Source organism: Cynocephalus volans, chromosome 3 (genome assembly GCF_027409185.1).
Source record: "Cynocephalus volans isolate mCynVol1 chromosome 3, mCynVol1.pri, whole genome shotgun sequence".
NCBI classification, from domain to species: Eukaryota; Metazoa; Chordata; class Mammalia; order Dermoptera; family Cynocephalidae; genus Cynocephalus; species Cynocephalus volans.
In genome coordinates this window covers 57989104-58047672 of record NC_084462.1, presented here as the reverse complement: position 1 = coordinate 58047672, position 58569 = coordinate 57989104, and the positions used below count along the sequence as shown (strand labels likewise).

General features: G+C 42.2%; 1 protein-coding gene and 1 non-coding gene across 2 annotated transcripts; one reads left to right on the top strand and one right to left on the bottom strand.

Moving 5' to 3' along the window:
• Positions 1-20205: 20205 nt before the first annotated feature.
• Positions 20206-51735, top strand: FSD2 (fibronectin type III and SPRY domain containing 2). The gene is made up of 13 exons (XM_063090543.1): positions 20206-20251; positions 21987-22710; positions 22847-22942; positions 25414-25644; positions 26851-26873; positions 27964-28085; positions 34610-34765; positions 35725-35859; positions 36302-36452; positions 38856-38989; positions 42339-42471; positions 46407-46583; positions 48727-51735. The coding sequence occupies exons 2-13, from the start codon at positions 22066-22068 to the stop codon at positions 48977-48979; spliced, it is 2256 nt and encodes a 751-aa protein (XP_062946613.1). The 5' UTR covers positions 20206-20251; positions 21987-22065; the 3' UTR covers positions 48980-51735.
• Positions 51040-51166, bottom strand: LOC134374426 (small Cajal body-specific RNA 15). The gene has a single exon (XR_010023273.1). It is a non-coding gene; the product is annotated as a small Cajal body-specific RNA 15 (non-coding RNA).
• Positions 51736-58569: the final 6834 nt, after the last annotated feature.

The following is a 58569-nucleotide window of genomic DNA, read 5'->3' as shown; positions in this document are numbered from 1 at the left end:
TAACGCAAAAAGTAAGATATACACACACCTCACAGACGAAGTGTGGGCTGGCCCCAGAGAGTGAGCAACAGCCCCACCTTTTTCCTGGATTCAAATTTTATAGCTTGGCTCTCTATACATATTCATGCTATCTAATGAGTACCCAACTAAGGGGGCGGTTCCCAGTCATGTAACAGGTTATGTAACAGTTTTGTGCATGCTCAGTTGGTCTCCTTTAGAGCATGCTCATTGGTCAAATTCCACCACATGCACCAAATATATTTAGAATATTCTAGGTGCTCTCTAGTGCCTCTAGTGGGAGATAATTCAAGGAATAAACTCCTTTTTACTAAGCATGCTTGATCACCAAGATTACACAAGTCTGACTCCTGTGGTCTCAATCTCCACATGCTGGTACTGAAAATAGGTGCCACAAGCAACAGCTGCTCAGGACTCATAGGAGAGGCTTGAGTCCTAGGAGAGTGGTTTGAGACCTAGGGGAGTGGCATGAAACCCAGCCCCAGGGGAACTGAGCATCTCCTATCTCAGTGGTGTTACCGGGATGCATGACTGGTTTATATTTACTTTATGGGTTCTTTTGTAGTATTTGCATTTTTCTAAGCCAAACAGCATATATTACTATTATAATAAAAAGTAATTTTTTAATTAATTAATTTTATTTTTTGAATCAAAATTGATTATACATATTTTTGAGGTTCAACATTGAGATATATTGATCAAATCAGTATTACTAGCATATATATTGTTACAAATCATAATTATTCTTTATGTCCCTTGTCCAATCTCTCCTCATCCCCCTCTTGCTCCCCCCTCCCCCATCTAATTATCCTAGATTTCTTCTCTCCTTCTGAAAGAATAATGGTTACTCTATTGATTTGTTGCCTAGATGATCTGTCCAATGCTGAGAGGTGTGATCAGGTCCCCCAATATTATCATAGAGAAGATGCTTCTTCTGTCACTCTGAAATGGGCTTTGTGGAGAGAGACATCCTCTTCTTTTCTTTACCTCTGCTGGTGACTCTCCTAGTGTCAATGCATTCCAGTGGCTGGCAGACCATGTGCATGGTGGTTGTGGCATCTAGCCGCTTTCAAGGCAGCCATGGTTATTGTTGTGGCTGTGGTGGGCCACCCACATAGAGGTGATGTTTTTGGCATGTTCCTTGGTGCTGGTGGTGTGCCTGGCTGTAGGGTGTGTCTGGTCCCCAGATCCATGCCTCGGATCACTGGGCGGGCCACAAGGTGCTGGCGCAGTGTGCCTGGTTGTGGGAGGGGGGGTCCGGTTCCCTTTTCCATGCCCCGGGCCCCCAGGCAGGGCCACAAGGCACTGGTGTGGTGCGCCTGGTTGTGGGAGGGGGGTCCAGTCACCTTCTCAATGCCTCGGGTCTCTGGGCAGGGCCCCAAGGCACTGGTGGTGTGCCTGGATATGGGAGTGGGGTCTGGTCACCTTCTCAATTTCTCAGGTCTCCGGGCAGGTCCAGGGGCATTGGCACAGTGTGCCTGGTTGTGGGATGGAGGTCCGATCCCCTTGTCCGTGCCTTGGGTCCACAAGCAGGCCCCAAGTTGCTGGTGCAGTATGCCTGGATGTGGGAGGGGTGTCCAGTCACCTTCTCAATGCCTCGGGTCTCTGGGCATGCCCCAAGGCATTGGTGCAGTGTGCCTGGTTGTGGGAGGGAGATCTGGTCCCCTTCTCCAAGCCTTGAGTCCCGAGGTGCTTGCATGGTGTGCCTGGTTGTGGGAGTGGGGTCCGGTCCTTGGCTCCAAGCCTCCAGTTTGCAGGCAGGCCCCAAGGTGCTGGTGGTGTGCCTAGGCCAGAACTAATTTTTTGTCCTTTGCTTACTTCTAGAATGGGGGAACTTCCTGTGAGAACCAGTACTTGAGCTGTGTGGTTGAGCTAAGTTGCTGCTTTGCTGCTGTTTCCCTAGCGAAGGCTTTTTGTGCAGTTCAGGGTTTAATGGTTGACATTATAGGTACTTCTGGCTCTCCAGATACTCGGTGCACCTGGGTTTTGTAGAAACTCTGATCTGGGCCTGAGTTTTTTCATCGAACTGCACCCCATGCAATTCTGCATTCCTGACCAGTCTCTTCTGAGTGGTCCTGCGCTGATTGGGGGGTGGATCAGCTGTCCTTGCTGTGTCCTAGTGTTCTCCCAGTGGGCCTGTCTCCCCCACTGCCCGTGCTCCAAACATTTCCCATGGGATGGGCTCTGTGACAATCCCTTGCAATGACTCACCGCCCTCTAAATGGCTCCCTTTTTTCAGTTGTTGTGGCTCCTCGCTCCTGCATGGGTCCACAGGAACCCTATTAGTGGTCTTGCTGTCCTGGGGGCTGCCAAGGCCCTCTTCTCCCCTGCCACCTTCAAGTAACTCCATCTAAAGGGCACAGCTGCGGCTTCTGCCAGCTCTTGCTCCATGCACTCAGCAGCTCTAGCTTTAAAGTGGCCACAGCACGAAACACTCAGAGCAGTTGTTTCTCTCTCTCATGGTGTTTTCTCCCACCTTCATGAACTCTGTAGGTCTCTCCTCCTCTTCCCCTGAGCTCCAGTAGCCCCAGTTTGGCTGATGTTACATTTTTATAGTTGTAAATTGGTTGATTTGTGGGAGAGAGTGATGCTGGGAACCGTCTATTCTGCCATCTTGATGGGAACTTCCAAAAAAAAAAAAAGTAAATATTTAAAAAAATAAAATATATATATGATTAATTTTAAAGTAGACACTAGCAAAGACATAAAAAAGAAAGGAAAATAATTCAAAAAAGATAGCCCTGCTCTCATTTTGTGTGCATCTGTATGTATACAAGGAGTCTTCAAAAAGTTCGTCAAAAGATTCATTTTATCTTTTAATTCCATTTTTTCCATGAACTTTTTGAAGTACCTTTGTGTATATATATATGTTATCTTAGTCCTTCAGGATGCTGTGACAGAATACCATAGACTGGGTGGCTTATAAACAACGAACATTTATTTCCCATAGTCCTGGAGGCTGGGAATTCCAAGATCAAGGCATCAGCAGATTTGGTGTCTGGTAAATGCCTTCTTCCTGGTTCATACATAGCTGTCACATGGCAGAAGAGGTGAGCAAGTTCTGTGGGACCTCCTTTATAAGGGGACTAATCCCACTTATGAGGGCTCTGCCTTCATGACCTAATCACTTCCTAAAGGTCACACTTCCAAATACCATCACATTGGGAACTAGATTTCAACATATGAATTGGGGGGGACATAAACATCCCATAGCATATGTGTATATATATGTGATGGTTAATTTTATGTATCAACTTGACTGGGCCACTGGAGTGCCCAGATATTTGGTCAAACATTATTCTGGGTTTGTCTGTGAGGGTGCTTGTGGATGAGATTAAGATTTGAATTGATAGACTGAGTACAGCAGATTGCCCTCCCTTATGTGGGTGGGCCTCATTCAATCAGTAGAAGGTCTGAATAGAACAAAAACGCTTTGTTAAAGGGAATTTCTTCTGCCTGCCTACCTCAAGTTGCCTTTGGACTTCAATTGAAACATTGACTCCTCCTGGGTCTTAAGCCTGCCTACCTTTGGACTGGAACTACACCATTGGCTCTCCTGGATTTTCAGCTTGCCAATAGCAGATCTTGGGACTTGTCAGTCTCCATAATCACATGAGCCAATTCCTTATAATAAATCTCTTTCCATATATGAATACGTCCTATTGGTTGTTTCTCAAGAGAACCATGACTAATACAATATGTTAATGTGTGTGTGTATAATTACACTGTAACAATATTTTGCATATTTTTTTCCACTTATGAATATATCATGGGTATTTTCCATGTTAAAAAAAATAAGCGTCTACATAATTATTTTTAATACTTGCCAACATTGGGCTGACTGTATCACAATTTGCTTACTGAATTCCCCTTTGATAGACGTAGATTAAATTCAATTTTCTGCCAATATAAACAATGCTGTGGTGAACATTCTTTACATCTTTGCATCATTTTTTCTTTCAATTATTTTTTTTCTGTTATTTTATTTTGCTTCCAAAACTTTTTATCTTATGGACACACTGTAGTAACAGTGTTTTAAAAATATGGCCAGAAGCAATAGATATAAAATTCCAAGATCAAATCACCATACAGACTTTCAAAGAAAATGGTACAGAATGTGATTCATGCTTCTTGGGCCTTGGCTGATCGAAGAAAATAAAAAGGAGTCAGAGTAGAGAAAAGAGGATGTTTGTGAGGGAAACTGGAGACTGGTGGAGCCATTTCTCTGGAGAGAGCTGTTGTCAGGCTGGAGGGAAGTTTGGTCATGCTGCCCTCTAACCCCACACCCAGTGAGGTCTTCAAAGCAGTGCTGATTATAATCCTGAAAAACACAATCTCAGATGCATAATCCTGAGTGTTGAAATCCCTAAAGATCAAAATCCCTAAAGTGTAAAATCCCTAACATCTAAAATCCTGAAAATCATAATCCTAAAAGATTAAGATGCTGAATGTTAAAATCTGTAATCTATTCCTGTAATACATTTTTTCATATGTGGAATTTTCTTTTTAGTTTTTTGGGGGGGACTTTTTCTTTTTTTTTTTTCTCTCTCTCTTTTTAGTTTTTTTCCCCCAGCTATTTTAAATTGGCAACATTACTTTTTACATCTTTGCTTTATTTCCAGTACTGAATGTTATAAATTGTGTAAAAACTTTTAAACAGTTCTACTTCATTGTATGCATTTTTTGTGAATTTGACTCCACAAAAGTGCATTATCACAACATCAGCTTTGTGTATAAGCATTGGGCCTGTACATAAAAATGTTGAAACTTCCTCAATAAATAAAGAGATGTCCTTTTTGTACATCTGCTTTTGTGAAAGATAAAATTTCTCCAGATCACGGCTCTGGGTGACTGCATATGCAGTGGTGACCCATTGTGGTTTTTATCAATCTCGTCAAAACACCTAGATTGTCCATCACTGTATTTCAGATGACCACAGTTATAAAGCTGGGTGCACACAATTACCAACCATGGTGATATACATTTATACATTTCACTTTTTGACCTATTTCTTTGTGAATATGGTTGATCTGCTCATGATTATTATACCTGTGTGACTGTCATTAGTATATCTATGTGTTTATGCTTGCAAAAATATGTATGTTATCACCTTTTTATTGTGTAAAGTGGCATATGAAAAGTGTTTTGCCTTGTTTTTATGTGTTTCTCAAATAAATCTCATTTTTAAAATGTAAATAAATGTCTTTTAAAGAATTTTAAAAAATCTTCTTTGGAATTATATTTTCAGGATTTTGATCTTTTGGGATTGTAATTTTCAGGATTTTAGACTTTAGGGATTTTGAGCTTTTGGGATTTCAACATTTGGGATTATGGCAATTGGGATTGTGTCTTTTGGGATTATGGCCCAAACCTCTTCAAAGAGACGAGATAGATGGCTGTGTTTCCTGCAGTTGGACTGATGATGACCTGGGACGAGGGGATTGGCTGCTTTGGTGGCAGAGCCAGGGGCGTGGTTGCATTGGAATCATCTGCATCCCAGAGTTTGCTGGGACCAAGGATGGGGCCTACTTTCCGAGATCTAGATATGGGCTAACAGAAAGAGAGAGCCAGCAAAGAGCCACCTATATCCTGCCCGAGAAGGCCACCTGCATGGCTGAGAGACACCTGCATTTGAGAGATTCTGGAGGTGGTCCCTTAGGGCCTTAAGGAGAAATATAAAAGATCCCCTGGAGTAGAGGGGCTCTCAGCCCGGTCATGGGAACTTCAGGGTAGAGGTCTTCATGATGGGAATCTTCAGAGATGTACAAGAGTTCCACATGAGAGAGAGAGTCAGATCTAAGCATTTTCCAGGCCCAGAGAGCCTGAAGTCAGCACACACTTGCCATCTACTCAAATAGGAGCCATCTTGTCACCTTAACCCTCCTGCCCTGGTATCCAAATCAGCAGTTCAGGGAGGAGGCGGGAGAGGCCAAGCTCACTCTCCCTTTCCCAGGGCAGGCTTCCTGGTAAAGAGGCCCAATCACGGAGGGGAGAAGATTTTGATGTTTACCAAACCAAGTTTGGCTTTTTGATTAATGTATTGAACTGGACATTCAATTACTGAATTTGAGACTATGACTTCAGGGGACCCTAGGACTATGTTACTCTGGGGGGAGCAAAAAGTCATAGGATCTCCCTGGATTTTCATCCAGAGAGGAGAATAATACCCACTTTGAGTACACTTTAAAGGAATGATGGAAGGAAAAAATAAAGTTGCATTTGATTTTTTCCAGTGTTGTGTTTGTCCTAAAACACTTCGGGGAAAGACTCTGGGAAGGCCCAGGTGGAAGGGGCACAGCCTGAGGGCTCTCAGAAATCTGCCTCCTGGCCCTGCTGTGAAAGTCCCCAGCCCTGTACACACAACAAGCCATCTGAGTCCCATGGTGGAACCACAGGTCTCAAACCTCTCCAGTAAATGAAGTAACTTAGAACACAGCCTGTGACCTCTCCTGGTGACACTTGAGCAGTAAGAAGTGGCAAGGCAGCCGCGGCAGGTCTATATTTGGACTTTCCCTCATGGCAGGCCTGTTGCTATTTGCAGCCACAGCCAGATAGTGTTACCAGCCAGCTTTGGGGGCCCATTTGCAAAACCCTGGTGTCAAACAGGCAGGGGTGGCCTGTGGAGCATGCAGAGGTCACCAGGAAGGAAAGCCTGCTGAGCACGGATTCAATTTTCTTGCAGAAATCCAGGTCCTTTGAGTTAAAAGAAGGATTTATGGAGCCTTAAATTAGCAGGCAAGTTTTTGGATACTCATATTCTTCTAATTGTATTATTAGAAACTCAATGCCACAATGTTAATGCCATCTTTCCTTTAGATGGGAAGAGATACCATGGTAAATTGCAGATGTTTACATTACAATAAACAGTGTGTTTTCTGTGCCTTCTTGTAGCAAAGATTCATGTTTCCTGAATGTGGTGTTGGTATGGGGGGGGGGGGGCAGTGGTAGGGGAAGGCTCTCACAAAGGTAGAGTGAGGCTGGTGATTCTTGCAATGTGTCTTTAGGGTATTTTTAGTGCAGGGGCCCATTTGCTAGAACAGTTTGGAACCCTAGATAGCGGTATCATCTGGCTATGGTATTGCATTGATAAACATTTTTTCTTAATATGCACGTGCATGGTGACAAATCATAATTTCATGCTTTCATTCAAATACTGAAAAACAGCATTGTAATTGTTTTCCACTTGTTATGCATACAGCCTCCTCCCATGGAAAGTTTTCAGGTTTGGGCTGTGCCAGTAAAGCGGATTTGAACCATTTTGCATTGCTGTATAGCTAATACTTTAAAACAAGTTTTCTTTATTTGTAGCTTAGGAATTGCTAGGGGCTACACAGATGAGCTTCGAAAATTATATGCAAAATTATGTTTGTGCTCTTAAGGGCTCACTTCTGGGGAGAGAATTCACAGGTTTCAGTCGATTCTCAGGGGTGCCCATGACCCATAAAAGGTTTAAAACATTTTGGAGAACACTTTTCTAATCAAAACACAGAGACATATTTTCCATATAAGATTTAAGCAAACGTCTTTTTTTTTTTTTTTTTGTAACTGCCACCCTATGGCATAGAGCAGAGGCTATCCAGCCAATATATTCATTACAGACTGTGGTTTATTATTTTACTTTTCCAAGCCTTAGTTTCATCATTTATAAAATGACAATTTACTGTCAATGTTCCCTAGGATTCTGACTCTGTTAAGAAACCTAAAGAGTTCAGGTGTTGAAAAAAGTAAATGTTAACTGTGGAGTGTGCTGCAAAATTCCTACTTTGATGCTGAGCACAAGACCAGTTTGAGTTTCTGTGTTCAAAGGACAAATGCTGACATGGAAGAATGTGTTCTTATTAGCATCTGTGCACAGTGTTTTTCAGCCTTCTTGCTTGTGTCTTTCTAACAGTTGGACTTGGTGTTTCACATTCCTGCGTCTAGTTGAAAAAATTTCTCATGATGATTTATTGGTGATATGGAATTCTGGTTATCTTTCTCTTGGAAGCACATGGAAATATATTATTTTTTGTGGGCAGCTCATGGGTCTGCAGGTGGTGTGGTTTAGTGAAATCCAGGTTTGGATCCAAGTTCTTCATTTGACCAGCTATGTTTCTAGCACCCAGCACAGGGCTCGATCCAGATAAATCCTTGTCAAATGAAATTGGCCACAAGCAAGTCCTTTGTCTCACAGGAACTCAGTTTTGCCACCCTAAAATCAGTAAATTGAATCAGGTACTCTCCAAGGGACGCTTTGTCTCTGGAACCCCATGTCTCCGCCTAGGCCCCTTGGAAGCTCTTGCTGTAGGGAGGGGGTGATCTTGTGGCCAATGTCTGTGCCTGATCATGAGGCTGTTCTGCTTTGGTGCCTTCTCTCATCATCAGCTCTTTTCAAGGGACAAATGTTCTCGCAGTGGCCACAGATGATTCCACATTGCTACAGCCACTTTCCATTCCTGGTCCTCACCCATCCTGAGTGATCAGGTTAGGAGGTTTCTAAACTAGCTGGGTGGGAGATGCTAAGATTCAAATAATGAAGATAATAGTAATGACAACAATAACAACAACAGCAGCCAACATTTATTGAGGACTTACTCTGAGCCATGTACTATACTAAGCATTTTACCTACATTATGTTATTCCATCTAAATGTCAACTTTATGAGGTAGACTCTGTTAATAAACCCATTTTATAGTCTATGAACATGAGGCCTAGAGAGATGATTTTCCCAAAGTCACACTGATAGGATGTAGAAGAGATAGGTGCAAACACAGAACTGTCTGAATACAGAGGGCAGTGGTCTTGGGGATGGGTGAGGGTGCAGGGAGAAGGGATGTTATCTAGAGATTCAGGAGGTAGAGACAGAATCAGCATTAATTGGTCATTAATTAGATTGGGCAATGTCCAGAATGAGCTCCTTGTCTCTGGTTTGTGTGCTGCAGGGGTTGGGTGTCATGGTAGTATTAATGGATACTAGGAATGCAGTGGCCCTCACGGAGGGTGTGAAGGCATTGGCCATGTTGGATTGTTAGGGGCTGAAGGAGCAGCGGTGAGATGGGGAAGGGTGGGGAGCTCTCAACAGGAAGAACAGCCTGAGCCAGGCCATAGGGTGGGACACTGAGAGCAGTCAGAGTTATAGAGGGTGTCCTCTAGAGAAGGTGAGGCTGCTTGGGGATTGACAAGGTGGGCATGGGGCAGGGTGAGGGGTGATGCTCAGGGGAGTTGAGACTTGCCAGTGGTGGAGCCCTCGGAATGCAGGATGTGCAGACTCACCACTTAAGCCTGAGCAAAGCAGCATAGTGCCTGTGCTGCTCACTAGGCAGGGACACCCTTGAGGAAGAGCCATGGGCACACGGTCAGCAGACTGAAGGGATAAGGTGGTTTCGAGGAGGATTTCTGCCTGCAAGGTGACACTCAGACGTGATATCAGAGCCACAGAGGAACACAGTGTGATTTTGGCCTTTGAGACCCAGAACTTGGGCTTTAGGAGGGAGAGGTATCCTGGGGACCCAGGAAAGGTGGCATCTCTGAAAAGTTGTACACCAGCCCCAAATGAGGTAATAATCACGTATCCACTTGTCTGGGGCCTCCCTGGGACCAGGAACAGTGTTTCATTCATTGTACCCCCAGCACCTAGCAGTCCTGTTCTCTTGAATCCACTTGAACTCCACATGAACAGTCGGTGCTGGGACAGTGAATGATGCCCTACACCACAGACCATGCATGTGGTGGGGTCAGTCGGAGTTGCAGAAGGGCCTTGGGCTTCCTCAGATGACCTCTGCATGGGTACAGACTTCCCAGGTCACTTCATGTTGCCCTATGGTATGCTGGCTCCAGGACTTCTGAAATACCGGCTTTACCAGGGGGACCTGTAGCACCCCTGGAGCAGAGACAGCAGCCAGGAGCCCAGGTGACGATAGAGGAACTGCTCCTAAGCTCAGGAGATCTGCTGCTACTGTCAGCTGATAAGAGATTCCTGGAGAGGAAGAGTGACTCTCTCGTTGTCCCGGGTTCTATTTCCAGATCTACTTACCGTCTACTTCATTCACTGCCCCGTCTTCCTCCTTCTCCTCCCCACTTCTCCTCTCCCCTCTCCTTCTCTCCCCAGCTCAAAACAGATTTAATGGTAAGACACTATTTCTACACAGTGGAAGTAATTCCGATTAGCTGGGCAATCAGACATACAGGAGTGTGAAGGCAGGATTCACACCCTCTTAGGACAAAAGGCTGTGCTGCTTTGCTGACGATCATTGATTACAATAAGGGACTTAGGGACCCAGGATGGATTGTGATGAGAGAAGAGGCAAAGTGGTGTTTCCATAGCTGGAAGGCAACTTTGACCTTGGAAACCATTGGAGAGAGACATGGGGTAACGTGCAGGCAGTGTGCATGGTACCCAGGAGGAGCTGCGACCCCCTGGGTCTGGCATGTATGGAGAGGGAGACTTCCTGGTCCAGCTCAGCACTAGTTTTGTGGGAATGCAGACCTGTCAAGGAAAGAATTGTGCCCTAGTTCAAAGGAAGTCACACTTTCTCCAGCCCTGTGAACAGGCTGTGCTAGTGAGGATGAGCCAGAACTGCCCCAGCCAGGGTCTAACAGTGGGCAGTGTTCTTAGGAGTAACCCCCCAAAACCCCAGTCCTAGAATCTTCATAAGTCATAGTGCTGTGGAGGCAAAACACTGGCACTGGTGCCGGGAAGCCACATGCTTTGTGAAGCTACCTCTGAAGCCTTCTTTCATTCATCCCTTCTCCCCATCCAGGGAGGAGACCTGATTCTGTTGATGGTCCAGCCGGTGTGGACCAGGCCATGGTGGAGCTGGTACCTTGTGTCATCAATCCTGCATCATCGTGGGACTCAGCCACAGTAGACGTTACTGAAGTGATCTTTACCATTCTCTTCCGTGTGAAGAGTTTGGGAGCATTACAAAATGGGAGAATCCTAAGTGTGATGTACCCAAGTCTTGGAGTTTCAGGAGTAAAGTTTCGTTATTCAGACCCCAGAAACCAGCAGCGTGCATGGTTTGGGGTTAGGATAGCAGCGTCTCTGTCACCCAATGACCACTGGACAGAGAAAATGGAAAACCAGCATCCTGTGGATGGTTCAGAGTGAAGGAGGGAAGAGAAAATGTCCCCAGGGGCTCACCAGGGCCAAGTCTGTGTGGTCACACTCCCGCTGCCCTCCCCAGCCCCTTCCCCCCATGGTCAGGGAAGGCCGATCATTGTGTTTTTGTTCTGCATGAGCAAGAGCCAGGGTGAGCCCACTGAGAAGTATGTGAGGGACCTCCAAGGAGTGGTGTAGCTGCAATTAAATTGGGGGAGTGGTATTTGGTGCAGAGCTGCAGATAAAGAGAGGTGGATAAGGGTCCCTCTAAGTTAAGAGCAGGATGGGGCTCCATCACTGGGATCCAGAACCTCCCATTCTTGGGTCAGACCTTTCTAAAATGGGGCCAAATGTGGATTTGGGTGGGCACCTCTGCTCTTCTCATCACCGTCCTTAGTCTTTCCCTGTGCTCATAGGCTGAAACTTGGAGGGCGTGGGGACAGGCAGGGAGTGGAGCCTACCCACTGTCCCAGGAGAGAGGCGGGAGGGAGAGGCCTGGGCCCCAAGGGCAAAGTGCCATCTCTGACCAGCCTTGGACACAGGGCAGAGTTCTCTTACCTGAGGGCATGGGTAGAAAAGCTGAGGGTTCCTTGGACTCCACAGATAGAGGCTGAGGAACGAGGGTGAAACTGAAGGCCTATGGCAGGAATGTCCAGGGAGGGGAAGGTGACCCAGGCAGTCAGTTCGGGACATCACAGATATTAACAGCCAGAGTGCAGAGAGGCAGAAGGTGGGTTCCCTGGAAGTCTGTCTCCACCCCTCATGGGCCAGGTGGGCTTCCAGGCACCTTCTTCCTTATTAGGTAGACCAGTACACAGGCAGCTATTGAGAGCTGTTTAGAAATGCAGTTTTTCAGACCTCACCCTTGACTTTCTGAATCTTCATTTAACCAGATCCCCAAGGTGACTGGTGGGCATGGAAGTTTGAGAAGCACCATTCCAGGGGAAGAGCTGTGGCAGGGCTGGTGGGAGGACACTCCCTCTCACAGGCGACACCCACTGGCTGCCCTGGAGGTGATGGCAGACTTGTGGCCTGGGAGACTGGGGGGATGTCACACCACACAGTAAGCTGGGGAAAGTGAGAGGCTAGCCGTGCTGAGCTTGTAGTGGCTGGAGATGCTCAGGAAGGCAGCTGCTCCTCTGAACCTCTGCCTCTGCTGGGAGCAGAGGTTAGGACCAGAGACACAGATTCAAAGCCCTTGGCAGAGAGGGGATTGTGGAAGCCATGACAGTGGATGAGATCATCTGGAGCAGGTGGAGAGTGGGGAGAGGGCCTAGGATGGAAGTGCTGGGGTGCCAGTGTGTAAGGAGCAGCCAAGGGGAGGGAGGAGACAGAGATATCAGCAGTCAGCAGCCTAGGAGGAGTCACAGCTGAGCCAGGGGAGAAGGGAGGGTCAATAGGATCAGATGGCACAGAGCGGTCTGGACAGTACGGGACAGTGTCCATGGATCTCACAATTAGGACATCAGCAAATGTTACATTTAAAAGGCAATCAAAAGTGGATATAGTGAAAAGAAAAAGTAATGGCTCCTTAAAGTATAGTTCTGGAAGTGGTTATTTAAAAGGACAGTCTGTCAGCAGAGGTGACAAAGTCCCTCGCTGCAGAAAGATAAGCATAGCTGAGAGGGGAAGCCACTGACCTTGACTTCTGTGTGCAACTGAGGAACAAGCAGCCAGCTGGCTGCTGACTTTGGCCCCATAAGTGGAAATTAAAGAAAATAAGATCATAAAAGTTATGGATAAGGAAAAAAAAGTGCTAAACTGCATCTTAATTTTTTTTTTTTTTTGCTTATGTTATTTTCCTCAAAGCCTTATTGCATATGTATTGCATCAGAATAGTTTAATAATATTAGTTTTTTTAAAAGGCATTAGGTTTACCACTTTTTTTTTTGGCAGCTGGCTAGTCTGGTGATCTGATCACTTGACCTTGGTGTTATAACACCATGCTCTAACCAACTAAGCTAACCTATCAACCCCTACCACAATTTTTTAAAGGGTGGGCTTCATTAGGACCTGCATTGTGTTGATGGTTGCACAACTCAGGGAATTTACTAAAAAAATCATTGAATTGTGCCTTTCAAACAGATTAATTTTATGGTATGTCAATTATATTCCTTTTGTGTGTGTGTGTGTGGCTGGCCAGTAAAAGGATCAGAACCCATGATTTTGGTGTTATAAGGTTATGCTCTAACCAACAATTATATTTCAATTAGTTATTTTTTTAAAAAAGCTATCAGGGAATAAAATAAATAATCCACATAATTCCTGGCTTTATGCAGGAATATGTTGTTCATAAAATACCTGTGACTTGTGCAATTAGATAAAAATAAATTGCTTTTCTGAGCAAAAAAGGTCACCCTAACAACAGCAGTTTTAGAGGTATGTTGGGATTGGAAGCCAGATTGCAGCATGTGGATCGGTGATCATCAAACTTCTGGCTTGTGAACCCCCTTCAAACATTTATGTTATCAAACAAGTTTTATCAAAAGTTTAAATGTCCTTGGATTAGGCAATGGTTTCTCAGGTAGGATACCAGAAACACAAGCTAAAAAGAAAAAAATAGATAAATTGGACTTTATCAAAGTTAAAAAGTTTTGTGCCATCAAGAAAGTGAAAAGACAGAATGGGAGAAAATATTTGAAAATCATATATCTAATTAAGGACTTGTATCCAGAATGTGTAAAGAGCCCTTACAATTAAACAATAAACAGAGACATAACCCAATTTTAAAAGGGCTGTCTTAGTCACAGTTCTTCAGAGAAACAGAAACAATAGGATGTGTGTGTGTGTGTGTGTGTGTGTGTGTATACAGAGAAAGAAAGATTTATTTTAAGGAATTGACTCACATAATTATGGATGCTGGCAAGTTCACACTGCAGAGTGTGTTGACACTCTGGAGACCCAGGCAAAATGTTGTAGTTCAAGTCTGGAGGCCATCTGCTGTCAAATTCTTCTTCCTTGGGGGTGGTCAGTCTTTGTTCTATTAGGGCCTTCAACTGATTGGATGAAGTCCACCCACATCATGAATGGCAATCTGCTTTACTCAAAGTCCACCAATTTAAATGTTAATCTCATCCAAAAAACCTCCTCTCAGAAACATCCAGAATAATGTTTGACCAAATATCTGGGCACCATGGCCCAACCAAGTGGACACATAAAATTATCCATCACAATGAGCAAAGGATTTGAATAGACAGTTCTCCAAAGAAGATGTACACATGCCAATAAGTACATGAAAAGATGTTCAACATTATTAGTCATCTGAAGAATGCAAATCAAAACCACAATGACATACCACTTTATACCTACTAGATGGCTCTTTATACCTATTAGATGGCTCTAATAAAAAAGATGACCAATAACAAGTGTTGGTGAGGATGTGGAGAAACTGGAACCTTCATACAGTGGTTCTGGGAATACAAAATGGTGCAGCTACTTTGGAAAACTGTCTGGAATTTCCTCAAATAGTTAAAACATGGAGTTACCATAGACCTAGCAACTTTACTCCTCAGTATTTACCTAAGAGAAATGAAAACCTATGTCCACACAAAAACTTGTATGTGAATGTTCATAGCAGTATTATTTAAAAGTGAAAAAAACCTAGGTGTCCATCAGTTTATGAATGGATAAGCAAAATGTGGTATATATATACAATGCAGTATTATTCAGTTATATAAAGGAATGCAGTTCTGGTACATTCTGCAACATGGATGAACCTTGAAAACATTGTTCTCAGGGGAAAAAAGCCAGATTCAAAACACCACACATATGATTCCATTTGTATGAAATATCTGGAATAGATATCCATAGAGACAAAAAGTAGATTAGTGGTTACCAGGGGCTGGGAGGAGCAGGGAACGGGGAACGACTGCTAATGGGTATGTGTTTTCTTTTGGAGGTGATTCAAGATATCCTGGTTCCAGAGCCCACATGGTTAACGTTATCCTAATTTACTGGGCATTTTAGACAATGTATTGAATCTCTCTAAACTAAAGCAATACTCTCATGATCTATAGTTGATCAAAAAATTAACTCCTAAGTTATGAGATGCTCAAGAAAGGTAACTTCCCTTTTTGCTTAAACTTCAAAGTCTTTACGGATTTTTATTAGGAGAACAATAGACACAACATCTTTCAGGCAGGGGAGCCAATATAAAAAAAAAAAAGGTTTTTTTGTCTTACCCATTAATTAATGTCATTGATTCTCTCAACATTGATACCAATACTTCACATTGTCGCTTCATTTACCCCCTGGAGGTTTTTAAAATTTCCAAACAATAAAATCTTACAGTGCAATGTAACATTCAGGACATGTGAGAGGTAGAGTTTTACCTTTGTAATTAAGAGAAGAAGGGCTGTTGTGAAAAGAGAAACTGCATAAAGCCTTAAAGGCTGTCTTGTTCCCAGGCAGAGCAACTCTGAGAAAGATTAAATATGAGGTTGAGTATCTGGAAACTGATACTCTTAAAACTGTCCATGCCCATGTACCCCTTGGGAAGTCCTTATGTACATTTGTTATAGCCTGAAGATCAGTGGTATAAATGCCACCCTTTGAAGGAGTCTGGATGTGAAAAAAGGAGGAAGAGAGAATAGTAGCAAAAGGGGAAAGCCAAGTAGAAAGAAGGTTATTTTTAAGCTGGAACAATGTGTTAGTTACCTACTGTTGCATAACAAATTATTCCAAAACTTGGTAGCTTAAAACAATAAATATTTATTATCTTGCATAGTTTCTGAGGGTCAAGAATATGAGAACAGCTCATCTGAATGATTCTGGTTCAGGGTCTCTCATGAGGCCTGGTGACCCTTTCCCTTGGTTCTCCTAATACTCCTTATTCCTACAGCAATGCTTCCAACTCCCTCTGCTCACTTGCTAGCTAGCTTTGGTTCACCTGTATCTCCATGTTTGTTTTTTTTTCTTGCTTGTCCAGCAACTGTGGACCAGTTCTGGCCAGGCCAGCTCTGTGAACTTGTTAGCCATGATGTGGGTTGCAATCACAACTTCTTCAATGAAATTTGAAGTTTATCAAGTTTAATCTTTGTAAGATTTTTTTCTTCTCAGCCTATGGTATCCTTTAGAGTTCTCTTTCTTTATAGTTACTCTCCTTTCACAACTTAACACTTCTTTATAGTAACCTGTCTTCCTCTGATGTTATATCTCATTTTTCAGCAGACTTGTAGATGCTGATCTTCTTTCCTAACCTCTGGTTTACTATTCTACTAGTTGAGGATTGGAATGTTAATTATCAGGTTCTGGGGAGAATGGTTATTTAGGTGTATAGCAGATTATTCCATAGGAAACGCCATTTGTTATATGGAAAGACTCAATAACTTGAACTATTCTAACAAAGTGTTGTCATTTAGAAATTCTTATGACACTTGTCATAATGAATGCATAAGAAAAATTAATAATTAACATAGACAATGGTACTGGATCAAATTATACCCCCCCCCCAAACTCAATGAAGCTTGAATTGTGTCTCCCAAGTTTTATGTATTAGAAACTTGGCAACCACTGTGACTGTTAAGAGGGTGGGAAATCCTATTATGGTAGTTGAAAGGTGGGGCCTTGAAGAGGTGATTAGATTGTAGGACCTTGCTGTAGTGAATGTATTAATAATGTGGTCAGGGGCGTGGTTCAGGGAGCTTTAAAAGGAGAGTGAATGAGGAGGTTGCTCTCTCTGCTCTCTCTGCTTCCACCATCTTGCAATGTGAGATCCTTGGGTCACTGTCACCACCACCAGATGGACTATGGATTTCTCAGCCTCAGAAACTGTAAGCAAATAAATTTTGTTTTCTTATAAGTTACCCAGTTCTGTGTATTTTATTATAAGAACAGAAATAGACTAATACAAAAACTATATGTTACCTACAGGATGCACCCTTTAAACTTAAAGATACAACTAGACTGAAACTAAAAGTACATCAGAGGCAATACTCTGAAGAAGAAAAAAAATAAAACTAAAAGGATGAAAAAAGATATATCATGTAAACAGCAACGTGATAAAGCTGGAGAGGCTATACTGACATTAGGAAAAAATAGACTTAAAAAATGTTACTAGAGATTCAATATATAAAAGATTTGATCCATCAGAAAGAGTTGACAATTATATACGTATATGCACCTAACAAGAGAGAACCAAAACACATGAAACAAAAACTAACTAAATGAAGGGAGAAATATACCACATAACAATAATAGTTGGAGACTTCAATACTCTACTTTCGATAATGGATAGAATAATGGGTAGAATAATGGTTTGGAACAACTCAGCAGAAGATCAACAAGGAAAAAGAAGACTCAAATAATGCTATAAACAAACTGGACCTAACAGACATCTATAGAACACTTCACTCAACAACAGCAGAATACACATTCTTCTGAAGTGCATATGGAACATTCTCCAGGACAGAGCATAAAACAAACATCAATAAATATAAAAGGATAGAAATAATGCAAAATATGTCCTTCAACCACAATGGATTGCAATTATAAACAAATAATGCAAAGAAATTTGGGAAACTCACAGATATGTCAAAATTAAACAACACATCCCTAAATAATTGATGGATCAAAGAAGAAACTAAATGGGAAATTAGAAAATACTTTGAAATGAATAAAAATGAAGATAAAACCTACCAAAATTTGTGGAGGGCAGTGAAAGCAGTGCTTAGAGGAAAATTTATAGCTGTAAATGCCTATATGTGACAAGAAGAAAGGTCTTGAATTAATACCTTAAGACCCTGGAAAAAGAAGAACAAACAAAACAGAGCAAGCAGAAGGAAGAAAATAATAAAGATTAGAGTAGAAATTAATGATATAGAAAACAGAAAAACAATAGGTGAATATTTTTAAAAATCTGATTCTTTGAAGTGATCAACAAAATTGACAAACCTTTAGTTAGATTGACCAAGAAAAAAAAGAGAAAAGACTCAAATTACTAGAATCAGAACTGAAAGAGAGGACATTATTACCAAGCTTTAGAAATAAAAAAGATTTAAAAAGAATACTTGCACAATTGTATTCCAATCAATTAGATAACTTAAATGAAATGGATATTTCATAGAAAGGCACGGGCTACCAAAACTGATTCAAGAAGAAATAAACAATCTGAATAGGCGTGTAATAGGTAAAGGGATTAAATTAGTAATGAAAACACTACCCATGTATTAGTCCATTTCTGTTGCTTATAACAAAATACCTGAAGTAGGTAATTTATAAGAAAATGAAATTTATTCTCTTACAGTTTCTGAGGCTGGGAAATCCACAGTCCAAGGAACACATCTGGTGGTGGTGGCAGTGACCCCTCACATTGCAAGATGGTGGAAGCAGAGAGAGCAGAGAGAGACCAATCTCATTCACTCTCCTTTTAAAGCCCTCCAAACCATGCCCATGGCCACCATTTTAATCCATTCAGTATGGCATGGTTCTACAATCTAATCACCTCTTCAAGGCTCCACTTTTCAATTACCATAATAGGATTTCCCACCTTCTTAACAGTCACAGTGGGAGCCAACTTTCTAATACATGAAACTTGGGGGACACAATTCAAGCTTCATTGAGTTTTGGGGAGACATAATTCAATCCACTACAACCCACAAAGAAAATCCCAGAACCAGGTGGCTTCACTGGTGAATTCTACCAAACATTTAAAGAAGAATTAATACCAATTCTTCACAAACTCTCCCAAAAAATAGAATATTAGGAACACTTCCCAACTCATTCTATGAGCCATATTACCTTGATACCAAAACCAGACAGATACCAACACCAGACAAAGACATCACAAGAAAAGAAAGCCACAGGCCAATATTCTTAGAAATACAAATGCAAAATTCCTCAACAAAAATGCTAGCAAACTGAATCCAGTAACACAAAAAAATTAAACACTGCGACCGAGTGGGATTTATCCCAGGAAGGCAAGATCAATTTAACCTCAGATTTGGTAATCAATTCATACATATGACACCAAAAGCACAAGCAACAAAATTTTAAAATACATAGATTCGACTTCATCAAAACATAAACTTTTGTACTTCATGAGATACCATAAAGACATCCCAATGATGAAGAGACATCCCAAGGAATGGTAGAAAATATTCGTAAATCACGTGTCTGATAATGAACTAGAATTCAGAGTACATAAAGAACAGCTCAATAATAAAAAGACAAATAACTCAATTAAAAAGTGGGCAAAGAATATGAATAGGCATTTCTCCAAAGAAGATATACAAATGGCCACTAAATACGTGAAAGACACCTGACATCTTTATTCATCAGTGAAATTAAAATCAAACCCACGATGAAATGCCACTTTATATCCACTAGGATGACTGTGCTCAAAAGATCAGATAATAAGTGTTGACAAGGATGTGGAGAAATTAGAGCCTTCATACAGTGCTGGGAGGAATGTAGAATGGTGAAGCCACTTTGGAAAATAGTTTGTCAGTTCCTCAGAAAGTTAAACATAAAGTTACCATTTGGCCCAGTAATTCCACTCCTAGGTATATACCCAGAGAGGTAAAAACATATATACATACAAAAACTTGTACAAAAATATTTTTAGCAGTATTATTTACAATAGACCAAAGAAGGAAACAACCCAAATGAAATGGGAAATCACCCAAATGAACTGATGAATGGATAAACAAAATATGGTATATTCATATAACAGAATATTTTCTGGCCCTAAAAAGGAATAAAGTACTGATATGGTACATGCTACAGCATGGGCAAACCTTGTAACCATTATGCTAAGTGAAAGAAGCCAGACACAAAAAACATCTATTACATGATTCCATTTATATGAAATGTGCAAACAGGAAAATCGATAAACACAGAAAGTAGATTAGTGGTTGCTTAGTGCTGGGGAAGAGGGAGTAATATGGGTGGCTAAAGGGTATGGGATTTCTTTTTGAGGTGATGAAAATGTTCTAAAATTGATTGTGGCAATCATTGCATATTTATGTGAATACACTAAAAACTATTGAATCATATGCTTTATTTTTTATTTCTTTTCTTTTTTTTTTTTTTTGGTGGCTGTCCGGTTTGAGGATCTAAACACTTGACCTTGGTGTTATCAACACGGCGCTCTAAGCAGTTGAGCTAACTGGCCAGCCCTGAACTATACATTTTAAACAAGTAAATTGTTCAAAGGTGAATTGTTTATAATTCACAGATATGTTAATTAATATGTCAATAAAACTGTTACAAAAAATAATTAATACAACACAATGGCAGTTCTGTTCCAGAAAGAAAGCAAGGACTTTGGAGTCCAACAGACTGTGCTAATCCAGTCCCTAGCACAAAATGGGATTAAATGTACAAGAATTTTATTAGGAGAAACACCTGTTTGATATAAAATGGAGAGAAAGGTAGGAAAGGCTGGGAGGGCTGTCAGATTATGATGCATATCTGATCCTAAGTGAGGCAGAGAGGGATGGAAGGTTGGGGGGAAGTGTTTAGACTGTCATACAGTCTAAGAAACTCTTGGCAAGGCTGTCACGGAGTCCTCCAGCCAAAATTGGCCATCAGAGGAGTTTTGTGTCAACCAAAAATGGATCTCCTTTCGTATCTCTGTTACACTTTGTCACTGAATGGCAGATGTCTGTGGACAGTGTATCCTCCACACAATGTGGCAATGGATTTCAGAGTGCTACTGAATACTACAGTCAATTATGCTCCCTGTAGCTGGATATCTGTGAGGCACAGTCTTGTGGCTGCTACACAGAACAAAGACTCAAATTCCAGTTCAGCAACTTACTGTGTAACCTTGCATGAGATACCCTGTCTGAGACAGTTTCCTCATCTGTAAAATGGGTATAACAGCAGTACCTATGACATAGGGTTGATGTGAGGATAAGATAATGTGTATGTGTAGACTGCCTAGCCCAGAAAGAGCACACAGTCAGTGCTCAATAAGTAGGAGCTACTACTAATATTGTATTTACTACTACTATCATTATTTTTATTTATTTCTAGATTTTTTGTACCTCCGTTAAATTAGTGGACATCATATTCTGCACATAATGAATATTCTGTTTATTTTACTTAGCATCATATTGTGTCTTTTTCCAAGTTTCATTTGCTCTCCATATTTTAAAAGGCTCCTTTGTATTCAACACAGTGTACATATCCTACTTTATTTAACCATTCTTCTAATCATTAGGCCTTTTCAAAAAATTTTTTTTATTATTAAAAATTTTTGTGGTGGACATTTTCATGTAGATAGAAACTTTTCCCCTGTGTTTGGGATTTTTCCTCAGGGCTCCAGAAGTAGATTACTAAGTCAAAGAGTGCATAAAAATTTTAAGGCTCCTGACCCAGGTTGCCAAATTTGCTCTCCAGAAGGGTGTGGCCAGTTTACATTCCAATCAGCAGCATATGAGAGCTGACATGAGAGCGTTCACTGTACCCTTACCCAGCCTTGGGTATCATTTTTATATTTTTTCATATTTGCTAACTGGAAAGGCAAAATGGCATCTTATTTATTTGTTCTCTGTTACTGATAAGTATAGACAGTTTTCCAAATGCTTTTTTTGTACAAGTAATATCATATACAAAAGTGATTTGTGAATTGTCCTTCACATTCATCTATTGAGACTTAATTTTTTAATGAGTATATATAATTTTAAAAATAATAATTACCTGAAACTCTTCCCACTTTTTTTGCCTTCTAAATTTTTTTTTTAAACGTATAGGAGTCTTTTGTTAGTCAAATCTATTGACATTCCTTTTGTAATTTCTTCTGTATCTTTTAATGTTTCTTTACAGATGGTTCAAGTGAAACCACAGTTCATAAATTGTGACTAGGTAGAGTCCCATCTCATGACCATCCACTGCAATGACCTTCTCAGGAACTGATTTTTTCCCTCCTCTTTTTGTGTTCCAGGGCCCAGAATATTTATTATTAACTATCCAGGAAGGATCTTTCTTGTATAAAAGTGCTTCCCAGGGCTTCCACAATTACAATGGAGAAGGAAGCTGGGGAGGAATCAAGGCTGGGCAGATCTGCTCCTCCCAAGGACTTCCGCTTTTATCATATGGATCTGTATGACTCTGAAGACAGACTTCAGATCTTCCCAGAAGAAAACACTAGGATGAGGAGAGAAATAGTCCAGACTGAAATGACCAAAGAGCCAAGAGGGGCAGGAGAAGGTAAGGCTCAAAGAGACCTTCAAGAGGAAGTGGATGAACTTGTGCATTTATATGGACTTGAAGATGATCATGAGTTAGGGGATGAGTTTGTTGATGACAACATGCCCATAATAGGGGTTTCGGAATATCCTCCTTATGCGATGAAGAGGAGAGACCAAGCCAGGGAGCAGAGAGATTGGAGACTTAGTGGAGAGGCAGTGGAAGATGAGGACATGAGCTACGGGGCATGGGGTCCGGTGGGCCAGTGCCAGGACTTGCAGGAAGCCTATAGGTACACACATGGCCGCTCCAGCGAGGAGTATGAATGCTACGTCATCCCAGAAGAGGAGGACGAGGAAGAAGCTGTTGATGTCTTCTGTGTCACTTGCAAAATTCCAGTAAGAGCTGTTGAGAAGGATTTTGAGGAACACAAGGAGCATGAAGTGATCCCACTCAATAAAGCACTGGAAAATGCCAAGGTAAATAAGTCTCCTTTGTCTCGATATTGCATTTGCGTCTCATGCATGTAGGCTGGGAATGAATCTAAAGTGCCTTCATGAAAGAGAGAGAAAAGATGTAGCATTAACACCTTCTTTGTGATCCTCTGTTAAATAGGAGGAAATTCACAAAAACATGTACAAATTAGAAAAGCAGATTATCGAGATGGAAAATTTTGCAAGTCACTTGGAGGAGGTCTTCATCACTGTGGAGGTAAGAGCATGCTTGACAACCCCATCAGACACATTTGTTTCCATCAGTGACTGGGTCACACAGCTGCTTCTGGTACGAGTTAGAATTAGAGTGTGAGGTGTCACTACTGCCCCTTGCCCCTCACCCCTTCCTCTGACCTGCCGTAGCACCTGAGCATGTACCTCATGAAACCAATTACCTGTCAGCATTCCCTGCTGAGCTATGAGCTCTCAGTGGTTAGGCTGGTCTTCTGCATCTTTATATCCCCAGTCCTACTACATGGTAAGTTTCAGAGCAGGAATTTTATAAATGTTTGTTGCATGAATATATCAGGCAGAAATGTTCTAATCACAGTGCTTCTTCACGGGCTACTCTTTCTCCTCATGCCCCCTTTACCCGAATCACCAATTGTACCTGGTTTAGACCCCAATCTAACAAAGATGACTTAATGGTGGCATCATCCAGTCGAAGCCCCTCACTTGAGCTCAGGTGGTGAAGAGGTGAACAGCTTTCTTTTTCCCTTGGTTTTTCATTTGTTTACTTGTTTTGGTCCTATTTCTTTTTTGTTGTTGTTGTTGTTCTTTTTTTGTTGTCTCACTCACTGAGAATCCCTTGGGTGTTATTTGGTGCTACTGGCTGTGTGTGTAACCAGAGACATGGGGTTCCATGTTGTTTTCTTGTTCTTTGGGGTTGTTAATTCTATGCCTTTGGAGGTATCTATAATGTTGACTACATAAAGTGTGCACTGTCAGTTTTTGGTTGTTTTAAGAGGCAACATAACCACTTCTGCCAGTTACTGCCACTCAAACACAGGCATACTTTTAGCTGTGCATGGATTTAAAAAATAAGTTTATGTATTGTCTTTACCTAGTTAGTAATGTACAGACTTTGCTGAGAGATCAGTAAGAATTTAGAATTCTGGGGTCAGGAGGGACTTTCCATCCTTTGAAGGCCCCTCTCCATCCCAGTCCTGCATGGGGAAGAATGTGGGCTCTTGATCCAGAGGCCAAGACTACTGAGCTACAGCTGCTGCTCTGTAGCTTCTGTGCATTGGTCACTTTGGCCCCTGGAACTACACAGAACAAGGTCAGTCCCTCTTTCATGGGCCAGCCTTGATAAGGCATTGCAAGACACCCATCCTGTCTTTAATAAGTGTTCTTTTCCTCAGTTGTTATCTATTTCTCATAAAATAAATTTTCTATGCCTGTCACCAAACATGTCACAGTCCCCAGGATGTTCCCAAGTAGGTACGTAGTATACCACTGTGATTCCAGAGCGCAACCCAACCTTCCAGATGACATAGACCAGGACCGAGGACTGCGGGACTTTTCCTCTCCCTTGTCTTTATGTGGTTGCTCTACTTCTATTAATGCAAGCTCAGTCTGTATCAACAGGAGCATCTCATATGAGTTAACTAAGTCCCAAACCATTTTCTTATGAAGCTAGAACTCTTTTAAATCTCCTTCCAGTCTCAAAAGGAAAGAGAGCTATTGCACTAAACCCTGTAGAAGGCACAGAGAAGATGCAATCCCTTCTGCTGCCAAGCATCGGGTGGGGGGTGGAGGAGTAAGTGTACAACAGCCAGGATAAAACTCCTTACACTGTTCTGCCAGCTTACCCTCAGATCAAAATATCTCCATCCTCAGTGAGCACTCTGAGGCCATCCTTTTATATTCAACACTGGAGAATCATCTATTGCTTTTCTTTCTCTTCCACATTATGAGCAGGTCCTGTGCACATAGCAGGTGCTCAGTAATTACTCCCTGAATGATTGACAAGAGTCCCTTCTTTGGAAATGTCCCTATCCCCTCATGAGGATGACATCAGTCAGAACCCACAGAGCTCTCCTTTGCTTTCACTATAAGTAATGGGGACCAGGAGTTGATATGCTCTACTTAATATTTCTTATCCATTGTGCTCCCGGATTAAGTACTGTCAGGACCCTCGCTCTGCCTTCTTGCATTTTCTCATTTATTAGGCAGTGCTGCCTAGCCACATCATTGTTCCCCATTGCCTTCATCTTTCCCCTAGTTGCTATGATCCTAGTTGATGTAATACTGGTGTTTGTATGAGCCAAGCACCAGGGAGTGAAGATGAGCATCACAAGACGTTGAGCACTCAGACAGGAATAATAGGTGGAAATCTCCCAGGGCAGACATTTCCATATCTAGGTCCAAGGTTCCAGTAGCAGGCTGACTCTGATGATCTTGCTGGCCAGTTGTCATGATGATAGGAGGTAGCTAAAACTGGGGGAGGATTGCAAAATCGCACTGGAGAGAAAGCAGTGCTTTTTGTTAAGAATATTCTTGGGGTTCTGGGGTGGAGACTCCTGTGTCCTAGCTCCCCCACCTTTCACCCCAACATCCTGGAAGGAGATAAGACAAAGCAGAGGGATTAAAACAGCTCTGGGTAGATACATTTTCATACCCCCAATGAATCTAATAGACAAGTCACGTACGCCAAAATGATGTCTGAAGTCAACTGTCTTGCAGGAGAATTTTGGAAGACAAGAACAAAACTTTGAGTCACATTACAATGAGATCTTGGAAACACTTGCTCAAAAATATGAAGAAAAAATACAAACTCTGGGGGAGAAAAAGAAAGAGAAGCTGGAAGCCTTATATGAACAACTGGTCAGCTGTGGAGAAAACCTTGATACCTGTAAAGAACTGATGGAAACAATAGAGGAGGTGTGTCATGAAGAGAAGGCTGATTTCATAAAGGTCAGTAAGAAAATGCAATGAAATCATGAACTGAAATGACAGTTATGGCTGGGGTAGATGAGGCTGTCCTCTCTCCTCCTGGAGGTGTCAAAATCGACTTTTATGCTCAGCATCCATTTGATACCATGGATTTTCATGATGGGGTGGCTGTCGCCCCATCTCTCTGCATAGCATCACCACAGGTGGCCAAACAGACTCATCCACAGCTGACCCTTCCCATCCACCATTGCTGAGGCAGCGCCAGTCTTTGTTCCTCTGTCCTGGTTACCCAGAGACCTGTCCCCTCATCCTGGGGCTAAGCAAAAACAATGCCCTGAGAGTTTTCTGGCCACGTCAGATGGCTTCTTGGAGCTCTGAGGAGAAAGTTGTCAAGGCTAAATTCACCTTAAATTTCCCGGTTACAAGTGTAGCAATTATAAATCATACTTCATAAACTCAGACATACAAAAAAATCCATTTCTTAATTTTCTTGAAATCAAATTAAATCTGGCCCTGTGCAGCTGGGCTTTGGGAATTTCAATCTCAGTCAGAGCTGGGATGCTCTTTCTTCCCAAGGTCCTGCAGGAATTCAGGGCAGATGTGGTGTCCAGGATGTGGGGGAGGGGCTTTCAGAGCTCGCTGGTTGCCAAGTATGTCGCCCACATTGTCCAAGTCCACAGTCATCCTTCAAGCCCAGCAACGCCTCTCTCCTGCCGTAGTAGGGGCGAGGCACTCGTGAATGAAGCTGGAGACCAATTAGGCAGGCACCATGAGAGGTGTCGATGCTCTTGACCCAAGAGTTGCACGGTGCCACTGTACCTCAAAGACATAATCCAGAATGTAGAAAAAGTGAGAAACATGAAGTTGTTCTTTTCACCATTATTGATGATGGTGAAAAATTGGAAACAACCAAAATGTCCAACAATGGAAGAACTGTTAAGTAAATGATGGAATTTCTATTCAATGAATGATACAAGCTTTCAAATCGATAGTCTGAAAGACCATTCATAACATGGCAAGTGCTTACATAATGTTAATGGGAAAAAGCAGTAGTATGGGGAAACTGCACAGGCATAGGGTAATTTTGCTAGGGTGTGGGATATGGCTGATTTTTTTTTTCTTTTTCCTAATTTCCAAGTTTTTTTAATATGTTTATATTATTACATTTCTTGGAAAAAGAAATGTATTTACAAAACCAATTTACTATTTTCTCCTTTTCTTTTTTAGGATGCAGTGGCTATGGCTGACAGGTAATATTTTTGTTCTGACATATATTTTTTCTGTTTCTTTCACCTCTATATATACAAATAGACTCAGTTCCACATGTTTCCAGTTCTGTATGCTTCCAGTTGCAGTTTCCATGTCCGATCCTAAGAGTAAAATAACACTGGCTTTGAAATGAGGGTGTGGGGTCACAAGGACTCTCTAGTATTGAGAATCTCAGAATCTCAAGGCTGTAAGGGAGGAGATGGTGAGGCCCAGCCAACAAGCCTGTAGTCAGATCTTCCCCACAAGCCCTTCATTTTACCAGAAGGAACCGAGATCTGGAGTGCACCCCCAACATCCCCCAGCTGTGCCAGGACTCAGACTGTGCGGCTGCAGAAAGCATGTACGTTTTAGAGTCAGACACAGGAGTTCAAATCCTGCTACCTCCATGACCTTGGGCCTGTCCAACCAGTCTATGACCCACCTTTTCTACGAAGAAAGATAGTTTTGTGAGAATAAAATAAGACAATGTCTATGAAGCAACATAAACATAGAAGCTTAATAATGTAAGGGTTTTCCTTCACTTTGTTGGTGAAATAAAAAATAATAGTATTGTAAGGGTTAAGTGCATGGATTTTGGCAAAGATAGACCTGGCTTTAAATTCTGCCTCTGCCATTTACAAACCCTGTGACTGCCAGGAAACAGGTGCAGGAAGACCCAAAACTCCACAATCAGCAATTGGAGGGCACTTGGTCTTGTGGAGAAGAAGCTCAGAGAGTTTGAACCCCCTGCACATCTTGGGGCTTGGGGAGGGAGCTTCCAGGTTAGCACCTAAGAGATCTTCCAGAGGGTGTGGATCTGGGTCTTGTTGGTGAATGTCCACCACCAACCCTCTGACATGACCCCACCACTTTGCCTCCCCATCAAAGGCCAACACTAAGCCCACCCATTCCCACTGATGACCTAGGTCACTCAATGAAGCATATGATAGGAGGCAGCCAGCAGCACATTAAACTAAAGAAATGAAAGTTCAGCAAAGAGTCCCTCTTCATTATTACTAGGGACCCAGCACAGATATACCCTAAGGAGAATGCACCTCTATTCTTGTTAGCTTGTCTTTTTTATACTAACAGACTCGGGAAATTCCTGAAAACAAAAACGGACATGGAAATCTCTGCACAGCCTGACTTTGAAGACCAGACCTTGGACTTCTCTGATGTGGAGCAGCTGATGGGCTCCATTAACACTATATTAGGTGTGTATCTCATCCTTGTGCATACTTCACGGCAAGCTCAAATTTCCCAGAACTTGGGGTGGGTGTGTGTGTATAAGAAAACATAACATGAGATCTACCCTCTGAACATATTTTAAAGTGCACCATACAAAAGTGTTAACTGTATGGGGGTCTTCAAAAAGTTCATGGAAAGGTATATTATCTTTTAATTCTATTTTTCCACAAACTTTTTGAAGTACTCTCTTAGGTACTATGTTGTAAAGCACATCTCTAGAACTTATTCATCTTACAAAACTGAATATTTATACCCATTGAGCAACAATTCCCCATTTCCTCCCCTCCCCCCCAGGCCCTGGCAACCACCATTCTCTTCTCTGCTTCCAGGAGTTTGACTAGTTCATATACCTCATATAAGTGGAATCATGCAGTATTTGTCCTTCTGTGACTGGCTTATTTTATTTAGCATAATGTCCTATAGTTTCATTCATGTTATCACAAATGATGGGGCTTCCATCGTTTTTAAGGCTGAATAATATCCCATCGTATTTATATATATTTTCTTTATCCATTCATCTGTTGATGGACATTTAGGTTGTTCCCATATATTGGCTATTGTGAATAATGCTGAGATGAACACGGGAATGAAGATGTCTCTTTGAGATCGTGATCACAATTCTTTTGGTTATATACCCAGAAGTGGGATTCCTGGATTACATAATAGTTCTATTTTTAATTTTTTGTGGAACTACCGTACTGTTTTCCATTGTGGCTGCACCACTTTTCAAGCAACAGTATGTAAGGGTTTCAATTCTCCACATTCTCACCAATGCTTGTTATCTTTTGCGTTTTGGTAATAGCCATCCTAGCAGATGTGAGGTGATACCTCATTGTGGTTTGAATCTGGCATTTCCCTGATGATTAGAGATGTTGAGCACCCTTTCATATACCTGGTGCCCCTCTATATGTCTTCTTGGAGAAATATCTATTCAAGTCCTTTCCTCTCCCCACCCTTTTTTTTGGTGGCTGGCTGGTGAGGGGATCCAAATCCTTGATCGTGGTGTTATTAACACAATGCTCTAACCAACTGAGATAACCAGCCAGCCTCATTTGCCCATTTTTTGTTATTTGATTTTTTGCTATTGAGTTGTAGGAGATTCTTATATATTCTGGATGTTAGTTTCTTATTAGATAAATGGCTTACAAATATTTTTCCTATTCTGTATCCCTTCACTGATTGGTTTTTCCTTTCTTTTCTTTTCTTTTTTCTTTCTTTCTTTTTTTTTTTTTTTGCTATGCAGAAGCTTAAAAAATTTTTTTATTAGCATATTCACTATTACAAATCATACTTATTCTTTATGCCCCTTATCCAATCTCCTCCCTCCCCTCCCCCTCCCAGTGCCCCCCTCTCCCCTCATCCTCCCCCCTTTCCCTCCCCCCCATAACCATAGATTTGTTTTCTCCATCTGATAGATTAACTGTTCCTCTGTCAATTCGTTGCCTAGCTGATCTGTCCAGTACTGAGACAGGTATGATCAAGTCCTCCCCTATTATTGTAAATCAGATGCTTCTTCTATTATTCTATGCAGAAGCTTTTAAGTTTGATGTCGTTCCTATTTGCCTATTTTTTGTTTTGTTGCCTGTGCTTTTGATGTCAAATCCAAGAAATCATTGCCAAGGCCAATGTCAAGAAGCTTTTCCCCTATGTTTTCTTCTAGGAATTTTACTGTTTCTGGTCTTATGTTTAAGTCATTAACCCATCTTGAGTTTATTTTTGTGTATGGTGTAAGATAAGGGTCAAATTTCATCCTTCTGCATGTGGATATCCAGTTTTCTCAGCACCCTTTGTTGAAGAGATTTTCTTTCCCCATTGTATATTCTTGACATCTTTGTCAAAGATCAGTTGACTGTATATGCATGGGTTTATATCTAGGCTATCTATTCTGTTCCATTAATCTATATGTCTGTCTTTATGCCAGTACCATACTGTTTTAATTACTTTTGCTTTGTCACATATTTTGAAACCAGGAATTGTGATGGCTCCGGCTTTGTCTTTTTCAAGATGACTTTGGTTATTTGGGCTCTTTTATGGTTCTGTATGAATTTTAAGATTGTTTTTTCTATTTCCATAAAAAGTGCTGCTGAATTTTGATAGGCATTGCATTAAATCTGCAGATTGCCTTGAGTAATATGATCTTTACAATATTAATTCTTCCAGTCCATGCACCCAGGATGTCTTTCCATTTATTTGTGTCTGCTTTAATTTCTTTTATAAGTTGTTTTATACCTTTCAGTATACAAGTCTTTCACCTCCTTGGTTAAGTTCATTCCTGAGTATTTTATTCTTTTTGACACTATTGTAACACTATAGACCAAATGGACCTAAAAGACATGTATAGAACATTCCATGCAAAATAGCAGAATACACATTCTTCTCCAGCACACATGTAACATTCTCCAGATAGATCACATATTAGGCCACAAAACAAAGCTAAACAAATTTGAGAATATTAAAATCATATCAAGTGTCTTTTCTGTCCACAATGGTATGAAATTAGAAATCAATAACAGGAAGAAAATTTGAAAATTCACCGCTATTTGGAAATTAAACAATATACTTCTGAACAACTAATGTGTCAAAGAAGAAATCACAGGGAAATAAAAAATATCTTGAGAAAAATGAAAATGAAATACAACATATCAAAACTTGTAGGATGCAGCAAAAGCAGTACTACAAGGGAAATTTATAGTAGTAAACACCTACATTAACAAAGAAGATTTCAGGTTAGAGTATGGTATTGATAACACCAAGGTCCAGGGTTTGATCCCTGTTACTAGCCAGCTGCCCAAAGAAAAAGAAAAAGAAAGATTTCAAATAAACAACCTAACTTATGCCTCAAGGAACCAGAAAAAGAAGAACAATCTTAGCCCAAATTTAGTAGAAGGAAGGAAATAATAAAGATTAGAGCAGAAATAAATGAAATGGAGACTAGAAAAACAATAGAAAAGATCAAGATCAACAAAAATAAGAGTTGGTTGTTTGAAAAATAAACAAAATTGACAAACCTTTAGCTAGACTAAGAAAAAGAGAGAGAAGACTCAAATAAGTTAGAAATAAAAGAAGAGACATTACAAGTGATGCCACAGAAATATAAAGGATCATAAGAGAATACTGTGAACATTTATATACCAAAAAATTGGATAAGCTAGAAGATATGGATAAATGCCTAGAAATATACAACCTGCCAAGACTGAATCATGAAGAAACAGAAAATATGAACAGGCCAATGATGAGTATAGAGATTGGATCAGTAGTCAAAAACCTCTCAACAAAGAAAAACCAGGAGCAGATGGCTTCAATGGTGAATTCTACCAAACATTTAAAGAAGAATTAATACCACTCCTTCTCAAACTCTTCCAAAAAATTTAAGAGGAGAGAATACTCCCAAATTTATTTTATGAGGCCAACATTACCCTGATACCAAAGACAGACAAAGATATTACAAGGAAAGAAAATTACAGGCCAATGTCCCTGATGAACATAGATGCAAAAATCCTCAACAACAACAAATCCTCAGCAAAATTCTAGCAAACTGAATCAAACAATACATTATAAGGATCATACACCATGATCAAGTGGGATTTATCCCTGGGATTCAAGGATGGGTTCAACATATGCAAATCAATAAACGTGATACCCCACATTAACAGAAATAAGGATAAAAATCATATGATCATCTCAGTAGATGTAGAAAAAGCATATGACAAAACACGATAAAAGCACTCAATAATTTAAGTATAAAAGGAATGTACCTCAACATAATACAGGCCGTGTATGACAAGCCCACAGCTAGCATCATATCCAGCAGTGAAAAACTGAAAGCTTTTCCTCTCAGATGTGGATGGAACAAGCAAGAACACCCACTCTCAACACTGCTATTCAGCATAGTACTGGCAGTGCTAGCCAGAGCAAGTAGGTGAGAAAAAGAAATAAAAGGCATTCGTGTTGGAAAGGAAAAAATAAAAACGTCTGTTTATGGATGACATGACCTTATTGGAGAAAACACTAAAGACTCCCTGAGCTTTGAGTTAGAAACTTTAATGTCTAAAAAAACTCATAAAGGTTTAGAAACAAGTATTTTTTTCCCCTCGAACTTTCTGTTTTTCTCTTTATGGCTTGTAAGAGTGAAAACAGAGGCTGACCTCCCCAGGGTAAGTGACCACCCTCACTCTCTAGGGTGCCAGCACCTGACTGCAGGTAAGCCTTGAAATATTTTCTGTTCATAGCCTGCCCAGCTTCCTAAACACCTGCCTTCCTGCCTAATTTACACCAAACAAGAAGCCTGAATTTTATTTCCTTCAATGTATTTTTGTTCTTCCTGGGTAGCTGTTTTTAGCATAAGGGTTAAGAGATGGGCTTTGGAATTCTATAGGGCTGGTGAGAATCCCAGCTCTACCACTTCTTAGCTGTCTGACCCCAGACAATTTACCCAACCTCTCTGAGTCTTGGTTTCTTCGTCTGTAAAATGGACATTATAATGCCTAAGAGTCATGGGGAAATGGTGAGAATTAAGTGAGGTAATGTATGTACCGCACATTATGTGGTGCCAAGTAACTCCTTAAAATATTATTGTAATTATTTATTTATAATACTAGAATTCAACTTTTTCTGACGGTTCACCTTGCCTTTCTCCCCAACATCCAATAACATAACTGTGAACAATGTTGTGTATATCACTTTACGTTTTTCCTTGCACAGATTTTTTTTTATATATAAATGTAATCGAAGGCTGGCCAGTTAGCTGAGTTGGTTAGAGCACAGTGTTATACTACCAAGGTCAAGGGTTCGGATCCCAGTACTGGCCAGCCACCAAAGACAAAAACAAACAAAAAAGAAATGATTCTGTTTTGTAATATGCTTTTCTAAGCAAAACAATTATGATAGATATTTTCTCACACTGATAAATTCTTCTGCAACATCTTTTTTATTTTTATTTTTTGGTGGCTGGCCAGTATGGGGATCCACACCCTCAACCGCGGTGATTGATGTTATCAACACTACGCTCTAACTAAGTGAGCTAACCAGCCAGCCCTGCAACATCATTTTAATGTCTGCATACCCTAATTTGTTTACTTGATCCTCATTTGTTGGATATTGGGATGTTTCTAGGTGGTTTTTTGTTTGTTTGTTTTGTTTTGTTTTGTTTGCCATTTTAAACCACATTGTAATGAATATCTTTAATCCTAAATATTGGGGACCATTCTTAGAATCACTGGGTCAGGGGCTCATTTCACAGGGCTATGATGTCCACTGGATTGTCCTTTCTCCTTTCCAGAGATGGCGCTGCCCAAATAATCAGGCCTCGTCACTTAGAAGGAAAGGTTCCATCACCCAAATCCATGCTTGAGAAGCAAGGACATTTTTCCTCACACTCCTGTGCCCAGGTCCCAAGCAGACCACCACCCTCCTGCTTGTATCTGGTGCCTCCTGAGCAGTTAAAAGCTTCTAGAATCATCTCTCCTCTTACACTGCATCTCTCGGGGGGCTGTTCTTGACAGTGTAGAGAAGGGCATCTTCTGTGCACCCTGGACTTCGTCATTTGGGGATTAGTTTCTTTTTCTTTTTTTTAAAAAAAAAAAAAGATGACCGGTAAGGGGATCTGAACCCTTGACTTGGTGTTGTCAGCACCACGCTCTCCCAAGTGAGCCACGGGCCAGCCCTTGGGGATATAGGTTCTTTGTCTTCCTCCTCATCTCTGTCTCATTGTGGTTTTCCAGCCCCTGGCCAGAAAGAAAAGGATGAGCTGTGGCTAAGTAAACTCCTTGAAGTTTAGCTATGCTCTACCTGGATTGATCAATTTAGAGTTTTAAAACTACAGATGTTCTTAAAAGCCTGGGATGGAGGGACGTGCTGCCATGGGAGAAGAACTATGGAGGGAAAACACTTGTTTTTCTTCTCAGTGGTGCGTGAGTCTGTGTGGAGATGGAGGAGGCAGAAGTATTAACCTACAGAGAAGAAAAGAATTAACTTAGTAGACGGACTTTTAAGAAGTTGGTTCTGAAAAGCACAACTTGGCCACCTAAATCTTCTCTCACTGTAATGTGGGAGATGGACATTGGACGCCCCCAGTAAAAGCAGAGTGTCCCTGTTGAAGGCCTCTTTCTCTGTGTTCACTCCAGGGCGGGGGCAGCCCTGTGATCCTGATGATCCTAGCTCTTTAGATGCCGTGGAAGGGTCAGAGAACCCACACCCTGGGGCAGGACTTGCACACTGTACCCCAGCCTGAGTTCCTGTCAGCAACCCTGTCCACCAAGATCATCTGTATTTGCCAGAGCAGGAATGGATAGACTCGTTGTTCTCTGCAGGCTCATGGCTGAGAGTTTTTGCCTCCCCATCCTTGTCCATTCCAGGCTGTCTCTTCTATTCCCCCAAAGCCATGAATGCACTGGGGGAATCAATGGACCCTTAAAAGAGGCCACTCCCATCCCACACCTTTACTTATGCCTCCTCATTTTTTTTGTTTGTTTTCTCTCTCTTCCTTTTCTAGCTCCTTCTGCTCCAGTGATAAACCCACAGGCCCCTAACTCAGCCACGGGTTCTTCGGTCCGAGTTTGCTGGAGCTTATACTCCGATGACACTGTGGAGAGTTATCAGTTGTCCTACCGGCCAGTGCAGGACAGTTCACCTGGGAAGGACCAGGCAGGTGAGACTCTGCCAGGAACATGCTCACACTCGTGGAACAGTTCAGGCCCCTCAGAAGCCCATGCTCTGCTTTCCTGGTAGTCTGGAGCGTATCTATAGCTGTTGGTCAGAGTTGTCTCTGGGATCAGTCTATGGCTGCACTGTGTGCAGGAAGGACTGGGGCCACCCCTTGTTGAGGAGGCCCAGCTGGCTGGTTGGATTCTAACATGTCCTAGCACATGAGGGTTAGGTTGGCTCTTCTCACAGCAAGGTGTGCTACAGGAAAAACTGGAGGATTAGTCTACAGACCCCATAAGGGGTGAGGCCTGGAAGGGCTGCTGCTGGTCAGGTCCACATTTCCAGATTGAGACAGCTCCTAGGAATGGCCCCCAGCCTCCACTGTGGGCAGCTCTTGGCCCAACCTTTTCCCAGGGAAATGGGGCTGGCTGGTGTGGGATTAGGGTTGGGGTAGCATCTCCCCTCCCCCAATAATTGATAAACCATTCTCCTGTTGGAGCCCTTGGGTAGGGTTGGATGGTCTCAGATGGCCTCACTTACATGTCACCTCAGCTAGGGTAGCTTGGATGATGAGCGGCTGGGGTCTCTTACCATGTGGTCTCACATCGTCCAGGAGGCTGGCTTGGACTTGTTCACAGGGCAATGGAAGCATTCCCAGCAGCAAGAGGACAAGCCCCTATGCACCAGCACTTCCCAAACCTCTGCCTGCATCATGTTGCTATTGTCGCGTTGGCCTAAGCAAGTCACATAGCTAAAGCCCAGCTTCCAGGAAAAGCAAGCAAGATGGAACCTCTTAATGCAAGGAGCAACAGAGTTACATTGCAGAGGGGCATGCATACAGCAATGGGAGGAATTTGCAGCCAGTATTGTAACCTACTACAGTGAAATTCAGCACAATGAATCTGGAGCCACTTTGTCTATTTTTAGGGTTAAATTCTTGGTTTTGTTTTTTTTTCCCCCCAGAGTTTACAATGACCGTCAAAGAAACATATTGCTCAGTGACAAACCTTGTGCCAAATACCCAGTATGAGTTTTGGGTCACAGCTCAGAACAAGGCTGGCCTCAGCCCCTCCAGTGAGCGTGCAGTGTACATGACAGGTAATGGGGCCACTCATTTTCTGTAGCAGGGCCTTCATTCAAGGGGATACAAGAGTCATATGTTTCTAGACATGGCAGGGGACACAGGAGTCACGGGTTTCTAGACATGGCAGGGCTCTTGATTTCATTTGGAAGGGCAGGAAGAACTGTGTAAATATTTTATTTCATTTAATACACCAAATGTACATGCCTGGTATGGCAGGGACATTTTCTCACAATTGGTCTCAAAATATCAAAAAATGCCATACTTGCTGACACTGACATTTGAATCTGGCAACCATCCTTCACTCCAGGAACAACTGCAAAGGATTCCCTCGTTTGCTTTTTATTACACTGAATCCCTTTTGTGGGAGGAAGAGAGTGATGTTTGTCCATGGCTCTGAACAAAATAGCTGGAAATGAACACAATGGTTATTCATCTCTCCCTTTCTCCTGTATTTAGCACCTTCTCCCCCCATTATAAAAAGCAAAGAGATAAGGAGCTGCGAAGAGGCTGCAGTGATCTGCTGGGAGTCTGGGAACCTGAACCCTGTGGACTCGTACACACTGGAGCTGACCCAGGCAGAAACGCTGGGAGCCTCGGGAGTAACTGAGTGAGTTGCCAGGGCAATCACTGGGCATGAGAGGCCCTGACACCTGCCACAGTGACATGGCTTAGGACAGGTATGGAGTCTGGAGAGATCAGAAATGGTGACACAGAGGAATCTTGATTTTAGGCCACTTAATTTTCGTGAGAGGTAGCTGGAATGCTATTATGGAAGGTGAATGATGGATGAGTAAGTGAATACATGGTTAAATCTCAGGTTTGATTTTTCTTTTTTTTTTAACCCAACTAAGGTTTCCCATTTATTCATTCCACAAGTATTGAGCCCTTGGGTGGTGCCAGTCCTGTGCAGGGCACTGGGGAATGAGACACAAATTCCCTGCCCTTATGGAGCGGAGAGTCAAGTGGGGAAAAAAGGCAGAAACCAAGAAAACAAACTTATGTGTAAAATACCCAGTGCTAGGAAGAAAAAGAAATGCAAGGAAGCGCACAGTGGTGGTGGAGGTGGGACCTACTTTGGATAGAGCGGAAGTTTGAACTGAACAGATGGGAAGGGCTGAGCCTGAGAACAGTGGGTGCAGGGGCACCCCTGGGAAAGGGAGGTTGCAACAAAAGAGAGTGCCATTCCATAGGCAGAGAACTCTGTGTCCATCATAGAAGCTCGTCTGGAGGCTCATGTCCACCCTTGGTTGCCAAAGAGCCGGACCCAGTGACCACCAGGGCCTGCAGATCACAGGGTCTACATTGTGGACAGTGGAGGAAGCGTGGATATATGTCTGTACTTACAACCAGACCATCCAGAAGCTTATAGAAGGGGGATGAAGCAGTCAGGCAGCTCAGCACCAGCCACCGAGTGCAGGGGCTGTGATGCTGTGGGGAACAGGGATGCGCTGGGCTGGATCTGGAGAAGCGGAGGAGGGGTTTGGTGTCAAGTTATAGGGAGGCAGATTCTTCTGTGCTAAGTGCTGGGCTTGGAACCTGGCCATGCATCCTGCCCACCCATCTGTTTCCGGTGGAATCTATGTGTCCATAGCCATATCAAGGCTGACCTTGGTAATTTACTTCTGGAGAGACTCAGAAGTGGGGCAGGGGGTCCAGTGGTTCTGGCCATCCTAGTGGTTCAGGTTTATTTTGAAATTTGTGCTGATACTTCAGTAGCACCCAATGCCTGGGACTAACCCATAATGATGGGGTCATCAGAAGACTGGTCAGTGACCTGAGTGATCTGAGGTGGCACTTACTCTCCTAATACAAATCTAATCATGGCAAACCACTGCTGAAGAAAAGGCAAAACTCTGGCCCTTTCCTGCCTCTCCAGCTCACACCACACCAGCTCCTCTTCCTCTCCAACTACAGCCACATTGATCATATTTTAGTTCCTCCTACTTTTCATGCCCCTTCCTGCCACAGGACCTTTGCACATGCTTCTCCTTCTGTGTGGGAGACTCCTATATCCCCTTCTCACCTAGTTGCCCCCTAGTCATTCTTCAGAGCTCAGCTCAAAAAGCACCCCCCTCCCCAGTATACACTCTGTAGCACACTGTTAACTTGTCATGGTTACCATCTTACGTTTCTTCAGTGATTGGTTGAAGAAAGCTTCTGTTCCCATCTCAACTGTAAGCTTTGTGAGGGCAAGAACCACATTCAGTTTTCCCCAGGGCCTCTATGCAGTGCCTGGAACCTAAGGTGCTTAGTTAATATTTATTGATGGAAAAGCAAAAGCATCCCTCTGGTCTGGAGCTGTAGCCCACCGAGATGACCCCAAGATGACATCCTGGCTTTGTCTGGGTGAGCGTGTTGTATCCGTAAATGGGCATCACCCTGAAGACTTCTCTTGCCCATTGGACTGAAATGGTGTTGGCAACCACAGTAATACAGATAGTGGTGATTATGGGCTTATATTCCTGTATAAGACAATTTAAATAAATTGGATTACTTCCCATAGGCAGCTGTCCTCAAGGGGGTTTACAGCAGTGGGCACTGTGAGCCCTTTCAGCTCTAATCCATCATTTGTTCATAAACACAGATCAAGGACTTCTATGGGCCCAGCACTGTCCTGAGGTTAGTGGTACTCAGCTCCTGCCCTCAGAGGGGTTATGATTCTAACAGACAGATGGTGGCACACTGGGTTCTACTACATGCACACTCCTGATGCAGCATTGGACATACACCAAGCACAGCACTAGGTGCACGGGACACCAGCATGGGGAGTTTGGAGGGGGAAAAACCATGATCACAAGGAGTAACAATGAAGTGAGAAAAGTGGACCAGAGGCTGTGGGAGAGAACACTAAGGGTGGAGGTTGGGGGGACAACACTTCTGGCTGTGCTGCTGGGGGTCAGAGGACAGGGAGGCAAGAGTGAGTTAAATGCCCAGCTTTGAAAGGGATGCCTGGTGCTTGGGCCCAGATGCCCTGGCCCCACACTGACTGTGGCTCTGCTTCCTTGCCCAGGTCTGTTGTGGGCATCCCAACCTGCGAGTCCCTGGTGCAGCTGCAGCCCAGGCAAAGCTACACGATCTTCGTACGAGCCCTCAACGTGGGAGGCCCCAGCGTGAGGAGTGAGCCTGCTACAGTCCACACCACAGGTCTGTGTCCCAGGCCACACACTCTCTGGAACCCAAAGTGGCCACTTTGTGACAGACCCAGTGCTGCTATGACTTCACCGTAAAATAGATGACTATAATAGATATGGACATATAGCAAGTCTGAGCGGTGATCAAACCTCTGTGGTTCCATTTTACAGATGGAGAGACTAAAGACCCAAGTCACATAGCAACTTGGTGGCTGAGCAAGCATTAGAATTCAAGGTTTTTCTCCATACCCCTTATGTGGACTAGAGGCTTGTCACACTGGACCTTGGTGGCCCAGACATCTCATATCTCACACAGATGCAATACCTCCCCTGGGATGGGTCTTTATGAAATTCCCAGAAAGAGCCATTAACCTTGACTCACCTCCTTGTTCCTGCTGTCAGCCCAGGCATCTCCCCATCCAAAGGCCCAACTTAGACCCTGCTGCCCAGTCCCCTCCCAGGCCCCATATGGCCTTATGGGTGCTCACATCCCTAGTTCCAGCTCCTCTCCTGTATTAGTTCATTTTCCATTGCTGATAACAATATCTGAAACTGGGTAATTTATAAAGAAATGAAATTTATTTCTTACAGTTCTGGAGGCTGGGAAGTTCACAGTCTCGGGAGTGCATCTGGTGAAGGCCTTCTCAGTGGGGGCTCTGTACAGAGTCCTGTGGTGATGCAGGCAATCACATGGCAAAAATGGCATAGCAAGAGTTAACATGCTCACTTGCTCTCCTTATAAAGCCATCAGAACCACTCCCTGATAACCCATTAACCCATTACTCCATGAATGGATTCATCCATTCACGAGGACACTATCCTCACAATCCAATCACCTCTCAAAGGCCCCCACCTTTTAAATATCATAATCAAAGTTCCCACCCTCTTAACACTGTTACAGTGGGGATCAAGCTTCAATAAGTTTTGGGGGGACATTCAATCCATAGCATTCCTCCTTCTCACTTGCCATTATGTCATAGAACTGTCACATCTCATGTTCAAGTCTTGAGTTAGCAGACACTTCACTAGAAACCTTCCATTCCTTTCCTGCTGTCTCTGCACTGCTGTGGTTCTGGGTTCTGAGCTTTGCCCATGAGCACTAAAGCCATCCAGCTCTTCCCACACCTCACAGAGCTAATCCAGCTTAGGCTGGTTGATTGGATGACTTGCAGGTAAGAAGCAGAAGCAGGAAGCCTGGGCCCAGGGTTCAAGAACAACATTCCTTTGACTGGGATCTTTCACTAAGAGACATTGTGGTATTTTGTTTTCATTCCAATGCCAACAGGAGAGCTATATGATTAGCCCTCACTTACATTCCTTCCACACAGGTGGGAAAACAAGTTAAGTGGGCACCTAAGACCCAGAGCTGGTAGGGATTAGCATTAGGATTAAGACTCAGGTTTTTCTTTCATCTTGTGCTAGGGTCTTCCTTCAATTGTCTGCTACTTCTAACTTCCTATGCTGACTTGCTGTTTTGAAATGTTAAATTCTGGTTGTTTCAATAAAAGAAAACATAGAGCAAAAGGTACAGCCAGCTCTTGATTACTCAGTCATCTCTAATTAGTTTCTTCAAATAATTTTTTAAGAGAGTACTTATAAGAAACTTAAATGAACATGAATCAGAAAAAAATTATATATTAAAAAATGATCCTAGTTTGGGACTACAAAGCAGGTAGTAAGGGCCACATTTTGTGTTAGTTGCAAGGTGGGAACATGCCTTCCCCTCACCAGTCAACTCAAATAGTCCCCTAAGTGAAATTTCCAGCAGCAGCAAATTGTGAAAATAATTGTGAATAGTTTGATGGTATAGGGGAATTTTAAATTTTCCCTGTATTCTCTGAAGTTTTCATAGTTTGAGTCTCTGTAATAAATTAACAATAGATTATTAGAAGAAAAGGCATACAAATTTATTACATGCATATTCCTGGGAACCTCATAAAATATAAGACTCCAAGAAGGGCCAGATGGCTGAAATTTAAATAGCATTTTGAGTTACAGGAAGAAATAGGGGCTTGAGGGCTGGCCAGTTAGCTCAGTTGGTTAGAGCGTAGTGCTGAAAACCCCAAGGTCCAGGGTTTGATTCCTGTACTGGCCAGCTGCCAAAAAGGGGGGAAAAAATGACTACAGAAATAGAAGCTTGGAGCCTCCTTTAGGTTGGTGGCAACAAGCCCATGGTTGGGTGAGGGGAGGAACTGCACCGTGAACAAAGGTTGTCTTACTAAGCAGATGAAGTTTCTAAGGTAGCAGCCCTCAGAAGAATAGGTGAAAAGTCTGCCTGGGTGTGGTGACCTGGGTGTGGACACCCCGAGTCTCCTCTCCTGCAGTATGAGTTAATATTTCTGGTTAATGTTGATTACAGGGAGGGAATTCAGGACAATTGCACTCCTTCTGGAGGAATTTCCCCTAGTCAGATAAAGGAACTTCAGAGAAAGCCCCTTCCTGTGCTTCTGAAGGGAGAGAGGATGAAGAGATGGCGATAGGGGAAGCTCAGAAAAACCTTGGTTCTGAGGCTGCTTCTTTAGTTGAAAGTACTCAGCATGTCAAAGCGCTGTGCTTTGGGGTATCATTTTCTGAGCCCCAAAATGGTAATGCTTGAAGTAGATTTTGAGACAATGAGTGATAGAATGGGAACTTAAGAAAAGCTTGGCTGGCCGTGGCTCACTTGGGAGAGCATGGTACTGATAACACACCAAGGTCAAGGGTTTGGATCCCTGTACAGGCAGCTGCCAAAGAAAACCCCACAAAAAACATAAGAGCTTGGCTAAGAGACAGTAATCAAGAATGAACTGCTGTGCTCTTAAGTAACGATCTTTATATTAAATAATTTTTTATTGGCTCTATTCCGTACCACTCTTTGGTGAGGTTCATTTTAACCATGATTTGAGGATGACTACAATCTCCTTCCTTCTCTCCTACTGCCCGAATTGCAAGCTGAATGTTGAACTTTGCTAACCTTTGTCAAATGGATCATTAAGAGTTCCCTCAATTGCTATTTCCCTTGGCAAGCAGGTTAGAAATTCTTGTCCGTGTGCGGCATTTGCAGCCAGCCTCTAGAATCAGAGGGGCTTGGGGTTCAGGTTCGAGTTCTGTCATTTACCCCCGGGTTTCTTAACCGCCTTGTACCCCAGTTTCCTCATCTACAAAACGAAAGGATAACACTGCTTCTGAGGGCAATTGTGAGGACTGAAGGAGGTAGGACCTGCAACGTGCTCGGCTCGGTACCAGGCGCACAGGAACTGCCATCCTCGTAAACAGCCTGGTTCCGACCGCACGAGCTTCGGGCTGACGGCAGGAAACCCCCGCCCGCGGAGAGCAGTGCAGTGACTGGCCGGGGGTCTTGCGTGTGTTCCCTCCCCCCACAGGAAGCTACTTCCACCTGGACGAGGACACCTGCCACCCCTGGCTGACCATTTCTGAAGATGGGTTTACGGTGCTACGAAGCGAAAGGAAAACCCCGGCACCGGAGCCGCCACGCGGCAAGACCCGGTTTACCAGGTACTTTATCATGCGCTCACGAGAACGTCCTAGGAACTCCCCTAATTTACATTGTGACTCAGGTAAGATCGGATTATGACAAACTGATGCAGCCTTGAAGGGGGAAAAGGAATCCCGGAAATGAGAGGAGGTAGGGGCGGGGCCGGTCTGGCGGGTGCGGGCGGAAGGGGCGCTTTGTGACCCCCCCGCCCCGGGGCTGGAGGAGTCAGACGAGGTACAAGGCCCCGGGTCTCCCAACCTAAGCCCAGTGCTCTTTCTGCTACACTGGCATACCTTACACCGATAGTCCTGATGCAAAACTGGCGATGGAGTGAGCCTGTTCCTAAATTGATGGGGAAAACTATCGCCAGTGCATGAGCCCGGGGAAGGTGGCCCACCAAAGATGTGCTGTCTGTGTGACTCCTGGCTACTCGATCTAAGGTTGGGACCAGTAAGTGTTGAAATGGTTTATTTATGCCGTCCTTCTTTCCAAAGACGAATGAAAGACTTAAAACAAGGGACACATATACAATACTGAGATAGAAAAATCAAAGCAATAGAAGAAAAAGAACACAGGTTAACTTCATGGGCTAATTAAGTTTCCTGGATTAAACATTAAACGTGTCTCTCAGCTTCCTGGCAGCCAGGGCAAATAGTTCTTGGTAGGTTGGTTTTAGAGTCAGGAGGATCTTCTAAGAAAGTAAGGGGACTTTCTTATGGGGGCAGGAAGGGCCACTGATAGAAAACCATATCCAGCCACCCTGCCTGGGTCCTGGAAGACCGCCCTCTCAGCTGGCTCTTCCTTTGGCTTCCTGACGGCCTTTTTACTGTAATGTGTTAGCGCGAAAGAGCAGAACCCTGCAGGGTACAGAGGAAAACAATTTTATCCTTTTCTTCCCCTATCCATAAAACCCAGGGCTGGGGGCATAGAGAGGAGGAAGCAATAAAGTTCTTACCTGTCTGTCTCCAAAGCAGTGTTTAAAGCTGGCTCTTTCTCCTATGGGCATCTTCACAGGCCCATGTGACTGCAGCTATAGACTGAGGCAGTCCTCTCTCCCTCTGTTGGCCCCTCACAACCCATCAACCTCTGCACCCAGCACCACACTCTAGCTTCTTTCTGCCGAGGTCTCTTCGACCCTCACAGGAAGCCATCTCAGACTGGATCTCCTCAAAAACAACACTAGACAAAACAAAACACGAAGACAGCATTCCTGTGTGAGTTCCAGTCACATCTGGTCCTGGGAGAACACTTATCTTTGACACTGCTACCTCACCCTTCCTTTGTGTGAGTTGTAAGAAAGCTCTCTGAGCAGACACAGCCTCAAGCATCTTCAATTTTGGTGTTGCTCTAAAAGTTGCAAAACCAATTTTTGGTCATCTCCTTTGCAAGTCCTGCATCTCCCCTTGAAATATGGAAGTACTTAACACCTGCTGTTTTGTTCGTGGCTTTTTAGGGTCTAGCCAAGCTGAGTTAGAGAGTACCTTGAGTCCCTTTAAAAAAAAAAAAATCCTGTTATTGGTATTACTGTTGTATCTGTTGCCCTGTGAAACACCGTGCTGTGTCCTGGGGGTAAAAGAGGTGAAGATACAGTACCTACCCACCTAAGACTCAAGACCATCAAGTAGGGGAGACACACATGTAAAAGACACACATATGTGGCTGGCCAATTAGCTCACTTGGTTAGAGCACAGTTTAACACCAAGGTCAAGAGTTCAGATCCCTGCACCAGCCAGCTACCAAAAAAAAAAAGACACACATATAAAAGATGAGGTGTATGTATGGACAAGGCCCTAAGGAAGACTTCTTGGAGGGGGTGGGTACTGAGGGTAAACAGGAGTTCTCTAGTCCAACAAGGCAAATAAATGCCTTGAATATTTACAGAGGAAGCCAGAAAGATCATGTTTGGAGAACTATAAGTATTTTAGCGTGTCTGGTGTCTGCAGTATAGGTCCTTAATGGGAAGAGGTGGAAGATGAGGCAGGAAAGATGGATAAGGTCCAGTGCAAAAAAAAGTTTGGATTTTATCCTTTAGGTGGTGAGAATTATTGGAGGATTTAAAGCAGGGGAACATGATTAGATTTACATTTCAGAGAGACCACAGTGCATGGTGAAGTAGGAGCTGGAGAGGGAGAGGCAACGGCAGGTGGGAAACAAGGAGACCACGGCAGAGGATGCGGAGGCCTTGACTAAATCAGCAGACGGTGAATGAGAGGAGCCAATGGATTCAACAGATATTGAGCACATAAAACCAACAAGGTTAGGGGCCAACTGTTTAAAGGGCAACAGAAAGAGGAATGAGTCAGGGACTATAGTATCATTGTCCTAATTACAGAGTGCTTACCAAGTGCTAGAAGTGTTCCAAGTGCTTTACGTGGATTATCTCATTCAACCCTCACAACAGCCCTGAGGTCCATACTATTATCAATTCCACTTGACAGATGAGAAAAGAGGCACAGAAAAGTTAAATAACTTGCCCAAGGGCACACTGCTACTAAAGGTTGGAACTGGGATTAAACTAGAAGCTGAGTTTGTATCCACTACGTTATTCCTGTCTTAGTTTTCTACTTTGAGTTATTAGGTAATGTATTAGTTAATTTCTGTTGCTTATAACAAAATACCTGAAACTGGGTAATTTATAACAAGAACAGAGATTTATTTGGCTTATGATTCTGGCGCGGGCCTTGGGATGCTTCTACTCACCGAGGAAGGCAGCCAGTAGGTGCAAGATCACATGGCCAGAGGAAGCAAGAGACAAACCAGCTCTCTTGGGAACTAATAGAGAGAGAACTCACTCTCTACACCCCCCTCCCCCCTCACCTATGCGGGGACTTAATTTGTTCATGAGAAATCCGCCCTGCATGACCTAAACAGCTCCCAATAGTGCCACATTGGGGATCAGATTTTGACATGAGCTAGGGGGGGTGGGGGAGGCAACATATCCAAACTCTATCGGGTAATCAGTCTATTAACTAAAATGGAAAAAATGTGAGAAGTATGTATCCCACCCCACTGCAGCCCAAACACAAACTTTGATAGGTGAGGGGGCCGGGAACATGATTATTTCAGTTTGGGACACAGGTGGAAATGTGTGTCTGAAGTTGGAAGTAGAGATGATCTCATTTTATAGATGAGGATACTGAGGTGGAGTTACCGTTCAACTTCCTTCTGAAAGCTTTGCTTGCGCAGCCAGAACTTGGAGTTTTGAGAGGAGAGAAATTTTTAATGACAGCTGAAGAAATCTTTCTAAGGATATTGGGGGCTACATAAAGTTTGACTAATGTAGGAGTCTCCTGAGGGAGGTAGAACATTTACTTTGGAGATACTGATGTGATCAGATTTCCAATGAAAACCTTCCTCTGTAGAGTACTTTATTGTCACAGAAGAAAATATAACTCTGACCTTTGTCTCTGACCTTTCCCAGTGCAACCTTGGAGGCAGATTTTGATAATTTGCAAGGAATTTGCTATCTTGCTCCTCTTGGGTCAGCCTCTGAATTCTTGTCTTCTACCTCGACTCATCCTTAAAATAAGGGTTACCTCAAAGACCCTCCCTGTTTGTTTTGTACCATAAGCAAGTGCTAGCCAGTTCATGAACTTCAAACATGATTACCATTGAATCATATGCATTCTGTGAGCTTTCAGTCCCTTTCTTATGAGCAAATAAACCAAACCTTTATTATTACTATAAGGGCCGCAACTATTTTTAAGAGTAAACAGAACCTGTTTTCTTGGTTTAGTGTCTCCTCCTCTCCCATTACCAAGTGGTGTAATAATCCTATTCTTCAGCATCAGCCAGCTGAGTTTGAGAGCCAAGGGAGCTTTACAAGTGAGGAGTCCAGAAACATCCACCTCCACATTTGTAGACCACCTACTGACTGACCCCACCAGTTGGTATCACTCACCTGCACCGAGAGGCTTGGGACACCCTGAATGACACACTTCCACTTTAAAACCAGGTGTGTTGCTGTCATGGGAAAACTAATTCCATTCCGAGGGCGCCATTACTGGGAGGTGGAGGTGAATGAGCATTTGGACTACACAGTTGGTGTGGCCTTTGAAGACGTCCCTAAACAGGAGGACCTGGGAGCAAACTGCCTCTCCTGGTGCATGAGGCACACATTTGCATCATCAAGGTAAAGTAAAATCTGGATACCTGAGATTAAAATTTGTTTTCGAATTATTAGAGCAAGAGATTTTTATTAACAATAATTAAAGCCCACATTATGTTTAATAAAATATTTTAATATATTTAATGAGTTGTTGCCAGCCACTTTTTCTAAAGTCCAAATGAAAAGAGAAAGAGCAGCTTTTCTTTGAGATGAAAACAGCTAAAATTCATGGAGAGTTCATTACATGCCAAGCACTGTTCCACACTTTTACATGCATTGTCTTGTTTACTTCTCACAATTATATTATCCCACTTTAAAAATGAGGCTATGCCTCACAGCAGTTAGATAATCCACCCAACATGGATTCAGAGCTTGGACTCAAACCCAGGCAGTCTGGCTCCAAATACTGCATTCTTAATCGCTAAGTGATTGATTTTTCATTTATGCCCAGCTTCAGTGTTAAATGGACACAGTCTGATTTGAAGTCCCAACTCTACCTTTTTAAGTAAATGTGAGCAAGAGGCTTAAGTATTATGGCTAATTCTGGTTTGCTTCTGCTGTTGAGCACTCTGTTTTTACACATGGAGTAATTCCATAAAGCTGGGGAAGTGGGGGAACCCGTAAAGCTCAGGCCAATGGACAAAATTTTCAGACTGAGAAGACCATGGTTACAACCTTCCTTCACCTCAAAAACTGCAAACACACACACACCACTGCTTTCCCAACACCCCTTGTAATATGGGGTCTTTGACCCTTCTTGGCTTGATGAATCCTATCGATGTTCATCTAGTGTTCCAGAACACTATGTTCTCTGCCCATGATCCTCCGTCATGGTTAAACATTATTCATCATTCCCAAGCATAAGTGGGAGACCAACTTTCCCCCTATTAGAGATTTAGACTATAATCCTTCTACTAAACCTCAGACCCAGTCTGGGGAACACAAGACTTGCCGTGCACTGAGCCAGATACTTTATTTGGGGATCCTGCCTGAAGTAAGACTAAAGATCAAAATCTCTTTTTTAGTAAGGTAAGAACAAGGGGCAGAGTAAAACTGAGGGAGCTAAAGGAAGCCTGGAGTCTCTGCATAGTAGGACAAGTGTGGGGATTAGAAGAAACTACAGAAGAGGGGTGGAAATAATGGGACAGAACAATGACAAAGGGAGGGCAAAAGAGATGGGCCAAATGCTAGAGCTAGAGCAGAAGTTTCTTGCAGTCGTATCTTTAGAAAATGTAGGTGTGTGTGTGTGTGGTGTGTGTGTGTGAGTGACAAGTGCAGGGTGTGTGTGTGTGTGTGTGTGTGTGTGTGTGTGTGTGTGTGTGTGTGAGACAAGTGCAGGATGAGGATGAGGTATTCTAGGATAAAGTCTTCTAGCAGACTCGTACTTTTTGGTTCATAGTATTAGACTCTATTGGGGTGGGAGAGAAAGTAGAGGAAAGGACTCATTTAGCTTCTGGTGGCTGCTTAGTTAAAAGAAGCTAAGGGGACAATAAGGTGAATTGGGATGGAGACAGGCTAGCTTATATGTCCAGCCCAGCAGTCTGGCATGCAGAGCTCTTCAACTGTCTGCAGATAGCAGGATTAGGAAATTCCTGTAGTTGGTTTTGGCATCAGCCATTTTTCAAAGCACACAGGATACAGAGCATGGTTAAAGGGTGTTAGTATTATATGACAGTGATTAGTGACAGGCCCACTGGGTGCCCCATTCACTTTGAAAGTTTAAGAACTGGATGTCTTTGAGTGCTTGTACACAGAAGGGCTTATACCAAAAGGCCCGTTTTATCACATGAAAGATCATGGGGTTCCCTGTTTCAACTGTCTTTTATTACAAAGAATTTACACATCTGAGCCTTGAAATCCAAATGTTTAAAAATGTGTTCTATCTCTATGCTAATTTTGATGCAATATGAGTTCATGACACTGTATATAAGTTTCCTAGGTTAAGAGATTGCTCAAGAACAAATGGAGTTTGAAAATGTGTTTCTTAGGACAAATTTTAGAAAAGAGATATAATTTAGAGAGTATTGTTTTGGAAATGGCCTGTTACTTTGGTAGTCATTTAATATAAGAAAATAAAATCATAGGAGTATGGATAATATTAGTATGAAATGTTCTATAAATAGCTCACCTACAGAATTTCTGAGGCTTTTTATCATTTAATTTTCAGGCATAAGTATGAATTTCTGCACAACGGGACAACTCCAGATATAAGAATAACAGTTTCTCCCCAAAAGATTGGCGTTTTATTAGACTACGAAAAGTCAAGGTTGTCGTTTTTCAATGTGGACACTTCTCAGCACCTATACACACTCAGTTGTCAGCTTCACCGATTTGTGCATCCCTGTTTCTCTTTGGAAAAGCCTGGGCGTCTAAAGATACATAATGGTATTCCAATGCCAAATCATGTCACTTTCTATTAGACCACTCTGATGACGTTTCCCGTCTCTCTTTTGTACCTAGCCCTCTCTCAGCCATTTGTGCCTCAGCTGGCTGAACTTTGCATTCAAGCACCATGTGCCCAGCACATGTTAAAACCTGGCAGACTGATGTGCTGGCACTCACTTCGCCTGACCCAGACTCTAGTCCTGTGCACTGCTGCCTGCGTGGCACTAGGGTAGTCATTACCAGGCTCAGCTATAAAGTGAGGGCTCACACTAAATGAACCCAAAGGTCTATCAAGTTGTCAAATTGTATTTGTCTATTTGTATTTATGCAAAGTATCTTGAGTCTCAAGGCCTACAGAGCTTAGGGAAGGGAGAGAGAAGTCTTAATGGCTCCAACAGCCCCAATACACTCATGACATTTCGTGAGTCAGCCAAGACAGACTTGAGAAAGCAAGAGGCTGTCCACAGAGAACCAAGGAAGCCATGTGCCTGTCTCAATGCTTTCTATGCTCCTGTTCTCCCAATAGTTAGAAGCACTGTGGTGAGGTTCCTCCCACTTTACACTCTTTATAACACCCTTTACTTTAACTGAACTGCTTTCATCTCCTACTGAACTCTTCCTACTTTTAGTAAACAGCAGCTCAGATACCCAAATTAACAACTCACCGTGACAATTTTATAGCTCATTACATACACATGCCTGCCCTGCTAAGCTGGATCACCTACCATGAAATAAGGAAGGTACAGCAGATGTAAGCACAGAAATGGCTCAAGTTATAAACAATTAAAATATACATATGTGTATAATCAAAATTGTTCTCAGCTACTGAAGTAGAAACTACTGAGTAGGAAATATGATACCACAGATAAGACAAGTCTGAATTCAGGCTTTATGGAGTACTTCACATGTAATATGAACATGGATAAAGGGATTAAAAACTCCACACCTATAAGGTTTTGATAAAATTTTTATTTGACCAAGAAAAAACTGTCTAAAATTTTCTTTGACATTTAAAATCCACTTAATTTAAACAGGGCAGATAACCAACTTCAAGTATCACAATTATTTAGCATAAAGAACCTTTATTTAAACATCTTCCTCATCTTCTACAAGAAGAAAAAAATAAGTCTAGAACAGAACCAAAGAAAACTTTTGTTTTTTGTAAAATATTCCAGTTCCTTAAAATACCATGAACAATCTGCCAAAACTAAATTTGAAAAAACCGCAAGATTTACCTCAAGGTCATGGTCACCTGCAACCTGCTGATAAATCTGTTAAAAAACAAAATAGAAAAAGATTTTTTAAAAATTAGACTATTGTAGCCACAATCCCTTATACTGGGCAGCTGAAACAAAAGACATCAAAATCTGTTCTTTTCTAAGCTTTACCTGTTACTTTATGACTCCTGAGCTTTGGCTTCCCCACCCTAACAAAAGGGAAAGAATATGTAAAACAACCATAGAATCTTGATGTAAACTAACATGGGTTTGGTAATTCAGAATATTCAGAATTTAAGGCACCCGGATTAGATGGCATTGGAAAGTTGGCTAGAGATTTGGAATATAAAATCATGTTGATTTCTGGTAAAATTAAATTGCTTTTTATTTAGAAAAATGTATGTTTAATAATTGACTTCCTGCTGGCTCAAACAATGCACAATCACTTGTACACATCTAATAAAAGATTTCTGAAGCATGTACTTCATCGTCAGTATAAAGCAGAGCAAATGCATAAGCACTGGAGCCTTTTTCTTAATACTTCTCATCCTCCAAAATTTGTTAAAACATAATCTTGCACAACTCACACGATGGAAGCTGCCCACAGCACAATTCACTGTGATGTGGTATTCTATAAAGAAGACTATATTGGTCTCTATCCAAGGAGATTCCACTACCAGAAAACTTTCTAGACTATGAAGACTTCACTATAGGAAAAGTCCTCTCCTCAACTTACCAAAACAACTTCTCTAATTTCTAGTTACCTTCCTATCAGTTAGTAGAGTGAGATTCTCATGTGTTCACTATGTCTTTCTTTACGTTTCTCATCTAAAGTATTATTCCTATTTTCTATAGTAACACAATGGAAATTGTATAATTGCTGTTGGTAGATAAGTAGGTCTTGAATTTATTTCGCAAACAAGACCTGTTCTATCTACCTTTTCATTTAGGAGGCTGAAAGCAGAGTCAGCTTGACTTCAAGGACTCTATTTTCTTAGTCTCCAGAAGAACATGACCAAGTCCAGCTTTTAAAACACTGTCCTTTAACATGTCAAGATACTAAAGGCAAGATAATCTATAACTTCAAGCTTTAAGAGATTTGAGGTCTTTAGATATGCTCGCTTCACTGCAACCAATGGTTAATTAATCTAAATGCAAGATAAGAGTTTGTTATTTAGATAGAAGCCCCCACCTGGTCAGCATCTTTTCTGTTACTAGAAATTCTCCTGGAAGCAGCATGACTGTGACCTGGACACAACTGCCCCTAAGTTAGTAATGATTTTAGAGTTGCTACTGAACAGGTGCTGGTTTTTGTCATGTATGTCATGTCCAACTACTTCACTGCTTGTTTTCTGCTGTCGCCAATCCCAGAAAAAAATTAAGCCCAACTCACTGACTGATTACTTTTTCTTCATTTTCCCAGACTCAGAATCAGTTTTTTCTGTGCTATTTTTACTTACTCAAACCCTGGTGGAATTAAACTACCATTTATTTAAATTGTACAAATTAAACACCTTGCAGCTGACTCAACATGCAGTCACTCAGACATAGCAAATAAAAATGTTTTTGTAGTATGAACTTGGATTCTAATCTTACTGTCTCCCGCATTTTCATTCCTAAGCCTAAATATAGGTCTCCTCCTTGAAAGGAGTTTAAGAGATGCCCTTAAATTCAAACAGGCTGGATTGCAGATCAGAATATAATCCATTCACTGGGAAAGTAACCAACCAACAAAACTGAGGTTGCCCAGCTGTGCATTTTAACAAAGCAGGAACACAGTTTTTAAAGACATATTTACTGGGTATACACATTACTTCTTGGTAAACCCATCTACTATTCTGCCACCCAGAAAGATTCTTATCCTCTGACTTCCTTCCACATCCCAAACATCCATCTAATTAAGGGGAAGAGAGGCAGGAAGAAAGAAGGAAAAAAACATGATGCACTATCCAAAAGTAAAGACAGCACTCAGGAGAAAAGTGTAAGAAGATACTTGGTACTGTCTTTTGTACCATTTACAATTTATAAACCAGCCACAGATTTCTAGGCACCCAAATGGACCTCCCCTTCTTGTCTACCTAATGCCTGTACAGCTCAAAAATCACTTCTTAGAAGTACTGCCTAATTCCTCCCTCTCTCAGACCAAGTTAAGTGCCTCACACTCACCTCTTTTAGAATTCTGAAGTGGCTATACTGCAGCCATTGACTTTTGTCTGCTCCACTTGACTGAAAACAAATCAAAGGCAGGGATTGCGCCTTCATAATCTCTGAATGATCAGAACATGGAAACAACTGCTTTCAGGTAGCTCATATACCTGCAAAGAGAAAAGAGACATCGAGTTATCTTCCAAATCAAAGGAAAAGCCTCTTTATTAGAAAGCAAAGTAGCTTTCAAATCTGTGTGTGCTTGAGGGGTGGAGACAAGGCAAGGTTATACATATGGACCAGGGATTCTCAACCTTTCTTCTGTCCCAATATACCTGAGTGATCTGACACATAGTCCCATTAGTAACAGTGCTCCATGATGATATCTGAGAAGAGTGAGAGGGGATGTAGAAAAACCAGAGGGGGCGGGAAAGATGTATGTGACTTAGGATGCTCCTTCCATCACTGCAAGACTGCTGACACTCACACTTAATAGTTATTATGGTTTTTGACTATTGTTAAGAGAGCCCAAAGATCTACAACATGTGTATCTTAAATGTTCTGGATTGTAAATTTGGTTCATATGCCTTAGAGGCTGGTGAATGGAAGTTGCCCCCTTGACCACTGAGTAAGCTTGACTGTTAATCTGTTATTTACAGCACAACATGACCATGTGGCTCTCTGCTAGTTTTAGAGTCTAAGACTTTTATGGAGAAAATTATAGGCTGTAAAGTTAATGACTAACTTAGGGACTTGTAAAGATCACAGGTGGTTCCTTCTCAAATGTCAACTATCTTAAAAAAATCATTTTATGGGGCTGGCCCATGGCTCACTCAGGAGAGTGTGGTGCTGATAACACCAAGGCCACAGGTTCAGATCCCATATAGAGATGGCCGGTTAGCTCACTGGGTGAGCGTGGTGCTGACAACACCAAGTCAAGGGTTAAGATCCCCTTACCAGTCATCTTTAAAAAAAATAAAAAATCATTTTATGGAAGAGACTCCCTCACAAGTGATACAAAGCAAAATTTAAAGTAGCTCAGTACCTAACAATAGCCCCTCTCACCCAAACAACTTTGGCAGAATTTATATTATCAGTAGGGTGGAAATCAGATGGAGGCACCCTTCATTACTGAAATCTCATCCTGTTCTAAAAATGCAATGGATGGCTAGAATTTTCAGATAGTGGGATCCTGTGTTCCATTATTTTAAATCAGAAATATATGTTCCCAGCCCTTCAAAGGGCCTCAAACCAATTTCCCAAATATAACTACATGTAACTATCTACTAAAGATTTCTACATAATATAAGGCATTTTAAATACTATTTACCTATTTATGTAACAATTACAAACTCAGTGGTGGATATGTTTCTGTGCAATTACCCATTGAAACATCATATGAGTACTGAAGAGAAACAGAACGGAGATGGAAGATGGAGGCTGTAACATACAGCTGGTTACTGGTAGGGAAGTAAGCAAGAGTTAATTGGTCAAGGGAGTGAAACGGAAACTGCCTGTGGCTTGTCCATGTCCAAATCCAATGAACTGGTAGAGTTTTCTCTTCTTAGCTCTTCATTCTCTAGGAGTTGTTCTGAACCCATATAAAAAAAGCAACAACAAAAATATCACAAAATGGACATCTGTTTTTGTTCCCAATGTCTGGAATTATACAGCTTGTGGAAATGCAAGACTATCCTTGTTATTGCCTCTTTTTCCCTTTTTCTTTGGTGGCTGGCCTGTAAGGGGATCCCAACCCTCGACCTTAGCCTTACAATACCGTGCTCTAACCAACTGAGCTAACCGTGTTACTGCATTTTTAAGGTGATACTTCTGCTCATGTCACAATCACTTGCAATAGCAATCATTTGTTTACATAATCTAAAATTTCTTTAAAACATTTGCATGTAGCAGTTCTTAAAGTGTGGTCCCTGTGGGGGCCTCTCAGAGCCTTTCAGTGGTTAGTGAGGTCAAAACTATTTCCATAATAATTCATTCTCTATGAATGAACAGCAGAGTTTAACCAGAGGCTACGTGATGTGTGAGGACATTCATCACTGAAACTAATGGAGTGTGTGCTTGTATATTCTTTCTTTAAAAACTTTTCTCAGGGCTGGCTGATTAGCTAAGTTGGTTAGAACCTGGTGTTATAACACCAGGGTCAAGGGTTCAGATTCCTATAACAGCCAGCTGCCCCCCCCCAATAAATAAAAAAACATTTCTCAGTTTTAAATTTCTAATACCATAAACATTAATATAAATAACCCACATAAACGAAAACTCTTTGGAGTCCTCAACAATTTTCAAGGGGATCTTGAGACCAACAAGTTTGAGAATTGTTTATACAGAGTATTCCTCAGTAGTAAGCTTTCCCCATGTGATGCTAACAGTTTTTCAATATTTGCTAATGTACCGGTTGTGTGGGGGACCTCTTAGGCTCCCTTATTTTATTTACAGTCTTGCCACTTTCCTACAACACAATTCCATTTCATAATATGAGGAAGATAATAGCAGTAATGTACAATACATTTAAACGGCACGAGCACCAAATGTACTATTACTTAAGAAGGCGGCTGAGATTTGACTACAGTGCACTCTACAGCACCTCACTGTGGGCAACTCACAAGTTCTTTATAGATTGTTTCTCATTCAGATAGTTTTCAGTAACCTTTCACAGGTAGTTACAGCAAATAGTCATAGTGAGAGCTCAGATATAAGTCAGCTATAAGTCTTCTAGGGCGAGCATGTATCTGTTCTAATGAACCCCTTTCTGTGTAAAGGTATGTAACAGGTCATGAAAATTCCATCTTCACATTTTGTTAGTACACATATGTTGCTGAATGGGAAAAAACAGAAGCGACATGACAGACATCTCCATCTCTAGGGTATCGAAAATGTAGATGTTTGACAGTTTTAACTCCTTACACATACTTTGCTCCTGATGGACTCATACTGTATCTAAACGTACATCACCACCCTCTTCACCTCCCCACCCCCACCCCCCAAAAGACGAATTGTTTAGCACCGTGTTATAGAGGAAAGAATTCTGGGCTGGAAATGAAAAAATCGCGCTTTTAAATCCCGGCTGAATCATTAACAAGCTGTGTGACTTTCAGCTTGTCTCCTCTCACTACTCTTCAGCTTAAGGCGAAAAGAGGGGGATGACCAAGATGGCTCTGTTCCACCTCTAACACCAAATGACTTCGCTGGCAGATTCAGGAAGCTTAAAAATTACCAACTCCGTGTGTTTTAAAATTAATGCAACAGGTGCTGCTGCAGCCTCAAACAGAAGTCACCGATTCTGAATGTCTGGGTTTGTACAGGCCCTTATGCGGCACAGGATAGCAACACCTTTGTGATAACTGAACACTTTTTTCTTAAACTTTACTTTGTATGAGTGTGTATTTCTCCCTTCCACATCTATCTGCACCACAGATCCGTGGGCTGCCAAGCTCGTTTTTCAAACCAGATCGGGAAAGCTAAGCGCTGGCAGCACTGATCCCGTGACAGATACACCGAGCCCTCACCTCTATTCCCGTTCCCTGCCTCATCCCCTGAAACCCGACACGCCAGATAGCCTGCCTACTAGGACTCTGCTGTCACCCGCCCCACAGGGAGCTATTGATCGGCCTTACTCTACGCAACAAACGCAGCCAGCCCTCCGGTGTCCGATCTTCGTCGCAACTCCTTTCTCCTTACGGCGGAAAAGAACCCTTTCCGGTTTCCTGAGTGTGGAGGAAGTCCCGCCCCACGCAATAGCGTGATGTAATGGGACGCGTCGGGGCGCCGCGCGCAGGCTCGGAACGGATGGATCGACTGGTTGATTCTCTTTCGGAGCGTCGCGTGGGTTGCCTTAGGAGACACCAGTGGGGTAGTTCTTTATTGCTGGCCACAGCCATAGAGAGTGGAGAGAGGGCGGGAGCCGTTCAGCGGGTCTGGCAGAGCGGCTTGCAGACTCGCATCTCCTCAAGAACTCCCTCCTCCCCCTGCGGGCGTCCTCGGGGAAATTGACGTTCCTTTCTCCAGTTGCCTTTGTTTCTAGCTTTGTTCCACCTGCTCCTTGTATTTAGTTTCTTAGTGTTTATCTAGGTAGCCACATGTCTTGTCGTAATAATGGCCACCACTTATTGAACATTGGCTGTATGTCATCTCACAGTAGGAGCTCATAAGCGTCTGGTAATTCTTGACAACTGCTGCTGGAAGCCCAACCATTCTTTTACCATGGAAGGGATTGAGCGCCTACATAATCCTGGACTCTGCTATGGACATGATACTCTTGGGGCTAGGAAGATAAAGTAGAAATTAAAATTGCCATTGTATTAGCTTCTGGGGCTGTCGTAACTAAGTACCACCTTCTGGGTGGCTTGAAACAACAGATACTTATTCTCTCACGTTCTGGAGTCAGAGAGCCTGAAATCAAGGCGCCGGAAGGGCCACGTTTCCCCTCAGACTCTGGGTACAATCCTTCCTTGCCTCTTCCTAGCTTCTGGTGGTAGCTAGCAATCACTGGCGTTCTTTGGCTTGTAGCTGCATCACTCCACTCTCGCTCTGTTATCAAATGGTGTTCTCCCTGTGTGTCTCTGTTTCTGTGTCTCTTCCCATAAAGACACCTGTCCTATTGGATTAAATGCCCACCCTACTGCAGTATGACCTGATCCTAACTAATTACATCTGCAATGACCCTAGCTCCAAATAAAGTTACATTGTGAGGTTCTAGAATGGATATGAATTTGGGGGCCGTCACTAACCAACCCAGTACAGCTGTCAAAGTTCTTTTTTTTTTTTTTTTTCAAAAGATAACTGGTAAGGGGATCCTAACCCTTGACTTGGTGTTGTCAGCACCACGCTCTCCCAAGTGAGCTAACCAGCCATCTCTATGTGGGATCCGAACCCGTGGCCTTGGTGTTATCAGCACCGCACTCTCCCAAGTGAGCCACGGGCTGGCCCTCAAAGTTCCTAAGAAGTAGGCAAACTAAGAGCTGACAATAAGTATAGCACAAATGAATTCAAATGTAAGTCACTTGGATATGAGAAGTTTTCATGGACATTTGGGCTAGTCTTTTGAAAGGTGGGTAGGATTTGGATGTGCCATCATAGACTGTCATAGACAGCATGCTAGACAAAGGAAACATCACTGACAAGGAAACACAGGTCGAACTGTAAAATAAATTAGGTTAAAGCAGGAAGAATCTTAAACGCATGTTGAAGAGTTTGGAGTCTATTCTCTAAATAAAAATTAGGAGCAAATCAAAGTGTTTCAGCAGAGGAGTTGTGCTTTGAAGATTAATTTGTTACCAGTTTGAGCCAAATCTACTGTATGTCTTACTTCAGTTTTATAAATCTTAAATTTTATTCTCTGAGAGTAATCTGTGCTCTTTTCATACTGGTGTCTCTGCTCATGCTGCCCCCTCTGCCTGGAATGCTGCCTTCAAGCTACACAATTTTCACTTGTCCATTTTCTATCATCGTATTGAATAGTAGAATGGGGTGTAGGAGAATTGTTCGACTCATTTTATATCATTCGTATCTCCCTAATTCCAAAACCTGGCAAAGATAGCACAAGAAGAGAAAACTGCAGGCCAAACTCACATAGATACAAAAGCTCCAAAATAAAATATAAGCAAATTTAATTCTACATTTCTTATTTTTCTATGGTCTGAAATAAGTAACTTTAGAATTATCTGCACTTTTAAGGCTAATAGTTGTGAAACTGTCTTAATATATGATGTAGTACTATATAGTGGATTATAGACCATGTGTTTACTCTCTTTGATGATAATAGTACAATTCAATTTTTCTGGGATCAATTATAACCATTTATATTTTGCTTAGAGGTCATCCATTTCCAATAGATTTTTCAAATTAGTTGTCATTGTGTTATACATATAATTCTCTTGTGATTCACTAATCTATTCTGTACACGTGATTTTTTACTTTCTCATTCCTATTCTTACATATTTTTACTTCTAAATCAGGCTCATAAGGAAGTTATCTATTTTGTTGAACTCTTCAAAGAAGTAGCATGGGAGTTTAAATTTTCTAATATTTACTGTCTTCTATTTTACAATTTTAGTTTTTTTAGTGGTTCCTCTTCCTACTCACTTTTGTTGTTCTTTTCTACTTTCTTAATATGAATCTAAGATCTTTTATTTTTTCTAAATTTCTTTATTTTTAATCTTTCATTTTTGGTGAAGACATTTTAAGGTTGTAAATTTGTCTCCTAATACAGCTTGCATTGTGTTTCATGCATTTTAGCATAAAGTGTT

What these genes read in the sequence shown, in the direction of transcription:
- FSD2 (XM_063090543.1), top strand. Translation starts at nt 22,066, where the DNA reads ATGGAGAAGGAAGCTGGGGAGGAATCAAGGCTGGGCAGATCTGCTCCT. An exon ending in AAGCACTGGAAAATGCCAAG is followed by an intron (nt 22,711 to 22,846) that starts GTAAATAAGTCT and finishes TCTGTTAAATAG; the next exon opens with GAGGAAATTCACAAAAACAT. An exon ending in AGAAGGCTGATTTCATAAAG is followed by an intron (nt 25,645 to 26,850) that starts GTCAGTAAGAAA and finishes TTTCTTTTTTAG; the next exon opens with GATGCAGTGGCTATGGCTGA.